The sequence below is a fragment of the Pipistrellus hanaki genome, assembly GCF_964339955.1.
Source record: "Pipistrellus hanaki genome assembly, chromosome: 3".
Lineage (NCBI taxonomy): Eukaryota > Metazoa > Chordata > Mammalia > Chiroptera > Vespertilionidae > Pipistrellus > Pipistrellus hanaki.
Window position 1 is genome coordinate 157,441,770 of NC_140505.1, and position 72,089 is coordinate 157,513,858.

Consider the following 72,089-nt stretch of genomic DNA (forward strand, 5'->3'; position numbering starts at 1 on the left):
CTTTTTTTCTTGTGGACTGGTAATTGTGTGACATCTCCTGAGAGGTCCATTGCAACCCCATTAACGGCAAAAAGACTGACACAACACTGGGAAGATTGATTATCTGATAAGAAACGCCTTATTACTTGTACACTGAACCTTTTCATGCATCTAGAAGGGCCAACACTGAAATTATGGTGCTCTTTATTTATTTTTAAATATATCTTTATTGATTTCAGAGAGAGAGAGATTAACAGAGAGAGAGTTAGAAAAATCAATGATAGAGAGAATTATTGGTTGACTGCCTCCTATATACCCCATACTGGGTGGGGATCAAACCTACAACCTGGGCATGTGCCCTGACTGGGAATCAAACCATGACCTCCTGATTTATAGATTGATGCTCAACCACTGAGCCAAACCAGTTGGGCCTAGAACTCTTTAGAAATACTAACATATAGCTCTCAGAGGACAAGTCTGGCTTTGAAAATGACATCACCAAAAGCATAGGAAGTTGACTGGGAAAGAATATCCAATGCATATTGGCAATAGGAGCATTTGGAGTAGAGTCTAAAAGTAATCCTATATTTGAAGATTTGGAATTGATTGGACTATCATCCCTTATTGCAAATCTAGTGCCACAATTAGAAAACTTAGTGCATATTAGTTATAGAGAAGGTTGTTACATTAACCAAAGACCAGACTTTAACCTAAAAATCTGAAGTCTACCAGAAAGTCCTCTAAGAAAGTATAGTCTGGAAACTGCTCTATATTAATTGTGAGCAAGTATGCCTTGATGGCTACAGCTGGGTTTAGGGATAGAAAAAAAGGTTCCTCATTGTCAAGTCAATCCATAGCTTTCCTGAGCACCAGGTCAAATATAATAAAACAATTCTTTCCTCTTTCATCTTGGGCCCACATTTTCAGATTTAAAGATGGGTTGGGACACAAGGTTGATAATAGGTAATGCTAATGATAAACATAGATTGAGCCCTTCAAATGTTCCAGGCACTATTTCAAGCACATTATAGATATTAATTCATGTGATTTTCACAATGACCCTATGAGGTAGATGCTCTTATTCCAATTTGATGGATGTAGGAACTTAGGTATAGAGTAGTTAGGGAATTTGTCCAAGTGTCTATAGCTAGTAAATGGTAGCAAAACCTAGGCTTGGACTGTTAGCAACCTGACTGTTTCTAGACTCAATTTTTAACCAAGGCAGAGAGGACCTCCCTTGGGAATTTCAGTTATTGATGCCATATAATCACCACCAAGAATACATTCTCAAAGAGGTGGCTTTGGTCTGCTCCTCGGTATTTGCCAGTCTCACTTAGAGCTACTTCTCTTCAATAGGGTCTTGGGTCCTCCTGAATCTCCTTTTCTGTTACTCTATTCACTCAGGGTCTTTGCAGTTGGATGCAGATGAGTAAATTTTATTATATTCTTTAAAAGGAGTAAAAGACATATCCTGGAATATATTAGCAAAATAAATGTAAAATTTTCTTCCCATCCCAGAATTAAACAAGACCTTGCTTAGCCTACCTGAGAATATTGAGCAGGGGTTTCCAACTTGTTGAAATCAGAGGGTTGCATAAATACAGATCCCAATCAAACAGTAAAATATTTTAATTTATATGGCAAAGAATAAAGAAAAAAATGAAAGAAGAATGTATGCCAAATATTTATGCTAAAAAGGAAAGAGAGAGAGAGAGAGAGAGAGAGAGAGAGAGAGAGAGAGAGAGAGAGAGAGAGATTGAACCAAGTAACCTTGAGCGTGTCACTTACTCTTGTTGGCCTCAGTTTGTGCTTCTGTAAAATGAGCAAGTTGGACAAGAAGGATCCCTTCCAACTCTCTTTAACACGTGCCTCTTGGTTTGAACACAAGAGGCACATGTTAAAGAGAAAGCTTCGGCAGTAAGCTAAGAGAGATTGTAAAACATTATTCCTTTTTTATATGTTTCCTTATTATAGTAATACAAATATAATAACTTTGATTGTAAATAACATGACTCAGAATTTAAAACTTAAAAGCAGAAAAATATTTCTCCCATTTTCTTTATATTGAGGGCCATGACTGAGCTTGGAAAAATGCATAGATGTAGAGTGTGTATGGGAATATAATCAGGAGGTACAGGATAAAGGATGTTTCTAAAAAACATTTATAATTTCTTTTTTAAAAAAGCCCACCTGAAACCTAATTCCTCTTCCAAAGAACACATGAACCTTTAGTAAACCCTAAGTTTCTACAGAACATAATATGAAAACCCTGATACATTTTATTTTTTTTATTTTTTTAAAAATATATTTTATTGATTTTTTACAGAGAGGAAGGGAGAGAGATAGAGAGCTAGAAACAGCGATGAGAGAGAAACATCAGCTGCCTCTTGCACACCCTCTACCGGGGATGTGCCCGCAACCAACGTACCGAACCGAACCAACTGACCGGAACCGAACCTGGGACCTTTCAGTCCACAGACTGACGCTCTACCACTGAGACAAACCGGTTTCGGCAAAACCCTGATACATTTTAAATACCTCACATTTTATTCACTGACAGTCCACCCCTTTTTTATCCAAAACTGCTCTTGAGCTATAAAAGAAAAGAGTACAATACTCTGCACATAGATAGCCAAGGGCATTTGTGCTAATGTCTCCCGGTCCTTCTCCCTGGTTGTGGTTCTTCCTCTAAATGAAAGAACAGCAGAGAAAGAGAGTAAACATGGGCGGGTGGGAGGTGGTTTGAGGTGGAGTTTGGTGCTCCATGTCTATTTTTTTATGTCATAGTCCTACTTTTGGAGAAATGGATGTGTCTTGGAATGTCTACTGATGGGCAGATCAGATCCTATTATATGAATCCTAAAGGTAAGGAAGGCACCCCTCCCCCAACAGGATAGTTTACTAATGTCTGTATTTAATTTTCATTTTTAATTCACAGGCAAGTAGTGAATCTAAATCTCATTTATCTTAGAGCTTCAGAGTATCCAATTTGTCCATGTATAGCCCTCTGCATTTAGGATTGAACAGAGGGGGCTTGCATTTGAAGCCCACTTCTGGCACCAGCCCAAGGAGTTTTGGGGGCAGTCAACATGTCCTTTAAGAACAGTTAAGAACCTCTCTTGGGTTCTAGTGTTGACCTCTAGTGTTGATCTATCTGGACATAGATCCATAAAATACAAGAATACCAGTTTGCTATGAGCCATCTTATGAAAATGGGAAAATTGGACTGGAAATGTCCGATGGTCCTCTGGGCAGGATGGTTCCCAGGCTATTTGTCTGTTGGGGTAAGAATGAAACCAGGGATGGAAGGTGGTATAGCAAAGGTAGGAATTTATCCTATATAAGAAAAGCTTAATATGCTAAGTGTCCAGTCATCCAGTTGTCCATTCAACCAATCAATAGGATAGTAATATGCTAATGATATACTAATGCCACTCAATCGCTCACTATGAAGTGCACTGACCACCATGGGCAGACACTCCGACCCGTAGGTTAGCTTGCTTCTGGGGTCCGGTTGATCAGGACTGAGCGAAATGGGTCAGACACTCCCTGGAGCCCTCCAGCAGTCCCTCCCTGGCTGGCCAACCTCCCATGTCCCTTCCTGGCCTTGATCCTGCACCAAGGGGGGTCCCTTGGCCTTGCTTGCACCTTCTTGAAATTCAGGCTGTGGGACCCCCCACTCCCAAATGCACAAATTTTGTGCACTGTGTGTCTAGCTGAGAAATAAGCACAGAATCCCACATAAGGAGAGAGAAAGTGTCCTACAGCACAGACTCCCACATGGGGGGAGGGGAGAAGAGTCCCACTGAGTCCCTTTTCCTACAGTTTATAAAGACTGCAGTTATTTTTGTGCCTCAATAGCCCCTCTGACTGGTCACTATCCCCCTTTGATTTGGACACTTTAGCAACTCCTGAGCTAAAGCCTCATGTGAAGTACATGAGGTCCCATCCTTCTTTTTTCTTATTCTTCTCCTATTTCCTCTGGGCTTTCTTCCTCCCTCTTTGAATGAGAGGCTTCCTTCTCTTTATTCTGTAACCATTTACCTTTTGCTACTCTTAGTTCCCTTGTCTTATGGAAATGCACCCTTCGCAGCTCTGTAGCTCTATACTTTTTCCATGAACCCCTTAATTTCTAAAATTTTCTAAACCTGCCTATTTCACTCCTAAAAACTCCTATTTTGCCCCTAAAACTCTCCCTTTTATTATTGTCAGACAGTGGTCCTTGCCAGGAATTTGCCAAGGTTCTGCCCCTGCATGGAGCTGAGTCGCTGGTACTAGGCAGGGGCTCAGAGCTGATGCCTGGGTAGGAAGAGGCTACTCACCCAGCTAGCACTGAAGAAAGAAGTCATGTGCAAATGCTGAATTCATAAATCCACCAAGTCTCCAAAAGAGGAATGGAAGTTTTTCTTGTCTCAATGTATTCAGCCCATTGCTTGAAGCTCTTTGTGACTTTTTACCCCCTTAAAGGCACATGAGATATTTATTATAACCTGGAGTCACCTGTATCTATGGGAGTGGGAGAACAGCCCACAGGATGGCTTTGGGCTCTAAAAGTCTTATTCTGGCCCTTGCATATCATCCCCCCTGGTCAGTGTACCCAGAGCTCTCAGATACCAGGACTTTGAAGCCCTAATCCAGTTTGCCCCCTACATAGAGATCATGGCTAGGAAAGAAACACAAGGAAAACATGTGTATTGCTCTTCCCATGTTTGCTAGGAAAAAGGGATTACAGAAGATAAAATCTAATAATTAGTGTGTTTTTGCAGGATGTTTAGCTATAGAAATTTTAGGTGCTAGTACTGTTCTCTTGGTTTCCTGATGTACCCCTAAATTTTAATTTGTTGAAAGTTTATACTCATCATCACTATCACCATTAAGCACTTACAGATAATCATTCATTCATTTATTTACTTTTCACAAAAACCCTGTTATTATTTTTCAGATGAAGAAACTGAGGCAGGGAGACACAGAGAGGATCGGTGGCTTACATGAGACCACACACTGGGATTTAAACCCAGGCAGTCTAATTCCAGAACCATACTCTTAATGAGCATAATAAATGGCTTCTCAAAAACTTACAGACACTTAATTCAAAGGGTCCTTAATGTAACATTCTGGGATTTCCCAAGTCTAGCTAAAGAAGGCCATATTATTGTATATTATTTTTATGTATGTGTTCAAAATATGTAATCGGTGCTTAAAGAATTTTTTGCTATAAATTTTATTTTTATTGCTAACTTGAAGTGATAGTTTATTGATATTTCAATTCTGGTCCTTTTTACTACCCCTTAATTTTCGTGTGTGTGTGTGTGTGTGTGTGTATTTTATCCTGTCTTCAAAATTCCCTATGCCAGAAGTATGTTTAAACATGGAATACACCAGTGGACACATGAGAAGAGATCACAACACAATTAGAAGTCTGTTGGTTTGGTAAATTTCCATGATTTCCAGTTGGAAGAAATTTTTCTTGTAGCTTTTGGGTAGAATTTGAATGAAGCTATTCTTTTAAAAAGAGTGTGTTACTATCTATAAAAATAAAAGCCTATGTGACCATCGCAACTGAACGGACGACCAAATACAGACTGCATGGGGCGACCAGGCCTGTGTGTGTGTCGGGGAGGGGGAGGGGGGCGGGATAGTTCTAGGCAATCAGGCTGGCAAGAGGGGAGGGGAAGTTGGGGGTGACCAGGCAGTTAGGAGCAATCAGGCAGGCAGGCAAGTGAGCAGTCAGGAGCCAGTGGTCCCAGATTGTGAGAGGGATGTCCAATTGGAGTTTCGGATTGGAGAGGGTACAGGCTGGGCTGAGCCCCCCTGCCCCACCCTGTGCACAAATTTCATGCACCAGACCTCTAATATTATTATAATCTTCAGATAAGATTATTATGCAGGGATAGAGTTTCTAGGGATAGAGTTTCTACAAGTTCCCTAGACGATTCCTTCCATATATTATACATTCATGCTTGGGAATTTTTTTCTACTATGTATTTTAAATCCTTCTTACACAGCAAGTTAGCATTATAAAGGAAAATGGATTTATAATGACACTTCCATGAGCTACCCTGAGCTCTGCCTTTTGAGTTCTTGCTGTACAAGTAGTTCCCACCCATTTTTGGATGCAACTTGTATTCAAATAAAATGGAAACCATCCCATTTTCTCATTTGATGTGGACTTGAATTCCACCTTGTGTCATGGAAATTAAAAAACCAAAAGAAGTAGACTTTTTTTTATATTTCAAAATTGATGGGGTTTTCCAATTACGTGGCCTAAAAGTTTGCACTAACGCATAAGCAAGTAGTTTGGGCTTCAGAGACCCTTGTAGAAATCACTCTTCTAAAACTAGAATGGAAGCCCCCTTCTACTCTCACCACTTTCTAACTCGGTGAGCAAAATATAATGAGACCTGAGCCACATTTGCACACAAAACTCAGCACAGCAAGATTCCTTACATGCTCAGTGCTGGCTGCTGCTGTCCAGAGATCCATGCATTGAACCTGGAGGATTGGTGCATGAAACAGAGGTGTTAGGGAAGTGGCAGGGGCAGCTGTAGGAGGGGGAGAGTGTCCCTCACCTCTTTTCTCTTTGCGGCCCAGGCATGCTTCACACAAGGCTGCTGGAAATGGCTGCACTTCACCAAGTGCAGGGAGGGGCCCTTTCTGAAAGCGTGGCTGAGGGCTCACACAGCCACAGAGCAGCGAAAAGAAATGTGTTCCTCTACCTGAAACTAATCACGTAGCTGATCCCAGATGAGAAAACGTCTGCTGCAGAAAGAAAGGAGTAAGTGCCTTGGGGGGGATCCTTGAAAGACTAGGAGGTCTCTGGGGAAGAGAGAACAGGCTAGGGCAGGCTGTCCCGTCTCTCTCTCTCTCTCTCTCCAGCTTCTCTCTCCAGGGCTGCTCTGGCAGCAGAACCAGATGGAAATGTCACCTAATGCAGAGTGTTTTATTCCTCCTGGTCTACACCCTGCCTTATACACTGAAAGCTCTTTGGCAGCACCACACAGAGGCTCTTTTCATTTTTAATTGAATCCTAAGAGGTATATATATTTTTTTCTAGAGATGCCAGCTCAAAGTAATTGCTAGAGCTCCCAATAGGGCTAATCAGAGATTCATTGAAAATAAAGATGGCGGAGAAGACCTTACCCAAAGGGTTTCTTTCATTCTGCTCAGAAGGCTCTTGCAGTCCAGGGCCACGGTCACAGTCCTTGGCATTGCGGGCTATTAATAGGAGTCTCAAAATAAATCCCTGCCCAGTGAGATAAGAGAAACTGATTGCATTGCCTGCGTATCTCTCCTCTGGTGACCAGACACCTTCCATTTTCATCAGCTGTTTATCAAAACCAGATTACTAAAAGAATAATCAGATCAGAATTGTTTAGGCCTGTCTTACTCTTGAATTACAAATGACTCTCATGTGCTGCTTGGGCAAAGGACTGTGACCTATAGATGAACTAGGCCTCGTATTTCCTGCACCTTGTCCTGAACTCAGAATTTCGCAAAGACCACAGTCGTTGAGCTGTTGCTGATTATTGATCTAAGCAAGATAGGCAAGTCTCGCCCCACTGGGGCTGTGGGTACGTGGTAATAGAGTCTATCTTTTTGATAAGTCATAAGTCACTAATGGGTTATTTTGCGCTCTCCCAAGTGGAAGACAATGGAGCATTTAGTAGGTTGTGCAGTTACGTAAGACATCTCTTTCCAAACAAAGAGGAGGCAGGACATCCAGCCAAAGGGTTGAGTACAGGAGGTTGTGTGGTCTGGTGGTTCCAGGGAGAGACGCGGGGCCAGGGCTTCCTGGGTTCAGCTACCAGCCGAGACTCTGACTCAGGAGGAGCAGAGCCAAGTCTTTTGGCTTGAGGCGGATAGACTGTAAAACCCAGGAGAGAGAAAACCGCAGGTCTGTGCTCAAGGACTCTGGGGGAAAAGCACATTTTGAAAATTTAAAAAAAAAAAAAAAAAAAAAAAAAAATCACACTGTTAAGTTACAATTTGGGACTTTTTCAGCAAGAAATTAGCATTTTTCCTGCTTATTGCCTGGCATGTCCTCCTCTGGGCAGCAGTGGGAAGCCAAGCCTGTCTCTGAGGGTGTTCTGTGTGGGATGAATAGAGAAGCCGGGGTCTGAGCAAAGTCAGTCAACCTTGGTGAGTTGTCGCAAGTAATGCTCAGGAGCCCGACACTGGGGGCAAAGAGATTCTACCTGACTCTCTCCCTTTTCTCACTTTCTACCTTCAACAAGAAAATGCCCTCTTCTGAAATAGTAGGAGGAAAAAAACCCTTCCCTCAGATTTCTGGATGCTTCTCTTTAACCAGTTTGAGTAGAGATTTGCTCAGCTACAGACCCACAAAGGGTCCCAAGTGTCAGTAGGAGTAGGGGCTGCTGGGAAATGCTCTCAAAGTTTCACCAGCTCTGAAACTTGTTCTTCTGATCAGACAGAGTAGGTGGCCACCTACATGGTTGGGTTTGGAGGACTATTGGCAGGTGTCTCCTCCCCGGCATCATGCCTCATTTCTCTGGGCCTGAAAAGTCTTCTGATCTTTAGGAATATGCTATTAAAATGAAGACAATATTTATAGAGCTCTCTGTATGTAGAGCCTTAACCTCTAGCACTTGAGTTAACAATACCACAGTCGAGTCTCCTATAAATGGGACAGGGGATAAAAGAGGGGCAGATTTTGCTGTGGAATGAGGTTGGGGCAGGGAGAGGGAGTAGCAGTCTCTTCTCTGGAAGATATAAATCCCAGAAGCGGACGTGGCCTTCTTGGTCATTTTACCCAGAGCTGTACAGAGAACTTTAAAATCTAGGAGTCAGTGAGTGTAAGGGCTGATTGCTCTTACTCTAACCCAAGCTAGGTCAGATGGCATCCAGGGTTTCACTGGTGGTCACCAGATACAGGCCCCAAATATACCCATGAAGCCACTCCTCCCTACATTTGCCTAGGTGCCCATACCCAGCTATTGATTAAATAGCCAGACTCAATGTCCCATGTCTTAGGCTTCTCTATATTAAAATAAAGTAAACTCTCTCTTCTTTTTCAATTGCATAACCATCCTTTGGTTACCTTTAATGCAACCTAAAAATAAAATTTATAAAAAATTAAAAGTCTGCTTTTGCCCATTAAAGTCCCTAAGGGAACATTGTCTATTCTGTAAGAGCCCATGAATCCGATCCTGAATGGAAGAGAAAGAAAACTTGCATTGAGATTAGTGCCAACCTTAATCACCTACTTTTCAGACTCTGGTTCCTCTATTTCTGACAACTCACTGTGGCCAGCTAATTAGTCTCCCTACCACTTTCAGGCCTTCCCTTTGTAACCAATGGTCTAGCAAACACATGACTGAGAAGATGTAGGGAGACAAATTAGGTAAATTTCATGAGTTTACAGTCATCTTCTCTGGTCCCAAGTGCTACTGCTCCCTGTGGTCCTTGACAGTCATCCTCTTGCTCTTTATAATCACACCTGGTCAGGCAATGACTATCCAGGGAGTGCTTCTGGAGAGAGGGGTCTGAGGAGGAGTGCAAACAGAGTAAGTGGAACTTCCCACACAGAGGCCAAAGTCTCTAGGTTTAGGGACTCCAAAGTGCCTGCTGACATCTCACTGTTCAGCCTCCGTATCAGGTATGAACCAAGCCTCCTCCACAGTTCCTGGCCGCAGCAGGTGGGCCTGGACCCCAACTCAGAAGCCTCTGCCTCCTTCTCCAGCAGGCTCCACATGGAAGAGGAAGGACAAGAAAGATCCCCCAGATGAATCCCCGGGCCTCCTCTCCCCACCTCACCCCCAGGCAGAGAATCTTGTTAAACAGAAGACTTCATGCCTCAGTTGAAATCTTTGCACTTGGACTATTGTCCGTGTATCTGCTCTTCCCCAAGAATAACAGAGGAGTGTATGCCCCACACCTTCTGGTTAAAGGATCTTCCCAAACAACAAAAAGACTTCCTCTAAGAACCCATGCCATGGAATAAACATATATAAATATTTGTTGAAAGGAAATGACAGAGGTCTCCAAACTGGCATGCCTATCATTAGTCTTACTTTCATTTGCTTACAATTTGAATTTTTAAAAAATACCATAACCAATATTAGTCCTGCACTTCATAAAGACTAACTTATATAAGATATAATTGTGTCAAATGAAAAAAATAGTTTACAATAATTTATTATGAACTATAAAGATGGACTCTATTAAGAGAAAAAGTAGATTTTCTTTTGTAAAACTTCAATAATTAAATTTGCTACAAATGTAAAGATTCATGTATTTTCATATCCAGTCTGGAGAATGAAGCTCCAGGAGGTATTTCCCAACTATGCTCAAAAATAAATGTTTTTATGATTCTTGAATAGGAATCAGTGACCCACAGGGTCAAGCATACCAAAGGTATTTAATGGTTGGTTTTTAAATAAATAAGAGCTTATATTTATACAGTGAACTGATAATGTATCAAAGCTCAATAAAGTATATTTTTTTTACAGGAAATCAACATTTTAATTTTTTTCTTTTTACTTCTTTTTTCTTTTCTTTCTTTTTTTTTTTTTTTAGAATCTTTATTGTTGAAAATATTACATATGTCTTTTTCCCCCCGTATTGACCTCCTCTAGCCCACCCCCAACACCCATCCTATGCAGTCACTACCCTATTGTCTGTGTCCATGGGTTATGCATATATGCATACAAGTTCTTTTGTCGATCTCTTCCCACCACCCTCCCCTGCCTTCACTCTGAGATTCCATAGTCTGTTCCATGCTTCTATGTCTCTGGACCTATTTGTTCATCAGTTTATTTTGTTCATTAGATTCCACCTATGAGTGAGATCATGTGATATTTATCTTTCTCTGATTGGCTTATTTCAAAAGTTTTGTTTTTTAAAGTTGGGTTACACATGCTTCTGTTACATTAAATGAGAATTAATGCTATATAATAAAAAGGGGAATATGCTAATTGACCCTCATGCCATCACAAAGATGGAGGCATCCACAGCCAATAAGGAGGGAATATGCTAATTGACTGCCTGCCCTCAAAGATGGCGGCACCCACAGCCACAAGATGGCGGCACCCAGTCCCCTTATCCCCACCAGGATGGCAGGTGGGCCCAGCCTTGCCATGCACCTGCCTCTGGAGTCCCCCAGACCGCTCAGCCCCCTAGCCACCCAGGGCCGGCCCAAGGTACAGGCAAATCTTGGATGGCAACTGCCCAGTTGCCCAGGGCTGCCGGAGGTTCAGGTAACCATTGCCAGACAAGGCTTGTGCTGCCACAGTGGCAGCAGCAGAGGTGTGATGGGGCATTGCCTTTCCCTGATCACCAGGTGGCCTTCTGTCCCTGAGGGCTCCAGACTGTGAGAGGGGGCAGGCTGGGCTGAGGAACGCCTCTCCAGTGGATGAATTTTCATGCACTGGGCCTCTACTATGAAAATAAGGAGAAATGTCTCAGCTTCTACTTCTGTCTGGGAGAAGAACTGGGAGAAGACAGCTGAATTCAAGAACCATCTAGGTGTATAAAGCAACAAACACTGCCAGCATACCATTCCATGAACTAGCATCAATAAGACCTGGTGCTATCTGACAGTAAAAGCAAAATTTCTGTTTGAGGCCCATTTGCTAATGTTTCTGGTTAATAAAAAGGAAATCACAGAGGGAAGAGCAAAACAGAGATACTTCACTAGTTGGATTTGGGGGCAAAAACCTGAATCAATGAGAAGTGTCACAAGGTACATAAAACTCAGCTAAGGAAGGAAGAAACCAAATGCATATTAAGCTCCCTCTATGATACAGGCACTTTGCTAAGTGCCATTTCATTGAACTTCCCCATGGTGCTGTGAGGCAGTGATGTTTTTCTCCACTTTACAAAAGAGGAAGTGAAAGACTAAATGGTTTATCCAAAAATCACAGAGCCAGAAAGTGACAAATGTCCAACCCTAAGACCTACAGCCTTGAAAATAAGGATAGGAAACCCAGCTCAGAGTGTGTGTCCTAAATCATTCTCTTTCCTTTTGCCTTCTACAAGCTTTTCTAACTAAATTAAACAAAAAGAACCCGTGCATTTTATAGCACAATCAACTATCTAAATAGCCTCAGAGTTGGTAAAAAGGACTCCTTGTATTCAGATTTGAAATGGGCTAGGCCAGCTGATTCTCTATGTAACTAAATGTATACTGTGATTGAACATGTGACACTCAGCATGGATCCCTTTCTTTAGCTTTACTTGACATTAATGGACATAAATGAAGACCAGCATTCTAAGTACCTTTGGCAAGACATTTTCCAGCTCAGGCTCCCTTTTCCTGCGAAGCATTTACCACCTTAACTGCTATGATGGGTGTAGTGTGTACCAAAGTAAAGATAGTCCCTGGAACAATGGGGTCAAAATGAATATTAGTTCTGGTCTATCCTAAAGCCAGATTTTTAGAGTAAACATGAATCTGAGAGATTGTACATATACCAGTTTATGTGCAATGTTTCCACACTTTAAAGCACATCCAAACACGGTGTCTTCAGAGATTATGAAAATTTTATTAACAAAGAAAATCCGCATGATACACATCCCATTTAAAAACAACCACCGCAGACACAGAGGTGACAACTGTTTTCTATTCACTATTTTGTCAATGCCAGAAGAATGAAATCACAGCACCAAAGCACAGACCGATATTTCTGAAGGGGATAATCATTGAGATAATAAGTTACTAGAAAATCAGAAGAAACAAATCAAGATATTCATTTTATAGGCTGTTCCACTGAGTCTTTATCCAAATAATGTTTCTTGTGTAAATATACTTGGCTATCAGCTCTTTTTAAAATTATCCTGAATATACAGTGTACATCTAAAAAATGATAGAGTTATTTGAGGATAATAAGAACTGAGAGCCAACATGACTTATAGAAATGTATGCTACATAGCAATAGCCCAGAGATAATTTCTACAAAAGGTCAAGGTATACTTCCCAAATAGGGTGTGATCCATTTAAGTTCTTTTCTGATTTTCTTTTTTCTTTCTTTATTGTGTGTGTGTGTGTGTATTTAATTGATTTCAGAGAGGAAGGGAGAGGGAGAGAGATAGAAATATCAATGATGAGAGAGAATCATTGATCAGCTGCCTCCTGCATGGCCCCTACTGGGAATCAAGCCCACAACCCTAGCATGTGCCCTTGACCAGAATCAAATCCGGGACCCTTCAGTATGTAGGCCAATGGTCTATCCCTGAGCTAGGGGGTGATTTTCTTTAAATACTGCTCACTGTTGTCCCTCAGAATTTCCTTTGTATACCCTCTACCCAACCCTTTACTAAAGACCTATAAACATATTCAAGATATACTGCATGCAAAAAGGGAAGTATCCTATATAATAAAACCTTAATATGCAAATTGACCAAACAGCTGAATGACTGGTCACTATAGCGTGCACTGACCACCAGGGGGCAGATGCTGAAAGCAGGAGTTGTCCTCTAGTCGTCAGTGCGCTCCCACAGGGAGAGCACCGCTCAGTCAGAAGCCAGGCTCACAGCCGGTGAGTGCAGTGGAGGTGATGGGAGCCTCTCCCATATCTCTGGCTGCGCCAAGGACCCCTCAGGGTCCTGGACTGCAAGAGGGTGCAGGCCGGGCTGAGGGGAACCCCCCTCCAATGCATGAATGTTATGCATCGGGCCTCTAGAAAGAATAATAAAAATATTCTGATGTCCTGGACATGAACAGAGAACATACACATAATGGGTCCTGGCTATCAGAACAAACACATTTCTTGGGAACCCCCTCAAGAAAGAATATAGACTTTTAATCCAAAGAAGGAGAAAAGTTAGGCCTGTGACTTGACTACAGTTTCTAGGGCCTAGTGTAACTATATTTTTAGGCCTGGCTCCAAGGAGCTGCCTACACAAATTTGGATGGAGCGGGGGAGGCACAGATGGTGGTCATGTGAAGGCACAGACTGATCGAGTGGGCTTGGTTACAAAGTTGGTACATTTAGGCTGCTGTATTCCTCCTATTTCAAGTACTGCCAAGTCCAGGCTGTTTCCCCTCTTTCCAAAGTCTTGATTCATTTAATTCTCCTGAAGGAGGTGGAAGAGGAGGAGGATTGCACAAATCTGAGTGTTTTATGGCTTAGAGGAGACAGTCACCATCTTGGCTTCCTGTCAGATTTTAAATGTAACATTTTGCTAAGTGTAAAGCTGTGTGTCTGTTCCTTTTCTGTTGCTGTTATCAGAACTTCAATATTTGCAAAACAGAAACTCAAAATACTTCAAATCAAGCCCAAAGCAGTTTGTTATTCACGTTACACAGCTCTTACACGTATCAATACACAGTGGGTTCACAGAACAGGCATCTTTTCTTTGCTTCTTTCTTTTCCTTTCCTTTTGTTCCTTTTTTAACTTACAACTTTCATTTCTTTGGTCATGTAAGAATGATGTGATTACACAATAGCAAAATCCCCATTATATATATATTCTGATTATTATCAAGCTTATCACCATGTCAGTAATTATTGGTTGCATTATTTAGAAAAAGCAAGTCCATCAGCTAAAGTATTCTGCTATTTGAAATACCCTGTGAATCTCTTGTAAAGCATAGAGCACCTTAGTGATGTGCAGAATTCTAATTTTTGAATATAAAAATCTGTAGTGTTTGCTATAAAACATTGTTAAAGGTATTCAGGGTGTGCTTCCAGTGGTGCTGAACTCTTAGGAATTAGCATTAAAGCACTAGTTTCTCACTCTTTAAAGAACAGCAACCTACAACATTTCAGATTCTCAGTCTTTTTCTTCTTTATAAGGAACACTGTCAAAATCAAAATGGATTCAATTATAGAGATTTTTAAAATCAGGACACAAGTATTTTTCAGATCATCATCAGGATGCTTGGTTAGGTCCATGTAATTCTTGCATGTGGTCAAACATCTGCTCCAGAGTCTTATCCTTTAATCCCTCCAATGTGCCTTCTTGGCCTGAGCTAGTGTATAAGAAGGCCATTTTCAAAAGGCAAGTGAATACATTAAAAGTTTTTAACATCCGTTAATCAGGTGTTTTATCTGGAGGACATAAAAGATAGTTATAATCCTCCAACTAATTGACTTAACGTTTTTCTTTTTATTTGTCTTTTTTTCAAATATACTTTTATTGATTTCTGAGAAGAAGGGAGGGGGAAAGAGAAATAGAAGCATCATTGATCACCTGCCTCTGCGTGATCCCCACTGGGGATCTAGCCAGTAACGAGGCATGTACCCTGACTGGGAAGCCAAACCATGACCTCCTGGTTCATAGGTCAATGCTCAGCCTGCCAGGCTTGTCTGGGTATTTACATTGGGTAGAAATCAACACTATTATCACCATCAGTATAATTATTCATCTGTCTTCTAAGGCAGACAAGAAAATGTTTTTCTTTTAGGGTAGAATTTCATAATTAGTGAAGTTTATAAGCAATGTGGAGAGGCAACTTAAACTCAATTATTATCTTGAATTTCAACAGAGCATAATAAGAGAAAAAGTTCTTGGTAACATTCATGCTGCGTGAATTTGCATTCTGAGACCCTTCCTTAAAACACTGACATTGTTCCAAATTTAACAATAACAATAACAGGGAACTTGTGCTTTTTTATGTCAGTTAATTAAAAACAAAAGCAAAAACTACCTCCAAGTCCATGTGCAAATGCTCAATCAAAGAAGGACTTCAAAACGTTTTAGTCTCTAGGTTTCACTGTGCATACAAATCAATAATAGGATTGCATATCAAATACAGTTTCGTGAATGAAACACATGGGCATTACCCAATCTCCCTCAAAAGTACTTAGCTGCCAAGAGAGACACTTCACAACCGATCACAAATGTGCTATTTGTATAACCGTTCCTGTTACAAATGCTCTTGTTTTTGTTTAGATGAGTATATTTAACCTGCGCTATTAATAAAATTGTTTCCTCCCTTATATAGCAAGAAACCATCTTTCAGCCTCTCCTCTGTGAGAGTCACGTCTCCTAACACCGACTGTGCTGCCTAAGTTCAGCTAGGGGCTTGTTAAATAGACTTCTGAGCATAATTATAATGAACAATTAGCTAGAAATTGGTTGTAATGATTTGTTGTAGATGATAGAATAGAAGCATAATGTGATTATTGTAGGCCTTCTACATCATTAAGAATACAACTACTACCAACTTTCAATTATGGAGGCGCAGACAATCACCTGAAGCATTTAGCAAGCGATCTACTTACAGAGCAGAGCCCAGGCAGCTGGGGAGAGAAGGCTGCCGCCCCCACCCAGGTGTTCATAATTATTGAGCCTTTTGCAAAAGTCTCTTCCTTTCCTACTAGGCTGCTTTCACTTGTTTCAGGCCTCGAAGATATCTCTACCACGGAAAATAGAGAGTCCACCTGGCCGATCAACTCTTTCCCCGGCCCCTGTCTTTCCCCCAGGCACAGCGAGGTCTTCCTGGTGGAAGGTAGGAGGGCCTGGAAAAGACTCCCCAAAATGGAGCATGTGGGCCTGAAATGGCAATTCGCACCACCAAACTAGACTAACAGGAAAGAAGATTATACAAGTAATGGATAAATTGAATATAAGGAATAAACTCCGGACTGTGAAGATAAATCTATGCTATCCTTTCCCTATTCAGTGTCCTTTTACTGTCCCAAAATCAATTTGGATCTCATTTTTTTTCATAAGAATTTATAAAAAATACTATAGAAAACTTGAAGAAATACTCTTTCATTTTCTGAAAAATATAAAAATATTTGTTTAGAACCGTGAATACTAGTTATTGTCAGAGTTTTTCACTATCTCTTTCTTTCTTTCTTTCTTTCTTTCTTTCTCTCTTTCTTTCTTAACCTCAACTAGTCAGTGTGCTGTATTTCTCTCCCACCTTTGAGCAAGAGTGTTAGACCTTTTGCTGCTGGCCTTCAGAAGCTGAGAGGGAGTACATCCTGTCACCCACATAAAAGACCTGGTACCTGTGCTTCCACATCACAAAGCAGGCCAACAGGCACACAAGGCCAGACACCAAGTTAAGAATCATCTGGGTGAGTAAGAACACTTTGAAAGTGAAAGTGATGCTGATGCAGTCAGTCACATCCTGGTACACAAAGGTCCTGCTGAGGGGCTCGGAGGTGGGCAGTTTGCAGTGGCAGGCGTCGAGTGCGGTCTCACAGGTAACCCGGTTGAGCAGTGTATAGTGGTGGGCAGCAAAGGCTGCGGCCAGCACACAGACCATCAAGCCCAGGGCACTCAGCAGAAAGTACAGCAGCTACAAGAAAGCAGAAGAAAACCTTTCTGGTTACAAAGTACATTGAATGACTTGAGAAAGCTAATGAATAAAAGCTGTTGTTGTTTTTTTCTTCTCTCCCAGGAAGTTCCCTGACAGAGGAGCTCCTCAGAAACCAGTTCCCAAGACATGGAAGTGGCTCCACGTTGGTCAGTAAGCAATCCTTAAACGCTCATATTTTCATTTGTCCTACAGATGTTGGGCGCTTTTCATGAACGGAGCTGAGGATATTAGCTTGACTGTGGCTGCTTTTGTATGGATGTAGCAAGCAGCTTTGATGAATCCCAAACACAAGAGGCATCTCTGAAAGGCATGGATTCTTTGGATCTTCTCATCAAAGCTATCTTAATCTTGCACACTATTTCTAATTTTCAAATAATTTGAAGGATTATAAAAAATAATCCATGTTTCTTCACCTGTGAAACAGTTTATTGAAACCTCTTACATCTCAGGCATATAACAAGAGTAATTTATATTCCACACATTTATTCTCCCTTGGAGAAAGGGAGCCAGATAAATCCAAAATGGCACCTTCACAAAATTTAAGAAGGAAATAGTTAATTTGTGCTATTAAATGCCATTGCCTTGGTCCAAGCCCCAAGATTTTCAGTGGCCACATTTCCTTCTATCACTGGCATACTTAGGCTAAAAAGTGTAGGTTTGTTTTGAGGGATCATTGGGGCAGGATATTTGAAATATTCTGGGTTGTTCTAGAATATTCTGGCTTTTTGATTGACTTTAAATTCTTGGTGCCAAGAGCCAAATTAAATTGTGCCAGCCATGTTGGTACCCATTGCAGCTGCCTTTCCAATGCAGCCAACACAGAACTTGGAATTATTTGCTCTGGGAACATGGGTACATCTATGACTTTACCAGGGAAGGCTCAAATAAAAGAGATAATCTGCCACCTGAGGGTCATATATTTAGTAGGATGGTCCAAAATTGAGTTTTCTCTACATAAAGATTTGCCCAAGCCGAAACCGGTTTGACTCAGTGGATAGAGCGTCAGCCTGCGGACTGAAAGGTCCCAGGTTTGATTCCAGTCAAGGGCATGTACCTTTGTTGCAGGCACATCCCCAGTAGGAGGTGTGCAGGAGGCAGCTGATCAATGACTCTCTCTTATCGATGTTTCTAACTCTCTATCCCTCTCTCTTCCTCTCTGTAAAAAATCAATAAAATATATATTTAAAAAAAAAAAAGATTTGCCCAAGACATTTAATATGTGTACAGCAATACTTGGTGATGGTTAGGAGCATGGACCAGGGCACCAGACTGCCTGAGTTCAAATCCTGGTTCTCCCCTCACTGGCTACGGACTTTGGGCTCATTAAACAATCCCAGGTGTACCTCGGTTTCTTCCTTTGTAAACTTGGAATGATGATCATAATAACTTCCCAGGATTATTATAAGAATCAAAAGAGTTGGTATCTGTAAAGGGCTTAGAAAAGTGTCTGGTGCATAGTAGCACTATTTAAGTATTTGTGAAAGAAATAAACAAATTAGAGATATAAACAGTTGTCAGATCTCAGGACTCAGGCCATCAACTCTACTGGCTTTGTTTCATTCCCTGTCATGTGGGAGGAACGGGGCAAACTGAGCTTATAGGAAGATGTAAACATTTAAACACTGCGATTGCTCCGTTTTCACTGAGCATCTTCAATGTGCTCACAGCCAGCCCGGGAGAGCACAAACCCTGGTCAGCGATGCAAACCTCACACATTGGGATTCTGCTTCTCCCACTCCCTGAAAGCATCGGGCCAAGTAAACAAACAGGAGTGAGAGCCGCAGCATCAAGTTTCTTATCCATCTTAAAACACAAATGTAGACTTGATCCCCCAAAGCCTGTGGGCTACGTCTGCGGCGCTGTAGCATTTTTTTTTTTTTTCCTTTGTGGCTTGAGCTCATCTGACAGCAACAAGCTTCTGGGTTAAATCTGTCACTTAAAATCCAGGGGCTTGTTTCGCCTACCCGGCGCGAATACACTATCAATGAAAGTGTTTACGATGACCTTGGGAATGCGAGCAAATATCGTTTGATAAAAGCCCGGCTGGGGACGCATTAGTCTGCGGGTGTGGTGCGTCTGGAGCTGGGCAACAGCTGATGGAGGCGCGGTGGCCCTGGGCGCTTATGTAACTGAGCCTCCTGCGCTGCTGCTTCTCCTCGTGCTGCTGCCTCTAATTGGTACCCGGCTGCAGCTTCAACGTTTGGGAACGACAGGGGGAGGGAGTTTCGGCTTCGATTTAATTACCTTCCCCTGGTGGCAGGCACGGGAAGGCCCCTCTACAGCATGCTGCCTAGGAGATGGCAGCTGCAGCCCAGGGGCCTCGGGGATGAGGGCAGGAGGCAATGCGCCTTAAACGCCCTTGTGGGAATGTGGCCCCGCTGAGCTCCTGCAAGCACATGAATCAGACACGTTTCCCAAAATCCTCAATCTGAGCCCCTAGAAAGCCGGGCCACTAGGAACCGCAGGAGGCCCCAATCCACGAGGGAATGGCCTAAGCCCAGGGGCCCGTGGGAGAAAGAAAGAACATGATGGTAGCACCCAGGGTGTGCCAAAGGGCCTCTGGAGAAGACTGGGTGTGCCAGCTTGAGATGAAAAGTGGCTATTGTATCTTAAGAAAAAGTGTGAGTGTGTGTGTGTGTGTGTGTGTGTGTGTGTGTGTGTGTGTTTGCGTGTATGCAGGCTACATCAAGGTATCAGGGTCTTCCATAGGAGGAAATACATTCTCAAAGCTAAGGCCTGGGCTTCCATGTCGGGGCACCAAAATGTGGTTATGCCAGTGAAGAACACCACAGGAAAGATGTATTTCATTCCTCTCCTCCATCCCCCACCAAACGGTGTGAGACGCTCACGGGAAGTCTGCTGTAATCTGTGGGGGCTTTGGAAAGCCTTGCGATTGACTGAAGTTCGTTTTCTGACAGAAGATAATACAGCGGGCATCTTAGAGAGCTGGCAGGAAGAAGCATCACTGAAGGTCACCGGGAGGAGAAAGGGCCTCAGTATTTGTCAGTGTCTGTCCCAGGTGGGGAAAAAGACAGCTAGTGAGATGCTCCTGGTGGGGAATTCTCAGCCTGGCTGACATTGGCAGTGACATTTTTTTCCTTGCCCCTTATTTTACCTGCAGATGTTGGGAAGGCTGTGGAGGACTCTGGGAAGCTGATGCTTTTGCCTCTGCTCTTTCTAGGATCATCTGGGGAGGAATGAGGGCCTTTCACACTCTATGATGAATCCAGGTGAGAGCATTTTTTTTACCTGGTGGATGAAGTCCCTGTAATTTAACAGGCCATTTCTTACGAGGCTCTCTGGCTTTTTGCTTTTTTTTTTTTTTTTAATCATCACCAAGCCTTACAAAAAAATAAACATGGACTGATGCCTGCTTTATCTGGCCCTTTTAAGGGACACTCTCAGAAAAAGTAAAATTTCTAACTGTAGGCATATCCACCAATATTTTTTTTAAGTAGCATCCATTAAATTTTTTAATTGGAAAAATAATGCCTAACTGGAGGACATTTCAAAATTAGAGAAAAAAACTACAAAATGCAGCTATCATCTCACCACTCATAGACAACAATTTTTTAAGCACATAAGAGCTCATTTCTTTCTGCAGGATCATGCTGTACATTTTGTGTGGTCTGTTTTTGCAGTTAAAATAATGTGAACTTTTTTTCACTCAAATGACTACCCTTTTTCAACATTATATATGTACATATATATCAACACACTGCTTTTTTTTTATGCCAGCAGCTTTAATTATACTAGAATATACTATCTTATTTTCTGCATCTTTGTAATTTCCACATAATATAGTTTACTTGCTCTTATGCCTTATGCTTTCTTGTTATAGTGAACAAAAGAGTCTCCAGTTTTTATGTATTTTCTTGTAGAAGAAAAGTAAACGCTATGTGAGTGGATAAAAAAAAAAGTACAGAAAGCTTTTTTGTTCTCTGCTATAGCTGTTGAAAGAAAATGTAGGAATTGGATTTCTACTCACTCTGGTTGCTGAGTTGGGTGTTTATCTCCCTCAACTCTGAAAGGGTGTGTCCATGTTTCCTTTTAGAGTGGATTCTATGTGCAGTGGAAACGCTGTGCATTTGAACCGGCTCCAACCAAGCACACTGTCTCTAACAGAGGAAAACTACATGCACATATCGGACACACACATACTTGCTAAACCATGCACATCCCAACTCCCTGTCCCCTTTGCCCCCAGACTCTTGGCACAGATCATTTGGATGCACCCAATGTGCTTTTTCTGCTTTAGTGACCCTGCCTACAAGAGGAAATACGCTTAGACTGCTTTGTTATTAGAACATTTGAAATAAACCCCAAGATATGGAAGTGGGCACTAATATAGGCATCTTTTCCCTGGCAAAGTGTTTTTGCTGAACTGATGAATTTTCAATATTCCTTTTAAGGGCACTGAAAGGCAGACTTCATACGCCAACCCAGTTCATGGAAATTAAGACTTAAAAAAAAAAAAATTAAGCATTATATTTGAAGTCTGGATCAATGCCCTCCTAAAACATTTTTTGGCCTGCCTAAAAATGCAATTTCTGGGATAATCAGATATGCAGCCCCTTAAAAAAGCACTCCTTTATTTTGTACTTGGGTTTCTTTCTATGTGACAATAAAAGGAAAAGAAAAATGACAACTTACTTTCATAATAAACTGGATACATGTCTGTTCGTCAACTTGATATGAGACACAAAGCATAAACAAACCAAGATAGGCCACTAAGCAGACCTGCAATGGAAAACGGGGGATAAAGGATGTTATCAGGGCAAACCTTGCATTCTAACAGCATCAGTCTCAGTGTCTTCCACCAGAAATGTTCTTCTGATCCAGGTGTTCATTTCATTTACTTATCTTTACTTGCTATGTGTCTCAGCTTGTGAAATTGAGTTTTTTTAAAATAGTAAAATCAGTTTAGCCGGGATTTATTAAGTCCTTTTGATGTGTCGGGTGCTATACAAAGTCCTTCAGAGCATCCGACGATGAATAAAAGTTCCTCAACCTCAATAAGTGTAGAGTCCAGTCCAGTGCACACACTATTCTGGAGCAGGGCATTATATGTCAGATGCTATTCAGAGATGGACAAAAAGAGGGGGAAATAACATTGAGTTGGCCAATTCAAAAAGGCGTCACTAAAGAGGTGGATTTGAAATGGTCCTTGAAAGGGATGATGATCATAATCATGATCACTAGCACTTACTGAATACTGACTTTGTGCTGGGACTCTCCTAAGGGCTTTGTATGGATTTCTTCACAGAATTATCACAATCCCCTCGTAAGTAGGCGCTAATCGTCATAGCATAAACAAAGAAACAGAAGCACAAAGCTAGTCAAGAATGGAGCCAGCACTTGAACCAGGTAGCTGGAGCGAAACAGCATGAGCAATAGTACAGAGGCGGGATCTCACAAATTGTGCGGGAAGAACAGCCAATGTGTACCCAAAGTTGAAATAAAAAAAATATATACAGCTCCCTGAAAAAAAAAGAAGAAGAAGAAGACTAAAACATGGAACCATCAGAAAGGGTAGGTTACAAATCTGGTGTTGTAAGATTAATTTAGTAAGTGGTGGTGTCCCTTGAAAACTTTTGAGCAGGAGAATGGCATGATTCAAGACATGTTTTAGGAAAATAAGCAGTGGTGTCATGTCAAGTGAGTTAGCAGTGAGAACATCAAGATATTATTTTACTAATCGAAGCAAGATTAATATGCCAGGTGGGCCAGGGCTCAGAGGGTGGCAGGCAGAGTCAGAGAAAGAGGCAAAAGGAAAAATGTAGCAAAAGCAGAAGCTGTACATCTTAGCTATAGCATGTGAGGGAGGACCCTGGAGAGGGAGAAACAGAGCGACTTCCAAGCTCTTGAGTGTCAGTGATGGAAAGAGAGGGGGTGTGCCTGGATAGAAGATGGTTGGCAGGAGGAATGGCAATTTTGAGGAAAAAAGATACCGGACTGGATAGTCAAACCAGATTTTCTTGTTAGTGGAGCTTTTGAAACCACGTTTTGAGCGTTTATAATCAATGCATATCTCTTCACACTCAATTTTGGAAACCCTAAAATGTTGCTAAGTTCTACTTTAAGATGGAAAATATAAGCAACGGTACTGCATTTTCTGGTAACTACAATTTTCCTAGAGACAGATGTTGGAAGGGTGACTGAGAGTCACCTAGCAAGTCATCACATAACTAGTTTGGTGATATTCATAATCCCTGCCCCTAGGGCCTCCTTCAAACCCTAGACCATTCCTGCTAGGGAGGCAGAGCTGTTGACTTACAAGCCAACACGCCATTTTAAGGTAACACCTCTATCCTATTCACCCTTTGATTACAAACACATTAAGTTGCTTGTGCCCTCGTGGGTTCCCAAGTTGAGAGTTTCTATTGGGCCATGAGGCCAAAAGCCAAGCCTCTGTAGTGGAGGCATTTGCAAGGTTTTTCATCATTAGGACTAGCTGCATGGCTCAACAGCAGTAGATAACATGCATAGTGGAGAGACTCAGACTTAAAATATGTGAGCACGGTATGGACTGGAGACGTCCAGGTAGAAAGCAAAGCAGACAGGACCCACAGAGGCAGGTGTCCAGCAGAGGACTGGAAGATTTGGAAATAATGACAGTGAAGTTTGTGTAGCCACACTGTGGGTGAGGCTTTCAAGTCAGGGATGAAGTTCTTTCTCAGAACTCATTTTAAACATATATCTAAGTGAGGTATACATTTGATAAGGACTGTAAAGGCCTACTATGTATTCTCACATTAAGAATTTACAGAACAGCCCTAACTGATTTGGCTCAATGGATAGAGCATTGGCTTTCAGACTGAAAGGTCCCAGGTTCGATTCCAGTCAAGGGCATGTACCTTAGTTGTGGGTACATCCCCAGTAGGAGGTGTGCAGGAGGCAGCTAATCGATATTTCTAACTCTCTATCCTTCTCCCTTCCTCTCTGTTAAAAAGCAGTAAAATATATATATTTTTTAAATTTTACAGAACAGAAACAATGGGGAAAAGTTCCCCTTTTTGTTTATTGGCAACAAACAAGATGGAGGCTTCTAAACCTACTTCTAAGGGGATTGTCAAATCCCTAAGCACGCTTATGCTCCCTGTTAATGTCTGTCTATAGGTGCACGAGGTCAGGCTTTCTCCCACATATCTCACTTTGTCCCACGAGGCTGCTGCAATTGCCAAGATTTCTTGTTTGTGTTTCCGAGAGACACATTCCAATAATCAGGCCTCACCGAGTAGCATCTTAGAAATCTGACTCTGTTCCTTGTTTGAACACATTTTCCCATTCCAATAGGATCTACTCTGTAGCCTTAACCTAGGCTGCTTTCCAGCAAAAGGTTGCACAGGAGCTTATGACCTCATTGCAAAGGACTTAACTTAGTCGATAGACTGACATTTTTTGAGGACGTGCAGTAGCCAGACCTGAGGCACAGCTCTGGGAACTGAGGTGAAAAGATAGTGTCAGCCTTCTAGGCACTCTCAGCCCCGTGAGAAAAGAGAGAAGAAGAAAGTCACAATCCTGTGTGAGTACTAGGACCCTGTCCGCTGGGATACACCGAAGGGGTGATTAACCCAAGGATAACCTTGGAAAGCTTCCAGGAGGAAGATGGGTTTTGAAGGGTAAAAAGAAATTAGCTGGAAGGAGGTGAGAAAGCGTAGAGAGAGTAGTTACAGATACAAAAGTATTGAGAAATACAGAAAAAAGAAAAAAAAAATGCAAAGACTCTGACAGCTCCAGTTCAGAGGGTAAGAGAAGAGACAACAAAAATGTGTTCACAGAGATGGACAGGAAGTAGGTAGGACACAAAGGACTGTTAGTTCATTTGAAGCAGCGGAAGGATATGATCAACTCTGACTTGTAAAATGGTCCTTCTGGCTGAGAAGAATGGATTGGGAGAAGAAGACCCGCTAAAAGGCTGCTCGTTTCTGGAGAAACGATGAGTTCCTGAGCTCGGGCAGCAATGGGGATAGACGGGTGGGTGTGCTTGAGTGACAGGCAGGAAGCAGAACACATAGGCTCTAAGGACTGACTAGATGTGAGGGCTAAAGGACCGGGAGGGGCCAGGCAGGTGCTGGCTACCTGACCTGAGCTGCCACGTGGATGGTGTTGAAATTTAATAAGTCATGAGACACAAGAGGAGGAGCAGGATGGGAGTGGGAAGTGTTGATGCCACATGGACTCAAAGCCCAGCCACATGAGTCCAGAACTGTGGACCCGTGTGCGCTGGAGACAAGCATTTGTTAGTCATCAGCATTCATAAAGCAGTAGAAATCATCAGAAATGCTACACCATCCAGAGAAAGCCCCGTGAAAACAGAAAAGGGCCAAGGAAGTTACCCAGTTATGGAGAACCTTTAACCCTTTTGAACAGGAAGCACCTCAAATACACTTCTTATAATCATGCTTGTACATCATGACATGTCTAAATATTATGAAACTAATCATCTTTTGGATTTTTATTTTATTATTTTTAAATATGCTATGTATTAATTTTAGAGAGGGGGGGAGAATGAGAGAAACTTCGATTGAGAGAGAAACATAGATAGGTTGCCTCCTATGTATACCACAGTCAGGGATCAAACCTGTTAATCTGGGCATGTGCCCTGACTAGGAATTGAACCAGCCGACCTTTCAGTAACGGGGTGATGCTCAACCAACTGAGCCACACCAGCCAGGGCTCCTTTTAGATTTTTTTAAAGTTTCACTTCTAGGTCTCTTTGTATATGGTATTTTCTATAAAGCCTGATCAATTCAACATACTGCAATTTCTTGGCCTTGTGATAGGGCTCAATAGAATATAGGAGGTGGTATTTCATTTTCTTACCTACAGCTTTGCCTAATAAGACAATACCTCTCTATTTATCAAATCCTTAAAAATGAAGTCTTTATGGCCACGAGGAGGAAACCAGATTTCTTGCACCACACTGAGGGTCGTTTCCTGAGCTGGCAGAATGTGGACGCCCCGGGGAGACAGTGTTCTGGCTTCCCAGGCAGGGGAGAGGGGGGCTCGTGGTAATGAGCAGTGAGACCCGCCAGCCCAATCTGGAACAACATTCCTGGATTCTGGGCCAGAGCTTCCATTCGATATGGTGCACGAGGCCCGCGGAACAGGAAAAAGGCAGTTATGTAAGGTTTTCAAGAAGGCATTTGTCGGACCAGGCCTAGGGCAGACAGGTGGTGTCACTGAGCGCAAAGCCATAATATGACCTGGGTGACATCAAGAAAACCAGTGCTGAAGGAAGGGCTGCGAGCCTTTAAGAGCTTGCTGAGATTTAGTGCATGGTCAGATGGATAATTATGTTGCTAATAAAAGCTTGAAGTGCTTTTTAATAGAAAAGAGAAAGTGACAATCGCCATCCTTTTCAACCCATTTTTGGATGCACATTTCTACCATTTGTTTAGGGTCAAAAGAACTAAGTCTTGGATTCTGCTTCCTGTATAAAGATATTCTTCGTCTGCTCAGCGGGAAGACTGCATTCTCTCTTGCGAGTTAGGGAGTTAAACAGGGCCGACATGTTCTCTGAATGTTAAACCCATCTCTAGATGTCTGAGTTCTGAGTCTTGTCACACACCGGATCTTGTCTTTGTTTGGGTTATACAGCCCTGTCTTTTGAAGGTTGGCATTATGAGTAAAAGGTGAATGCTGGACCAGTGTGTTGGAGATTTACCTACATATTATTTTGTCTTTTTCATTTTGGCCAAGCTAGAAGGTATCACCCTACAACACTATGTGATATTTTGTGGTATTTACTTCTCTCGGTGTCATATGTATTTATATTCTGGTCTTGTGACATTCACACAACCTCCAATTTATTTGTTTTCTCCTTTTCATTGTCGACAGAGCTGCTTGACAGGGCTATCTGGGGAATACAACCTTCTCTTGTCAAATGCCTTTTAAGGTTTCTCTCCTTTTTTTTCTTCATCACTCCCCTCCCTGCCATGCATGTACCTGCAATGTGACTCTATTTCTGTAAGTTAATGAACTTTTCATCTTTGTATTTAAAGTGCTTTCACTCAGTCAATATACTAACAAGAGGAACACTCTCTTCTCATGTGTGCACAGCCCACTGATGAACAAAGATACAGTGGAACTGTAAATGTTCCTCTGGATATTTCTCAAAAGCACTCCTATGGATTTTCATCTGTTCAATAAGATTTGAGCTAGACTATAAGAAATCATTTTCAACAAACTATAACTGTATGGCAAATCTGTCACCTGAGTGCAGGCTCACTCGGGAGAACTGCTGATTAGCACATGGTGTGTTAGAGATTTAAACAATGTACAAAAGAACATTTCATGAGGATCTATTAAAGGATGCATATTGGATCGGGATTTCAGAAGGATGGGAGAGAATATTTTAGAACACCTTAAGCATTTTTTTACTGGATTCTCATTGCCACTGCCTGTTGGCAAGATAAAGTTGAGAAACACTTGAAGGGCCTGGTACAAACTGGTCCTATCTGATCCGGTAGGTCTGGACTGGGCACCTAGAATTTGCATTTCTAACACATTCTTGGGTAATGCTGATGCTGCTGGTCATGAGGCCATGCTCTGAGAACCATTAGTCTAAGTGGAAAAAACAATCTCCTAAACGCTAACACCTGGTGTGAGGTCTGTCGAAATGGTTAGGGGTCTTCGTGATTCACTGACCAGTGGAGTTTCCCATGGAAGACTTCGTTATAATAACAAGATGTAACAATAATAGTTTCCCCCATCGAGATATTTAGTCTTTGCTATTGTGGGACTCCTTAAAATGCAGGGGAACTCCTGTCTTCATTGCTACTTAAGTATGACCTCATTTCAGAGCCTATAGCCTACATGTGTCTGGTCAGTGGTTTGGGAAGCATCTCTCGTCATCAGTGAGTGTGCGTGATGTGACACTTCAGGCTGACAGGCATGGCTCGCTCCACCCCAAGTCCGAGCAAAGCAATCACCTCCAAAAATGCACCGCCTCTACAGTGGCATGCTGGGAAATGTTTAACCAGCAGTGGCAGGGGCAGGGTCCCATATCTGTATTGTGGCTGATTTCAAGCTACAGACGTGACATCACTGCGCACAGCATCAGGGTGGAATGTGCACAATCAGCTTTCACAAACTCATCAGAGATAGTCTAGCACACTTCTGCACTTCCACCACGTTTTCTGCGTCCCCTGAGGCCCTGCTCTTACAGAAGCGTCTGGTTGCCATGTGAGATTAGCTTGTAATTACAAATTATAGTTTATAATGTGTAGCCACAGGGGATTCCTTCCAAGGCCCCCTGTGAATGCCTGGAACTGTGGGTAGCACCATGCCCTACATATACCATGTCTTTTCCTATGCATGCATACCTATGTAAAGTTTAATTTTTAAATTAGGCATAGTAAGAAATGTACAATGATAACTAATGATACAATAGAACAATTAATACACTGTAATAAGAGTTCTGTGAATGGGACCTCTCTCCCCCTTCTCCCTCCCCCCCCCTTTGTCTTTCTCTCTCAGCAAACTAGCATGAATTGCTTTTTCCTTCACAATTTCACAGACAGAAGATTTGTTATTACTGTAAATCACAGCAGCCTCAGCATAAGATTTTTTTTTTCTTCCCTTATTAAGAACTTCCATGTTTTCACTTTAAAGGAATTACAGCTTCTCTTTGGCGTATTTTTATTGCCAGCATCACTACTCTTGTGTTTTGGGGCCATTATTAAGTAAAATAAGGGTCACTTGCACACAAGTAATGCAATACCACAACAGTCCATCTGATAACCCAGACAGCTCCTAAGTGACTAATGGGTGGGGAGTGTCCGCAGCGTGGAGACGCTGGACAAAGGGATGATTCATGTCCCAGGCAGAATGGAGTACAACAGCACGAGATTTCATCATTCTCTGCGGCACAGCAACCAGTTTCAAACGTATGGATTGTTTAGTTGGGGTATTTTACACTGAATATTTTCAGAGTGGCATTGCCTATGGGTAACCGAAACCATGGAAAATGAAACCACAGACAAGGGGGACTGCTGTATATGCCAGGAATTGACCTAAGCACTCTGCAGAGTATCCCGTTTGGCATTCCCACAAATCCTATAAGGTAGTTGCTATTATTTACCCCATTTTGTAGGTGAGGAAATTGAAACTCAGAAAGGTTTTATGCTCTTAAGGTCTCATAGCAAATACAGAGTTGATAGCTGTACCCGTCAAAGCACACAGCCTACCTCCTAACCATTGCATGGCCTGGCTGCTTCCCTGGTGGGATTTTGACAGCACTGTTGAGTGAAGAGCACTGCAGAGTGTGGAGAACATCCCATCACCTGCTCCTCTCCTGTGCTGAATGGTTTGAAGCCCACTCCTGAGACAGAGTGGCCAGGACAGTCCTTGAGGCCCAAACAAGTGTCTATGCTGCAGAAAGGTGGACCCAGTTTCTTCATACATAAAATGGGGAAAATAATACTTAGCTTACAATTTGTTTTAAGGATCATAAATAATGTGCCTGGAATTATAGTTGGCATTATTTTTTTCCATCTCATATGACCTCAAACTGTGCTACTATAACTTGCTCTGAAATTTGAGCAAAAAATAAATAATACATGTAAATGTAGGCCTCTATCACATCTTAGAAATAATCTCACCCTGTTCATTTAACAAATATTCATTATGTACCTACCACACCATGCCAGGTACTCTTTGAGGCTCTGGAGATACTACAGTGAACAAAAGAGACAAAAATCACTACCTTCATAGAGCCAATGCTTTAAAGTGGAGAGGCATATCATCTATAATAATAAAAGCATAATATGGTAATTGGATCTGACATCCTACCGGGTGGCCTTTCAGACAAAGCTGGGGCTGCGAGGGAAGCCCGGTCCCTGGTGCCTGCTGGCAACCAGGGGAAGGAAGGCCTACTCTTGCACAAATTTCGTGCATCAGGCCTCTACTAAACATATAAGTCAATGGATGTCAGTTGTTGAAAAGGGCTATGAAGAACATGGCATTTATCATCATAGCTTCTTCTCCATAAATATGATATAGTGTAATAGGAAACTACAAATAAGTCTTTAAAGTGATATATTTCTCTTAAGAATCAATTGGTAATGCCCAGCAACACATGAAAAAAAAAAAAATATGGAGGCCCTATCCAGTTTGGCTCAGTGTATAGAGCTTTAGTCTGACTGAAGGGTCCTGCGTTCGATTCTGATCAAGGGCACATGTCCAGGTTGCAGGCTTGATCCCCAATAGGGGACATGCAGGAGGCAGCCGATCAATAATTCTCTCTCATCACTGATGTTTTTTTCTTTCTGTCCCTCTCTTCCTCTCTGAAATCAATAAGAATATATATTTTTTAAAAGATAGTGGATTCGTGGTTGTTTCTTAGGAAAGCCTTTCTGGTTCTGTTATTTTAACAACACATATCCACTGTAAGTTACCTATGATCTCAGAAGTGCCATAAAAGATAATATACCTGCCCCTGAGAAGGGGCAAAAGGGAGTAACTATATCAAGTTTTACAGCAAAATGGGCTGCCTACCAAAAGACAGACTGAAGCAGTATGTCTTAGCTCTGGATCTGACAGACCTGGGTTCGAAACCCACCTCCAACAATTTCAGCTTTTGGCTTTGGACAAGTTAAATTCTGAGACTCACTTTCATCATCAGTGGCAGGATAACAATGAATCGCTGTGAGGATTACATAGGACAGCATATGCAAAGGGCTTAACAAATACCCAGAGCTCATGAAGTCAATACATATTTGTCAAATAAATAAAAGAATGCTTTCATTTAGTGACATGTGCTACTTTTGCTTTCATAGCAAGGACCCACTTTTCACAAATCTTTCCAATAGTGTTGACATACACAGTTTGCAAACACTTAGCATTATAAAACGTCTTTCCTTTCTGCTACAAGACTGTTTATTACCTACTACCCAGGAAATACCAATCTTGGTAGTAACTGTGGCACACTGTATATATTTTTCTGGTTACTATTGTGGTTTTACAAACACAAGCATTTAATTTCTGAAAAAATGCTGTTCAGCTAAAAATTTTTCTCTCCACAACAGATCCAAAATTAATATTACTTTTTAAAAAAAAAGCATAATTGTTTCAGCCAAACTTAGTGCACTGATATTAATGGGAAATTCCAAAAGTAATAGCCATGTAAGATTCAAACTCATGAATCTATGGCAGAGATGACTATTGATCTGAGGGACCAGACTAACCATCTGTCTCTAAATATTACAGACATTAATGTACAGACATTAGAACCTGGGACGCATTATAACTTACCAAAAAAAAAATGTTTATTATTGGTTTTATTAAACCAAGCTCAAAGTAGTCGCTTATTTTCCACTACAAACAAAACTATAGCTAGCAACTTTTGCTTAGAATTGTTTCACTTGGCCTAACATATATCTGGAAGATATTCCATTTGCCTAGAGCTTCACAGTTTTGCTCTTATTTTTCTTTAGAGTGAAAATTGCCTACAAGGATTTCTAGTGCAGAAATGCTCTCTTTATACAAGAACGAAGTTCTACCCGGCCCAGGAAGAGGTTGGGTTTAACATACATCCTATCTGTGCATCTCCACATCTTTCTTTGCGGGTTGCATAGAACAATTTGTAATATTTACTTTGCAAAGACACCTCAGAGATTTTTTTTTTTTAAAAGATGGTAGAGATCTAGGTAAAAATAGGTCAGTAAAAAGGTAATTCTAGAAGACTAATTCTGTCCTAGAAAATTATTTATTTTCAGGGTCCAAAGAGAAAAACACTTGTTCAGCCCTATCCATTCAGTCATTTTCTCCTTTTATTATTATAACTAGAGGCCCGATGCACAAAAATTTCGTACAAGAGTAGGCCTTCCTTCCCCGGCTGCAGACACTGGCTTTCCTTCCACACCTGGGACCCAGGCTTTATTCCTCTGGCTGCCGCCAGGCAACTGAGACCCGGGCTTCCCTCCCTCTGGCACCCAGCCCCAAGCACCCAGGACCCCGGGTAGCTTTGCTTGAGCCTCAGCTTTGTCCGGAAGGACATCTGGAATGACTTCCCAAAGACATTTGGTCTATGCAGTCTAATCAGCATATTACCCTCTAATTAGTATAGATTATCCTTTTGCCTGAGGAGTACATATCTGACAGGTTTATGTCTGAATTACTGTAAATGCACAGGACTTTTCACCTGTGAGTACGCAAAGGCACTCAAACTGATTCAAAATAAATTATTTATGTGCTATTAATTGAATTGAAAAACAAAAGCAGGTCTACTCTTACTTAGAACATTGCTAAAGCTAGATCTCTTTGGAAACTAAGTGGTAAACATAAAATTTCTAAGAATTTATGAGGCAATCATTTTTATTTTTATTTTTATTTATTTTTTTAATGAGGCAATTCTTAAGGGCATGATTGCTCGTGTAATTGCCAGCAGTGAGGGCACATTCGCCTGCTCTGTTGTGGTAAAAGCTCTACTTGGTCAAGAAGTTAAGGAGCATGTACATAGGAGGCTGACATCTTCTTTAAGTCACATTCTTTCTGATTCAAAGTGGCGGATTTTGCCGAAACCGGTTTGGCTCAATGGATAGAGCGTCGGCTTGGGGACTGAAGGGTCCCAGGTTCGATTCTGGTCAAGGGCATGTACCTTGGTTGCGGGCATATCCCCAGTAGGGGGTGTGCAAGAGGCAGCTAATCGATGACTCTCTCTCATCAATGTTTCTAACTCTCTATCTCTCTCCCTTCCTCTCTGTACAAAATCAATAAAATATATTAAAAAACAAAGTGGCGGATTTTATCCTGATTTTAAAATATCCCATAACCAGAAATATACAGATTTCCTCTGTGCCTGTGGAGTACTGGTTCCAGGATCCTCACAGATACCAAAATCTATAGCTGCTCAAGGCCCTTATATAAAACAGCATAGTTTTGTACATAATCTTCACACATTCTCCTGTGCACTTTAAATCAAGCATGTCAAACTGAAAGGCTAACATGGGCCAAATAAACAAGGTGTAAGTTTATGTGGGCCGCAAAAAAAAAACAAAAGCTTCAATTTTCATAAAAACCAAGGTTTATTTGGAAAAGTATAGTATATAAAATAGAACAAGAGCCATGATAAAATTAATGTTTTCTTCCAGACTCTTGGCATCTCTTCTTTGGGGGAAGTCTTGTTCGCAGTGATTACTTTCAAAACTGACCCAAGGTGAATGTCAGTACTTCTGGATCTGACGGGAGACTTATTTCCTTCCATAATAGTAAATAACTGCTCACACTGTTATATTGGCTGGGCCACAAAAATATTCACTGTGGGCCACATGCGGCCCACAGGCTACATGTTTGACATGCTTGCTTTAAATCATCTCTAAATCATCTCTAGATTACTTGCAGTTCCTAAGCCAATGTAAATATCATGTAAATAGTTGTTATATTGTATTGTTTAGGGAATAATCATAAGAAAAGGTCAGAACATGTTCAGTACAGAAGCAACCATCGTAGGCCTAATTACATAGTACGTACACGTCAGCAGCAGTTTAATATTTTTTCAAATATTTTGATCTGACATATACATATACAATTTTGGTGTATATAAGCATGTAATATACACTAAGTGGCCAGATTATTATGATCTCTGAATGCATAATAATCTAGCCACTCAGAATATATACATATATATATATATATATATATATATATATATATATATATATATATTTTAGAGGCTCGGTGAATGAATTTGTGCATGGGTGGAGTCCGGCCAGCCTGGCCAGGGGGAGGGAACATGGGTGGTTGGCCAGCCTGCCTGCTGGTCGAACTCCTGGTTGAGGGGACAATTTGCATATTAGTCTTTTATTATATAGGATATACACTGAGTGGCCAGATTACTATGCGTTCAGAGACCATAATAATCTGGCCATTAAGTGTATATTATATATCCTTTTACATATGACATTCTAGTATATCTTTGATTTTCTTAACCAGTGTTGCACTGTACTTTGCATTGCCTTGTAGTTTAGCAAGATCTGTTGTACAAGCACAGAAAGATGGGGAAGGCAAGCGAGAAAATGATCCTGATGGAACTGATAAGAAGTTGGAACTTGTGACCAGCAGTCAGATAAAGGACATGTGAATCCCCCAAATCCTATGGATAGAGTGTGCTTTCCTTGATGTTGCTGCCAAAGTAAAGCTGGAAAGCCAAAGAGATCAGTAAGAGATGGACCAGTGCAAAGTTGCTGCAATTTGTAAATTCCAAACCCTTGCTCGACCATGATTGCAGATAGCTCACCATTTTCCTGAGTGTTTCAATTCACAGAAAACTGGGAGGAAACTCTGACAACTATCCTAGTGCATGACTTATCAGGGATGGAAACATTCAAGTGGAATTCCTTTGGTTTGGTCTTATTTGAAAATTAGAACAGACTTGTATATCCATGTTAAGTTTCATATTTTATGAGAACTGCTGGGAATTTCTGCAATTATATCCTCAAAAGACAACGCTCACAAACAACAGAATTGGGAAGTAATTAAATTGGTTTGGGATGAAAACTGAGCTTACTAGTCATAGGACACGGATTGTGCCTTTGACCTAAAATGTCCTTTAATTTCCTCATTCTACAATTATGTACTCCTCTTTCAGCCATTTTGAATCCAGTAATATTCTTTCTTCAAACCCTGCTCAAGGGCCTCCTCTGCCCAGAAAGACTACCTTGTATGCATCACATCATTTATTCCTTAAAACAATTCAATAGGTAAATATATATATATGTATATATATATTAATATATTAATATATAAGTTAATATATTCAATAAGTATATATATATTTACTTATTGAATATATTAACTTATTGAATATATTAACTTATTGAATATATATATTACCCATTCTACAGGAAATATTGATTCCGAAACTTGCAAGTTAATTCAAAGATTTTTTAGAGTATCAAGAAATTTTATTTCTGCATAATATTAAGGACTAAATGATGTGAAACCCTTCTTCCTATAAAACACTTCTAAATTCTGTGAGCTTCTACAGGTGAAACGATGGAGCTAAGACCATGGCATAAAAGTAGGCTACACCCTTACACAACCACACACACTCAAAAATAATTAACCCACTAGCACTGAACAGCATCACAAAAATTGTTCTGTCTCAGCTGATGGTGGGTTGAAGATTTTGAGGGTTTCCTACTACCTGAATGGCATGAAACCTACTCCGGTGAGAAAGTAGAAACTAATTGGACAGAAATTCAGGGGGGGAGGAGGGGACACAGGATTTTTTCAACAAATAAGTTGTAGGGGGAGAGAGGGAGGGAAGGGAGAGAGAGGACAGAAAAAGAGAGAGGGGGTAAATCTTTGAGTAAAAAGAAAAAGAGAAATATATGAACCAACTGCAGTTTGTAGATCTTATTGAGACCCTGATTTTGACACACTATGAAGAAATATTCATGAATTAATCATAGATATTTGAACACTGATTTGATCCTTGTTAGGTGTGATTGGTACTTTATTTTTAGTCTTCATCTTTTGACTTACATAGTGAAATATTTATGGATGAAATGATATAACATTTGGGATTCACTTCAAAATAATCCAGTGTGTAGAATATGGATATGGATGGAGCACAAAGACATACAAGTGAAGCAAGATTGATTATAAGTTAATAATTATTGAAACTGGTTGATGAGAACATGAGATTAATTAAATTATTTTACCAACTTTTGTGTATGCTTGAAATTTTCCATAATAATAGGTTAAAAGAAAATAATGGTTCCTGGCTCATACCAGTGGGACACCTGGCAAGACAAACCATCTGGAAGGGTTATATTATCCAATAGACCACACAAAATTATCACTTATTAAGCCTTTTGGAAAATGAATTCACAAACCAATTATAGAAGACACATGAAGAAACAACTTGTTAGTGAAGGCCAGCATATAAGCATGTGTACATGTTCTCTCTTTCTCTCTCTCTCAAAATTAAGTCACCTGAATTTGAAATTATAAAACTAATAAATATGGCCTATAAAACTTGACAAATCTGCTTGTAAATAGGAGGTTGTTTTATTATCCTCTATGTAGGCTACTATAGATTTAGAAATTTTTCTAATTAAAAAATAATTATAGAATTGGTCAAATTTATTCAAATCCACACAAAAATGAAAATAAAAAGGATAACCAAATTTTTTTTTAAATAGTTACAAATTGGTAGACCTTGAGGTCTACCTAAATTTGTTTTAATGCAAAGCTGGAGACCCTCTGACAATCTCAGCCTTCCTCCCCTTTATCTTTTTTGAACTGCCCAGGTAGGACTAATTACACCCTCCATTGTGCTACTTTCTTCAGGGCACCACTTCAACAGTTGGTTTTTTAAACTACATTGTAGTTACCCTGTTTCCCCAAAAATAAGACAGTGTCTTATATTAATTTTTTCTCCCAAAGTTGCACTAGGTCTTATGTTCAGGGGATGTCTTATCTTTCCATGCGCTAGGTCTTATTTTCGGAGGATGTCTTATTTTCAGAGAAAACACGGTAGTTGTAGGAGTGTCTTCTACCAGACACGGAGCCCCTGAGGGCCTTGGATTGACATATGGAAAGATAAAGAGACACTGGTTAAGATGTGAAAAGTTTCTGTTTTACTAGTAAGTCCTCTTTCTTTCATAGGGCTTTGTTCTACTTCTTATCAACCACCTAACTCGTTCTTATGATGATTTATCAAAAGCTAACTGTCAATAAGTTTTATAAATATCTACTTTGCAGAATAATCCATTTCCAAAGACTATAAGCAAAACGAAGATTGTGTTCCAACATTGCTCATGAATCAACAGGAGGGGTATAATCGCTCCATATTTGTGGGGAAAATAAACAACCTATCAGTGTATTTGTTTCACTGTGGGGTTTCTCCAGTCCTCAGAGGGGAAAGGAATCATGGACATGTGAGTTTTTGTGTATTCTAGGAGTATAGTTATAGGCTGGGATTTATTACTCAGGCATAATTAAGTAGTTTCTCAAATTAAGTCCCTCTTTAGAAATGACTGCAGAGATAATTCTACATTAATACCCCTGGTTCACCTATCTGAAATAGTAAAATAAATAAAAACGTAGGAAATAGCACAGTGTACAGCAGTTATGCAGTAAATCAATATAAATTCAATTATATAACATTGTAACAGGAGTATGAATGACAGAACCATCCAGTTCAACCTTTAAAAAATATTATCAAGTGGTTTTCTAATTGAGAGCACTTTAAAAGACACACACACAAACAGAAACCAAGATATAACGGAACATTAAGGGACATAAAATATTATTTCTCCTTTGAAAAGTGTTTTGTTCTTTTCAACATGAAGAGGTCAGTGTCCCCAAGCAGCCTGCAGCCTTTCCAACATTTCTCCTCTTCCCTTCCATGGCAACATGGGTTAGCGAGACACTGAGCTTTTTGTGAGCTTTTTGTGATGTGTGTGTGTGAGGAGCGACGCTTCAGGGAGGTCTTGAGGTGGAAAATTTGTGACGCACTGGCTTCGGTGACTGAACAAGAATTATTTATCAAGGGTTCTGTTACACAATAGTTACGGTCACCCTATGCTCATTTTAAAAATTGTATTTGGTCTCGAAGCTCTTAACTTCGATTGAAGCCCTTGAATAGGCACCCCACACAACTTGTTCATGGAATGATTATGAGATGGAGCCAACCAGCGTGCACTGGATCCCTCTAGTTTGGAATCTCACAAGCTGAAAGCACGAAATACCCTTATTGAACAAGTAACGTGTAAACTAACACAGCCGCGTTCTGTCTTGAAACTGTGTGCAGTCACGGGGAGATGACCTTTTATTGATTACTAGAGGCCCAGTGCACGAAATTTGTGCGGGGGGGGGGGGGGGGGAGTGTCCTTCAGCCTAGCCTGCACCTTCTCCAATCTGGGGTTCCTAGGGGCATGTCCCTGTAAGATCTGGCCTACACCGGCAGTCAGACATCTCTCTCACAATCCAGGACTGCTGGCTTCCAACGGCTTACCTGCCTGCCTGCCTGCCTGATTTCCCCCTAACCACTCCCCTGCTGGCCTGGTTGCCCCTAAATGCCCTCCTTGATAGGCCTGGTCACTCCCAACTGCACTCCCCTGCAGGCCTGGTCCCCTCCAACTGCCTTCCCCTGCTGGCCATCTTGTGGTGGCCATCTTGTGACCACAGGGGGTGGCCATCTTGTGCGAGAGTGTGATGGTCAATTTGCATATTACCTCTTTATTATATAAGATAACGTGTTCACCTTATGAGTCCTAGTTTGCCCTCTCCTGGCCTTGGCTGCTCCAAGGGAGAATCATCCCGTGTTTTCCCTAATTGCACAGCCCCCTCCACCTTCCAACAGAACCGATCAAGACTGGAATGCTTTTCCCTTATCTTGGAAAGGGCCGCCTTCATAGCGTTCCTGGCACAGCTAAATGGGGGGTAGAGCTCAGCCCGAGCCTAATAGCCTGATCTGTGTGCCGCACCTGATACTTTAGAAGGAGCTGGAAAGTGTTTCGTTTGCCTCTCCTCACCCACCCCCCCAACCCCTCTCCTCCCCCCTCCTCCCCAGTAATAAAGCTAAAACTCTCTCCCTAGTCAGGGTCTTGTTAACATATTCACAATTCCCCCTCTTTTCTTGTCACCTGTCACTATCTTCCACAGGAGAAGAGCCTTGATAATACCCTATCTTAAAGGGGGGGAGGTTTCGTGGCTCATTACAATGAATGCTGAATCCAGCACTTTCAAAACAACAGTTGAGTGGGATGCCACTGAAGCAGCGTCCTCCAGCTTCCTTACAGCCTCTCCCAGCCCCAGGGCACCCCCGGCCAGAGGGGGGGAGCTGCTTATTTCTCCACCAACCGAAGCAGGCCCCAGAAACACTTCTTTGGCAGAATCTGAGAAGGCTTATTTATGGACAAACCCTGTGCTTTCTTATGTCCACTCACTTGCTGGCCTTAGGCCAGCGCCCGGGACACAGCACTGAAGTACATTCACGACTGTGCTGGGCAGGGCATACGGCTCTAGCAACATTAGATCAAGAGTATCAACCTTAAATATGTTCAAAAATCACACCGGAGATATCACCGGGTGCCCCTGGAACGCCGGCTGTGCCTTCACTTGCCACTCGTTTTGGAACTGGGATTGGAGCAGCTGTTGAACGAGGCATATTGGACTGCTCTAATCGGTCTTATCTTGTCTTTCCCTCTGGGATGGCTGGGGTGTGTGTAGCACTTGACAGAGGAAAGCAAAGTCCAGTGGGGATTTGTAAGCAGGACAAACAGGATCCTCTCAGCAGCAGCCTTTGAAGATCTGCCAAAGGGAAGGGCTACCTCAGAGATGCAGGCTCCTTCCTCTAAGAGGATGTTTTATCAAGAGGCCCAAGGTGGGAACAGCCCGGGGGGTTATTCTGGCCCTCTCCACAAAACCAAGAGTATGACTCTCACTTTCAGAATCATCATTAAAAAAAATGAAAGCAGCAGCTGCATATTGTAAAGAAGAGCCGAGAGGCTTTCCTTGGGTTCTGAAATCACCGCACAGGAGATCACGGCCCCTCAGAGACAGAGGGCTCCTCTAACGGCTGCACAACTGAGCATCCTCACAGCACCACTCAGCTGGCCACCCGCATTCCCTTGCCCCAGAAGCCGAGGCTTCAGCCGGCTAGAACCTGACGGGTCACTCTCCCAGCACTACAGGAAGGCAGAGACTTACCAAATGGTGGCTCCTATGCCTTAAGGTGCTAATGCAGCAAGGAAATGCCTGTGCTACCCTCAGACTGTATTCACCAGCTACTGTGTTTTACTTTGGCCGAAGTTTGACAAAAGACAGAATCTCTAAACACAGTTAAAACAACCGCCTCCGTGTGTTGCATGCGAGCACAGAGCCACACCACCTCTTTGCACCGTCATGTGTCAGGTTACTGGTTCAGAATTCTCATCAGAAATATTCAGACTTCTGTCCCATGAAAACCACAGAGCCTTCTCGAATAAACGGACAAATGAGCTTAAAAATGGAATACTACGCCGCTATGAAGAAGAAGAAGAAGGAGGAGGAGGAGGAGGAGGAGGAGGAGGAGGAGGAGGAGGAGGAGAAGGAGAAGGAGAAGGAGAAGGAGAAGGAGAAGGAGAAGAAGAAGAAGAAGAAGAAGAAGAAGAAGAAGAAGAAGAAGAAGAAGAAGAAGGAACTCTTACCATTTGCAACAGCATGGATGGAACTGGAGACCATTATGCTAAGCAAAATAAGCCAGTGAGAGAAAGATAAATATCACATGATCTCACTCATATGTGAGATATAATGATCAGCATAATTTGATGAACAAGAATAGATTCAGAGACAAATGGGGAGGGGAAGTTAGAGAGCAACCAAAGGACTTGTATGCAGTGCATTAGCATAATTAATGGACACAGACACTGGGGCAGTGGGGTGGGAATGGCGGGGGGGTGGGGGGGGGAAGGGGAGTCAAGCAGAGAAAAAGGAGACATATGTAAAATTTAGACAATAAAAAAATAAAATCAAGTCACACATCATATATATTTATATATATATATATATATATATATATATATATATATATATATATATATATGATGTGTGACTTGATTATATATATATATGTAAAGAATAACTGAGGTGTGAACATCCCTATGGACTGAATTGTGCCCCCACCCAGTTGCATATGTTTAAGCCCTAATGCCTGAAGTGACTGAATTTGAAGATGGGCTTTTAAGAGGAAATTAAGGTTCATATAGAGAGAACAGGCTGACAGCTCAAGGAGGTGGGGGCTGGGGACGAGGGGGGAGAGAGATTCAGCAAAAAAAAAAAAAAAAAAAAAAAAAAGAATACAAAAAGAGAAAGAACTCATGGACATGAACAACAGTATGGTGATTGTGGAGGGGAGGGCGGCAGAGGCGGATATGGGGAGGTGGGGACAAATGGTGATGGAAAAGTAAAATAAAGAAAAAAATGATGTTTAATATATCACCGTTACAAAAGAGGTAACTAAGTTAAATGAGACCATAAGGATTGGATCCTGATCACACAGGACTGGTGGCCTTACAGGAAGAAGTGAGAGAGCGCCTTTCTCCAGGTGCATTGGGGGGTGCACAGTGAGAAGGCGGCCCCCTGGGAACCAGGGAGGGACCCTCGCCAGAGCCTGCCGCTGCGGAGCAGACCAGGAAAGGACAGGAAGTGTATTCTGCTTGTTGCCACATGTGTAGGCATCCACATATGAGTTTTAAAATTAACCAGGGTGATCGAGTGTGCTGCCTCGCTCAGGCATCTGACAGTTACTCCTGCCAAGTTTCATATCAATGTGCTGAGATCTGAGGCGGCATCCCAACCGGTTAAAAGGGATTCTTCTGAAAGCGGCTTATGTATAGTTTATGATTTAAATGCTATTGCCAACATTCTTCTTTAAAAAAAAAAAAATGTTCCTCTTCAGCTTAAGAACTCACTGTAATAAACCTGGACTGGAATATTCACAAGAAGCAAAAACTACCGAGTTAAAACACAACACCATGAGGTCCCATCCGGCTATAGATTTTGACGGGCTCTTTGGATCAGCATTTCTCTAGTTTGCCAGGATCTGGGCTCAAACAAATGAAGTGTATTTTGCAGTGAAATGATATCTGATTAAACTTTAATGATGAGATCCCATAACTGTCCTGCAGCAACATGGAAATATGCAACTGAACTCTTCGCATGCCCTTGGGCATGACCTTTAATGCCGAGGCTCACCCTTCCGTGCACAGCACAGGCAGAGACCCAGTTAAAGAGCACCCTTCACAGAGACGGCACAGACAAGGCGAAAGGCAAGAAACAGTCCAGAAAACCTCCATTTCCTCAGAAGAAGTTTAAAGCAGACATTATATTGGCAATCTAAGAAAACTGTTAGACCACATATTGGAAAAACATATGTCATTGCTTTCTTTGTTGAAGAAAGACACCCTGCATTCAGTTATAGTCATCCTAATTTGCTCTAATTTGTCCTAATTATGGAAATGTAAAATAAATTAAACAATCTCTTTTTCCTCCTTTTTTTTTTTTTTTTTTTAAACCCTACAGGCATTTTATGACATGAAATAAACGTCTCTCCAACACTAACCTAATATGTTCTGAATATTTCTGGAACCCAAGGACCCCAAGAGATTTCTTATTGTTACCTCAGAGTTCTTTTAAATGTTACCGATAACCTTAAATTTGTCTGCAACTATAGTTTTTAAAATGTTTTTACATAAGTTCAAACAGGAACTCTGGTCATGCAAGTATAGAATAAATAGAGTTCCACTCTACACTTTTCAGGTACCCATTATGTGTGAGGAGATACTTAATATCTCCATGGACATATATTTAAAGAGAACGAATTTCTCTATTTTAATTCTATATACTAGTATTTCTATAATAATAAAAATTAAAAATAAAAAACACCACAAATGATGATTGACATCTCAAAAGTATTCAGAGATTGACTTTCTGAGTTGAACGTAGTCACACTACTGGATTGAAAATATGAGGACCTGCCTCTTCTCCTCATCTTAAAATGAGAAAGAAGAATCAGGGATCACTGTCTCCATGTATCAGCACTCTCCCTCACGCCTTTATGTATCTGGCTTAGTATGAGGCTAGTCGAAAGGGCAAAGCACATTTCTCCTAATATTCTGAGTATCAAATGATTTTGTTCAATCTTCACCTGCCTTATCCTTTATTCTGTATTCCTAAAATTCTTTCAGGCAACATGTTATTAAATTTATTGATATTCCCTTTTATTTTCATATGCATTTTACATTTAATTGTTTGCCCTATTAATTCGATTACATTTTATTTATACTTAGTAGGAGGCCTTCATGTATAAGATAATTTTCCTACCATTACTTATTATAATAAATTGAGTTAGGCCATGTAATTATCACCCCTCAGCTCCCAATAACCCTGTGACAGTTGCTATGATAAAATTATTTCCCAGAGGTATCATATATGCAACATTAGATTTTGGAAGCATGTTAAAGTCCCGATATAAAAAGTAATGCATTATTGCGCAATGTATTTCTAAAATATAATTCCAGATTAAATTGCTCAGATGTCAATAAACCTATATAGAAAATTGATACCATTTTTAGTTCCTGCCTTGCTTTAGGATCTGTCCATAACCCAATGCCAAGCCTTCCTCACTTCCAGTTTCTTTTCATAACCATGACCAAATTATTTAGCTAAATCATCATATATCAGTTTCTCTACTTAAAAATTATGGATAATAACAATATCTGTTCCAATTACTTGCTATATATCATATACCTAATTATGAATTTCAGGGTATAATCTATTTTAAAATAAATAACCACTCAATTTTCCCTACCATTAAATCAAATTAAAAATAGATTTTTAAAATTGAATAAATCTGCATTTTGAACTCCTTAGAGTATGTCAGATTCTTGACAGGACTCTTAATCATGACAGATTGATATAGTGAGTTTTATGAATGATATTAAGGAAATGAAATATTCTTCCCTTCCTTTTAAGCCCTTTCCTTAAATTTTCTGATGTGATATCTATCTATTTATCTATCTATCTATATCTATCTACATCTATCTATATCTATCTATATCTATATATCTATCTATATCTATATATATATATATATATATATCTACATATATATCTATATCTATCTATCTATATCTATATCTATCTATATCTATATCTATCTATATATAAATATCTATATATAGAGAGAGATATCTCAGGATTTTTATTCAAGTTGTGTGGGGTATGGGAGCAATAGAGAGAGAATTAGGAAAGCTAAAAACTACAATAGGACAAAGAAACCCCCATTTTCCATGAGACTATTACCTCATTGGTAAGGGCCAAGAGACTAACAAATACTAAGCATCCCCATTGGGGATGAGAGACAAGAGTCTGCTCTTAAATTGACTTCAGAGTAGAGGTGCCAAAACAAATAAATCACTGTAAGTGAAATGCTTTGAAAGGTAAATGGACTTTAAAAATTTTTATGTGGGTTAAGTTTTGTAATCGGAAGTATTCATTACTGTCAGATATGGTAAAGGCACGTGTCCATCAGGATCTCCAGAAATCTCCTCCTGGTAGATAATTCATTATTTTTTGACCAATACCTAGCACAGTGGACACCCCCAACAAATGTTACTGAATGAAGAAAAATAAGCCAAAGTTCACGTACTCCAAAATTGTATTCATTTGAGCAAGAAGTAATTAAAGGCCCAAAGTTCTCAGATTCCTTCAATCCATACTCACTTTTCATCAGTAAGAATTCTGGAATGAGAGCAACCTTAAATGCCTATTTGACCCAGCTACTCAAGCACTGGTAGAATAAAAAGCAGAGCAAACGTCTACTACTTAGAATTTAGCCAAGTTCATCCTCAAAGACCCTACCTTTAGCCAAGTTCATCCTCAAAGACCCTGTTTCACTTTGCATTGTCACTGTGGTATGGCTTACAATCCTGAAGCCATTATAAAGAAATTGAGAGAAATGGCACTTTGACAAGTTACTTTGGTCTCCATAGTGGCTCCATTCTATTTTTTTTTCCTTTACAGGAACTTTTTGTAACTGAGGTAAAAATACTTCAGTCAGGAAGTCACATTTGTGGATAGGCAAGAAACAGCCCATATGTTTTCCTAAAGTTTCACTGGCCATAACTCTCTGGTCATAGATCACCAAGGGCTTCTTCAATCTATAACCAGAAAGCCCCTGGATATTCAGCAAGTCACCTAAAAATTGGTCAACAAGAAGTCACCTCAGTGGCTAAATCCCTATACCAAGATTCAATTATGGGAATGGCAATGCCCCAATCCCCAGGTCATTGAAAAATGAATAACTAACATGAATTAAGTGTGCAAAGCTATTGATAGGGTGAGTGCATCAGTCTGGGGTTCCTGCTTGAATTCAGCCTAAATTCTGAAAGGAGGTTCGACTTTGCCTTTAGCCCCAGGGATTGACCTGCCCTGCTATGGTCTATCAGGTCTCTTAAACAGGACCAGAAGCACCCCATATTTCTAGGCAAAATGATCTAGGGGGTGGGGGAGATCCTTTCCTCCAAGTTAATTTTTATAAACCTCCAGAGAGATTCAGAAAGTACTGGGCTAATATAATACCACTAAGATTGCTCATAGTAACTTGATAGAGAACAGAAAAAGTGAGACAGCCAAATTGCTATCTCCTTCGGGGTTCAAACTAGTCTGGAAACTGTAGCAAGTCCAAAATGACTGTCCTGCAAGACCAGAGATAGAACGGAGCCACTTCCAATCTGAAGAGTGCCACTACTGATGATGGTTTCGCTCACTGCTAATAAAAAGAGCTGACTCAGTGAATGCTCACCATTAGCCAGCACTATTCTAAGTATTTGAACATGTCTTAATTTATTTCATCCTCAGGACAACCCTAAGAGGTAGGAATTATTATAAGCATAGGTTTCGTCAATGACAAAACGGAAACCTGGAGAGGTTAAATAACTTGCCCAAGTTACTCAGAGAATAATGGCCGAGGGAGGACTCCACACCAGGTGCAGTGTTTGTGCGTCTGCCTGTCCCCATCCTGCCTTTTCCCACCCCTGAAAGCTTGGAAGCGTGCCCCATGCACAACCACAGGCAGTGAGATGAGGACAAGCCCGGTGTCTGTGGGAGGCAGTGTCATGTTGCCTGCAGCGCTGGCCCAGCTGGGATGAGAGTTTGTCCTTGCCTGGCTCCTCTGGGGCACTCCTCATCGGTCCCAGGTCATCTCCGTGACCTGCTCAGCTCTACAAACACACTCCACGTTTTCTAAAGAAAGCGTGAGGTTATAAAGACCGGGACAGATATCACTACAAAAAAACTTGAAGTAGATCCTACATTATAAACTAGAAAACAAGAAAGAAGAGAGACGTGGCTATAGATAACACTTTTTGTGCCACATGCAGGGATTATCCATAGAATACTCCTAATAGGAGCTCCTGAAATTTCAGAGTTGCATAATTTGTATGGTCGGCCTTAAACATCAAGACCAAAAATTTTTCCCATCTAATTTGCTTTCTTTTGGTACTGGGCTTTTCAAAGTTGAAATAAAGAAAAGATAGAAAACGCATTCTCAAATGATATTCAAAACCATTGATGAAGGAGTTTCATTCCTTTTTTTCCCCTTTAATTTGCCTAGCATTCAAGTCCTCTGGTAACTTGACAGTCATTGGGGTGACTAAAATACCCAGTATACCTTAGTGAAAAGCTATTTTTAAAATCACTTGATTTAGAAAACTCCAATCATGATAATTTCGTGGGGATTCTTAGTACACAAATTAAAAGTTTTAAATTGCTTGGCAAGAATTTGTGAGTTCGAATAATCTTAATTAGGAAAGCCCTACCTTGATGCATATTTATCAGTTGTTTTTAGCATCTGCCCTGATACAAAATTATTTTGAGGATTGCTCTGTGAGTTATAGCTCCCGCGGTCACTAATAGCAGTAATGACGCAATAGGAGACTAGGAGCCAGAAGGGTGATTCCAGTCTTGCCTGACTCCGCCACTCCTAGTCTCTGGATCCTGAGAACGTCCCTTAACTGCTCTCAATCTGTTTCCTCCTGTCCAAAGAGGAAACACACTTCCCACCTCAGAGTGTTGTTTCATGGATCAATGGGATTTCGGTAAACCACAAGGCACCATAATATAGCATAATGTTAAAACGGGGCTCTGTACAAAAATGCCATGTTAATCATTGTAGGACATTTCTCTTAATTCCGGGCCCTTATTCTGCAAGAGGTTTTAGAAAATAAACCAGACTCTACAGGCACATTATATATATATATATAACAACCAAATGTGGTGGCAGTGTGGCTCAATGGGAAAAGTGCCCATGTAATCTGGTGCAAAGGGAATCAACTTGGCTGATGTGGCAACTTTGCCAACTCATGACCCTCGGTTCTCCCATTTGAGAAATGAAGTAAGAAATATCCGATTAAGAATGATGTGGGAATTAGAAAAAATATATATAGGTAAGGCCTCTAGCAGGACAGGCACACAGTAGGTGCTCAATAAATAGCACCCATTTCACATGCAAGAGGCCATTTCATTAAGCCAAGTATGCCTGCCATGGGCCTCCACACGCCCAACAGCTGAGCAGTGTTCTGCTCAGAACAGTACATCCATTAGCAGAGTCCCAAGGAAACCTCTGCCAGGGCCGGAGCCCTGGGCTGATCCCACTGGAGACTCCAGCAGATCAAGCGTGTGCTTGCTGCATTCGCGTTTCCTGCTTTAGGCCACACTGTTCTGTAAGATGTACTCATGGAACCTCACATGTGAAGAATACAATGAAGGCGAACCCATAAGGGCACCTCCAAGGACAGGATTTTTCCAAACCTACTTTTTTTTTTTTTTTACTAAGATGAACTACTTCGAGGTTCCTTGCTTATTTAGGGATAGGGGTAGGAGTGGGGGGTCCAGGGACCAGGATAAGGAAAAAGCCAACGTGAATCTGCTGTTGTTCTGGGGAGGGAGCTGTTCAGTTTGATCAAAATAAAACAACCTTTGGCCTCCCCAGATCCAGAGCGCGTTTAGAGTCAGGCCCCTTGGAGGCATTTGGAGCAACAAGCAGCAGAGAGGGCGCCAGTCCTGGGTCGCCCAGCCTGGCCCCCCGGGCACACCCGGGGCTTCGGGCATCCGTCCCCAAGCAGAGAGCGAGTTAGCGGCGTGGAGCTGGGGAGGGGCGCATGCAGCTGGGTTAGTTAGTGGTGCCTCGATCATGCGGCTTTGCATTCCTGCTCGGGCAAAACGCGCTCAGGCAAAAACAGACTCGATGCTTACAATGATCCCAGCCCAAAATGGAGTGTCCCTGACTAGCAGGGAGGGGCTGATGCTCGCCATGAGGAAGCCCACCACGGTCACGGCGATGCCCAGGCCCAGCTGCAGCAGGGCGAGCAGCAGCGGGAACCGGCAGCCGCAGCACGTCCGGGCCTCCTCCTCCCCGCACTCCTTGGGGAGCCCCTGGCCCTTCTTCGGCCCCATGTCGTCGGGCCCGGGGGCACTCCCGGCCGGCGGCCCCCCCTGCCTGCGCTGGCCGCGGGGCGGCCTGTCCTGGCCCATGGCGGCGGCGGCGGCGGCGCGGGCGGCGGGCGCGCGCGTGTGTGGGCGGCGCGCCCTGGGCCCGGGCGGCGCTGGGCGGGCTGAGCCTGCCCTGGTATTCGGATTACGGAGGCTGAACAAATATGGAAAACATTTGGAGCCGCCGGGCCGGGCCTCCAAAGGCCACAGGGAGCCCGCAGTGCAGCGGGGCGAGTCCAGGGGGGTCGCCAACTGCCAACGCGCTGGGGCGCAGCGCCCTGCTGGGCCCGCGGGCAGGGTTTGCCCAGAGCCCGTGGGAGCTGGAGAGGGTCCCCGGCCTCTCCAATCCCCTGCACTTTAAACAGGCTGGCTGCTAGGGAATGGGGTGGGGGTGGGGGGGCGGGGGATGATGCCTGTTGTCATCCTTTCAAACCCCAAGGTTTTTTTTTGTGTGTGTGTGTTTTTGTTCTCTGAGAGGTGCAATGCAAGGTGATGAATGTTTAAATCATTCCGGTTTAATTAATAGACAATTTCATCTAAACTAGGCATCGCTGAGCCCCAAGCTGTGACATCGTTTCCAGAAGCTAAATTGTTTTTTCCCCCCCCCCGACAAAGGCACGGGCGGGCTCTTGTTCTTTTTTAAATTCTGCAACCCAGCTGACAAAGGCGTCTGTCTCTCCCATTGAGGTATCTGCTTTGGAAATGACTGTTTATAGAGGTGCTGGGCTCATTGTGAACTCTCTCGCACGTATTTGTTTTTGAAAGCTCTTTTTAGCTGTGTATAGGGAGTCCCCAGCCAGTCTTCACTAATTTCCACAACAATGCCTACAGGGGGGTGGGGGTGGGGGTGGTATTAGGCAACTAGGACTCCTCCGGCAGTTGTCTCAGGCTACATTGAAGACATTCTAAAAGCACCTATAGTGTGCAACAATATTAAGGATGTTCAAGGAAGAATTTGGACCCTGCCCAAAGTCAGAACTAATCAATAAAACGGATTCTTCTTATTCCCACATACTTCCCAGTACCACTTAGAATTTCAGTGAAACCACTAAGAAACCATTCCTTCCCTTTGGAGTGTTTATATATTAACATTGGTATGGTCACATGAACAATCAGGAAGCTGTATTAAAAAAATAAATGGTGTTGCCAAGATACTAGAATAGATACTCCTAGATTGTTCTATCTCAGCAAATTTAAAGTCTCACTCTCTGCTCTGTCTCCTCAGAAGTATACCCCAATTGTCATCAGCTCTCCTTGTAAACGGCCTAGTCCACACAAAGGTACCTTTGAAGATATAACATATATTCTTCCTTCAGTTATGAAACCTTGCTTCTGGATCAGTGAGGAAAATGAGGTCCTTGGAAGGCATGCAGTAGCTTAGAAAGCAGAATCCAAACCTCACACCCCAGTGTTCCCACTATGACAGCAGAAGCAGCCCCTCAACCTCAGGAGTTGCACTGACATAGGGTCACGGTCAGCTGCTTTGGGCCATTACACCATTTGGATTTCTAGGGAGAACAGACAAAAGCTGGTGTTACACAAGGTGCCCACCTGATTTGGGCATGACCAAGAACAACACAAATGACGAAACAGAACAATATTTACTTTCTTCTGTGTAAATATACTAAACATTTTTAGGAAACTAATGGATGACCTGGAATTACTTGTTAGTATGAATAATATAGCTTCCAAATACTGAGTCTCTATTCTGTTCTGTGACAAACACATGCTAGGTGCTTTACATAATTTACTGTTCCTCCTTAGAAACATCTTATAATTACAGTTTCCATTTTTTAAAATGCAAAAATGAATATCAGAAATATTAAGTAACCAGATTAATAAGCCACACCCCTAATTGGGGATGGAGGTGAAGGTAACCAAATGTGAACTCCTGTGAATTACCTATAGGCAAACAAATGGGTGTTAGGCTGTTTAAATTGTTAGTGATTTTAAACAATTTAATGATCGTGGGTAGTATTTCATCTATTGCAGATTTAGCCATTGGCCTTGAACCTGTACAAAAATATGTTGATTCACCGCCATAATATACAGGGGCGGGCAACAGTAGGCTTACAGTTGTGAGTATGCAAAAAATAGTTTATTCTCCTATTACTATTTATTTATTATTGTATTATTTATTTCTATTACAACTGTAAACCTACTGTTGCCCAACCCTGCATACAATAGTTGATGGAGACCATTATTGCTATTCCAAATTTATAACTAGATACAAGCTCTATTGGCTAACCATACTGCTAGGCTGTCATTTAGTTAAGAATAAAATATCCCTGTTCCTCAAAACCTTAAATTAAGTATAAATTAGAATAAAGAATTGCACATACATTCTTTTCTAAAGGCTTCCTTTTAATTGCCTAGCTGAGACAAGTTACAAATGAAACCAGTAGCAGTGAACAGCAGCCCAGATAAATTGTAATCCTCTAGGGCTGATTACAACTGCCTACTCCAGTTTTCAGCTTCCAGCGAAGCAGGCAGCCGTATAGGGGGCCTTCCACCTGCTCAGATTTCTGGCTGCATGCTGGGACCTGGGCCGGAGGGATTGATCTTTGGCGATGCCATGAGATGATATTGATGAGGACAATATTTTCACTTAATTCATATAGGAAAGTAGAAACAAAGAACAGGGTGAGGAAAGTTGTCCAAAGGTTATTGATAGAGAGTAATCAGGGCTAAAATGGGATCAAAAGGTCCTTAAGGATGCAGCAGGCAGAGCACTCCCTTTATTATATATTTTCCATGAGAAAAATCACCGTTTCCAGCTCTTCACATAGTTTAACAGGAATGAGCACGGGTTTTTTTAGTATTCATAAATTATAATGTCTCTCTTTTATAGGGTAAGCAATAACCTCTTCAGATATTTATATTACCAAGAAGAAAGGCGAAGTATAAACGAAGTGTTTTCAGATACTCTATTGGCTGCTCCTATAACTCAAAAATGATAGAGATTATAAATTAGAAAGTGCAGGAGAGTAGTCAACATATAGGATTTGAGATTATTTTGATCCTCTGGGGAAAATAACAAAATTAAGCTTAGTGTCTCTCTTTGCTATATCACAAATTCAACACTATTATTTCGAAGTGTTTCTGCTTTAGAAGTTCAGAACTGGGAAAATGATAACTCTTTTTAAAACTAGTGTCATTAACAAAATGGCCTTGGGAAATCTACCTGAAAATCATCTCCAAACTAACATATTTCTGAACACATGATCTTTGACTCACCAAGAACAAAATGATTTCAGGAAAAAAAATACTACAATTCCAAGGTCTATATCAAATCTCTTTAATGTATAATTAAATATATTAAAAATGCACAGTCAGATTTCATTTAAAGAAGTATCAGACACTCCAGAGAGAACAATTGAAGTCACCATTGGTTCATATGTCTCACTGGCCTCCATACATGAGTCTAGAAATATTGCTGATCTGTGTGTGTGTGTGTGTGTGTGTGTACAACAAATAAACTCTCTATTTTTTTCCTTTTTTTATTTCTGTCATTAATTCTAAATCTGTCTTTTGGATCAAGTTTCTTCTCAAAATAATTGCCCTATTTATTATTTTTTGCATAGCAGTTTATATTTTCAAGTTAAATGTCTTAAGGGCAGGGTACTCACTATGGTAAACAGAGTGCTTATAACTCTCATTCTATGAAGAGTCTGTAGAGATGGTTACTATCAATTGTTTCCTAATGCATTCTACCTATTTATATGATGTTATTTATAATGATATCAATGTTTTCCTCATAACTTTGTACATGTAGTTTTGTCCATGTAATGTTGACATGTCCACAATAATGAAGAAGAAATGTACTTATTTTTCTTAAGAGATAAAGGGAGGCTGTGCCTGGTGGATCAGTTGGTTGGGCATTGTTCTATGCACCAAAAGGTTTCTGGTTCAATTCCCTGGTCAGGGCACATGCCCTGGTTGTGGACTCAATCCCCAGTAGAGGAAGTGCAGGAGGCAGCCAATAGATGTTCTCTCTCCCTCTCCCTTCTTCTCTCTCTCTAAAATCAATTTAAAAAGACAAACTTTTTTTTTTTTAAAGAAATAGTAAGAGAAGAATGGATAAACAAATTGCGGTGTATTCATACTACTTGCTAATAAGTAGGAGTGAACTGCTGATATAAGCAATGACATGAATGAATCTCACCAATAGTTTGCTGAGGGAAAGGAACCAGAACAAAATAACACTGCATAATTCCATTTACCTCTACTAATAAAAGGGTAATATGCTAATTAGACCAGGAGAGGGGACATCTTCTGACTGGCTTCCTTCCAGACAAAGCCACAGTGGTGGGGGCAGAGGCAGAGGCAGTTAGGGTTGATCAGGCTGATGGGGGTGGGGAGGGGAGACAATTGTGGGCCATGAGGCTCTCAGGGGAGAACAGTTGGGAGCCATCAGGCTGGCAGGGGAGCAGTTAGGTGGCGATCAAGCCGGTAGGCAGGCAAGCGGTTAGAAGCCAGTGATCCAGGATTGAAAGAGGGTGCAGGCCAGGCTGAGGGACCGACCCCTATTCCTCTCTTGCACAAATTTGTGCACCGGGCCTCTACTATAAAAATAAAAATGCAAAACTAACCTATGATCATTGAATTTAAAAAAAAGTGATTTGGACTTGGAGAGAGCTGACTAGAAAGGAGCAGGAGAGGGCTCTCTGGGGTGACGGAAGTCTTCAGTATCTTGCCTTGGGTGGTGGTTACATGGGTATAAACAATTATGAGAACTCATTGAACAACATTTAAGGTATATGTATGTGTATTGTATGTAATGATGTCTCAATTTCTTAAACATAATAACAAGAGAAATACAAGGAGTCACTGTGTACCCATAACTAATTAACAACAACAAAATAAAGTTCATCTGGTTCTTTTAATTTAAATTACCTTACCAAATTCTTTTCTTTCCTGCCTTTGGGGCTCCTCAGAATTAATTATCTATTCCTGTCTAATAAACCACTCCAAAATAGTAGTTTGGAACAACAATAATTATTTATTCCATGAGTCAACTATTCAAACAGGGCAAAGCAAAAATGGTTTATTTCTTCACATTTTCTGGGATCTCAGCTAAAAGACTCAGAATCATCTGAAGTTTTGACTGAGGCAGGAAGATCTGCTTTCAAGGAGGCTCACTAATCTGATTGGCAGGTTGGTGCCTTTCCATGTGGCCTCTCCCGGCATTGGCTTCCCTCGAGGGCCGTTCCATGTCTTCACAACATGGTATCTGGCTTCAATCAGAATGAGAGTTTCGGAGATTGAGAAAACATGGGGAAACTATCCTTTTTATGACAGCCTCAGAAGTCACTTAGCAACACCTGACCCTCATTCTGTTCTTTCGAAGGGAGTCACTAAGTCCAGCCCACATTCAAGAGGAGAAAAATTAAGAAAGAGTACCAAACAATCAAAACCATATTTTAAAATCACCATACCTCCTCCTCAACATCTCCATGAACTGTACTTCCTTTGCTGATCTCCTAAATGTTTGTTCCTTTCTTGATCCTCTTCCTTCTAACACGATACGCTCCATGGTTTCAATAAAAACTCCCCAATCTACCCAAAGAGCCCAGACTTCTTTCCTATATGCTAGATCTGCAAATGTAACTACCTACCCACATTATAATTTGAATGTCACAAATTCACTCTGTCCTTGAACTCCACAGAGAAATCAAATAAGATAAACATAAAGCTGCCACAGACTTTAGTGGCAAGATGGTCATTGGTTGCCTTTGCCAAGAGCAATTCCATATAGCAGTTTCAAGATTCCAGTAAGTTTAAGAGGACAGAGGGGTTGGGGGAGGGGAGAGGGAGGGGACAAGAGGTGTAAAGAAATCTGTGGAAAATCTTTGCTATGAAGGGAAAAAAAAGGAGAAGAAGCTATAGCTAGAGGGACAATATCCTTTTTTGGACAATTGATCAGATAAGTTCCTTGAGGTGGGAGAATTAGTCAGAAGGAAAGTCCCCTTGGAGACTGCGAGAGGAGGAAAGAATGAAAGCCTAGATAACGTGCAGTTGTGTTTGCAGGAGTGGAAGGAAAACATTTGAAAGAACTTGTATCTTTTGGGCTATAAAGAATGTTGGAACAATATTTTTATTCTAAATGAGGCGGATTTTAGATATAGAGCCATTCTAACTCTACATCCTAGCCCGCAGCACATGCTATTGCTGTATCTCATAAGTATAGATAAATTTTAAAGAAAATACATCATTTTCTGAAAAATTTCTCTAAAAGAACACATAATTTTCTATGAATTACAATAAGAATAATGTCTAGAATATATGTATGTATATATGTATATATAATACACATATTTATAAGTTACAAAATACTCTTACATATTATATCTTTAAGTCTTTACTCTTACATATTATATCAATGAGGTTGAAATTTGTTCAGAGTAGTTTAGTGACTTGCCCAAGGCTACATTTTTTTCTTCTTGCTCTAAGTCCAGATATTCCTGCCAAGGCCTAGGATAGCAAGAACAGATGCTGACTAGGGTCTAGAGCAGCAATTTTAAACCGGTATACTGCAAGAATTTTTAAAGCATGCAATACCTGACTATTTAGTCAGAAGCACTGACGTCTTTTCCTTAGACTGTCAAATAAAAATAAAAAATGACAACAGTCAACACAATAGCCATCTGGTGTGAATGAATCAAAATCATACCTACTTTCTGTCAGATCAGCAAAACAATATATATTTTTGGTATGCCGCAGAATTTTAGTAGTTTATGCGTGCCATGAGATAAAAAAACACCAAGAGGACAGACACCAGGCTTTCTTAGTCATGATTGGTCCTATGCACAGTACAAATAACATTGTGTGATGTTAATAAACATTGATAAATCATAAATACAATTTGCATACAAGATTCATGATGATTCAGATCTTTCTGATATAAATATTATTTCTTTAAAATCCTAGAATCTCATATTTTCTCTGTACATTCAAATTTTTGTTTTAAGAATCATCTTGAGGAACAACATAACAGGGATACTTTAGATGCATTACAATTAGGTTTTTTAAAATAATAACATTAAAAAAAACACATCAAAGTTATTTTTTCAAATTCTTTGTGTTGTAAGCAAACTATATGATTTTCACTTTGACTACTAATCTTCCTCCTTACTTTAAATAACTGAGTCATTGTATGACTCCAAGCATATTGATATCTTCTATCATTTTTATAATAACGTAAGTTTCCATAGAATTACAAGCCCCTGAAGTTGTTTCCATAGACAGTCATTATCACATTAACAGACATCTTCGACCTTCAGACAAAACCCTGTAGGCCTTGTTCTCTTTTCTCCAACCATTCTCCTATGAATTCGCTCTCCTTCTCACTCAGCTGTAAGTGCCAAGTGCTAGGCTCAGACTGCCTGACTCCCAACTTCATCTCGAATTCTTACCAGCTGTGTGATGTGGACAAGTTCCTCCACCTCTCTCAGCCTCAATTTCCTTTCTGTAACATGTAAATATTAGAAGCCTTTGCCTCAGAAGGTTGCTATGAAGTATAAATACAATAGTTCATGAAAACACAGAGAACGTTTCCCGGCACAGGTAAGTAACCCATAATTGTTAGCTCTCATCCTAACCCTGCCCTCTTTTCTTAGTCCCTTCCCTTTCCTATGCATTATCTTTCTTTGAGATTTCTCTTTGGCAATTCTGCTTTCATTGTTTCTCCTCCTACACTCTCGACAGAAAAATAGAACCCTCCCTGTCCTCCTCTTTTACTCACTGCCTGATAAAGTTTCAGCTACTGAATTAGAGCTTTACTTCACAATATAATTTTTCTTCCTCACCACCACCTGTGTATTCTTACCCAAGTCTGTAATTCTGGGACTTTTCCAGAATGATCCCTAGAAAAAGATGTCTACACTCCTCTCCCCCCACCCCCTTCTTCTAGTGTTTTCTGTTTCTTTTGAGTGCCTCATCTGACCTTTGACCCCACACCCTGCTTCAGGGAAGTGGCCAGAATCAAATGATGTCTCTCACTCACCCCAGTAATCTTAAAAGGACCTCATTTTATTTGTGTAATCTTTTGCTAAGCATCTTGTGAAGGCTGCCTCAAAATAAGCAGGGAATTCACGCTTGGTTTCCCCAATGGGTTTCAAGTTATTTCACAGAAGTGACCGGAATTGCTGCCACTTTAAAAACAATGTTTTCAGAGAGAAAGAGAGGTGGGGAAGTAGGAGAGGGGATAGGGGGGGGATAAATGGTGATGGCAGGAGGCCTGACTTGGGGTGTTGAACCCACAATACAATATACAGATGATGTGTTATAGAATTGCACACCTGAAATCTATGTGATTTTATTGACCAGTCGCATCCCAATAAATTCAATAAAAAATTTAAAAAGTGTTTTAATAATCTAACATCAAGCTAGATTAAAGTTTAACAGAAAAATGTTCACATTTTTCATGTTATATTTCCTAAAATATCACTCATGGGATAGTGGATGTCTAAAGACTCATCGAGATGGTGTGAGCAGTTGCTTGGGTGGCAGTAAGACATGGACATTTTTTTCATTATCCTCTAAAAGGCCATCTATAATAAAAGCATCATATGCTAATTAGACTGGACGTTCTGGATGAAGCTAGGGTGGTGAGGGAAGCCTAGGTCCCGGTGCCAGAGGGAAGCAGGTGCCAGCAGCCGGGGAAAGGAAGGCCTTCTAGTGCATGAATTTCATGCATCGGGCCTCTAGTTACATTATAATGTTATTTTAAAAAAACACCTTAATTTTCAATAGGACCTCACTTCAATTATTTCACAAGTTAACATTTTTGCTCCCTTCTTTTCTATGAGATAAAATGTTTCTATTAACTGACTAATTTGTATGATAGTCTTTCTTCTATGGTTGCTCATCTAGAAGGGAAAATGGATTATGCCATTAAATGAAATAGATATTTACCAATGATAGTCTTTTGTCAGATTTCCAGTTTATACTAACTTTCAAAGTGACAGCTGACTTGTCACTCTTCTCCAAGAAGAGTCCACAGTTCCAGTCACGGGTCACATCTCCTGTGTATAAATACAAAGGAGATGTGACCCTTGAATGGTCTACTTGAATGGTCTACTTCAAGCCCACCATCTCCGTGAAGATTTTCCTAACCATCCAAGCTATTGAGCTACTTCGTTTTAAAACTTCCATAGCATTATATGTATCATATAAGTTTTATTTATATAATTTTACGTTCTATTTTTTTTTTTTTGTACAATAGACTTTACTTATAAAGCATTCTTGGTTAGCTACTGTGTTAGCACAAGGAGAACTGAATAGGACAGATTATAATAGAGTGTAATAAATAATAGCAGTTTCTAAATATGCACAGTGCTTTGAAAATCCAGAAAGAAAATACCTCACTCTTTGCCCATCCAGATTGCCATCTGTAGGCTATGAAGCAGTAATCTTCTCATCATCTCATTTTCCACTCCACACATTGACTGCACCCCAGGAAGTTGCTGTAGGTTTTTTGGAATCCAGAGCACCCATTGGTATAGCGGTTGGAGGTAAGACAAGCTTGATTGCTCTTTTTCCCCTCAAGTTTTCACCTATAAGCAAGGTAGCAGGCTGAGTCAGGGGCTGCTTCATTGGAAAGCTTATGTAGGGTCCCCTTGGTGCTCTTAGTTGATGGCATGTTCCTTTATCCCAGTTTCTTCCTAGCTGGCTGCAGTAGGATTTGGGATGATGACCAGGTGCTATGACATGGCCAGGATGACCAGCCAAGGATCACACCGCAACCTGCAAAGGTATCTGGGTCCATATGCAGTTAGCAATTTCCCACATTTCCTGTGTTTGTGTCCCTCAAGAAACTCATGAGGAAGGGCGACTGTGGTTTGGAGTAGATCTGCACACCCCTTTCACAATACTATCAACCGTGTCTCCAATTTCTTACATTGGCCATTTTGGGTAGAAATTGGAACTTAAATCTATTTTTTAAATTTATCTTTATCTTTATTGCAGGAATTATTACAGCTGTCCCATCTGTCCCTCCCTCCCCCCACCGAGTGACTCCCTCCTCCTCGCCCCAGGAAAAAGGAACAAAACTTTGATCTGTAATTTTGTGTCTCTGTTTTCAAAACCATTCTTTTTAAGATAAGATTGCCTAATTGCCTTCTGTAAACTGTCCTGTAGAATCTAGAGAAACTATGGTTTTAGAATGCATCTCACCACACCACCCTTCCAAGTCACCACTGAGAAAACTGAGATTGTAATGATAAAACAGTGTTAGAGAGCTATCACTGTTGACTAATCTCCCTCAACAATCAGACTGATGGAGTAAAACTTTGGTCCTAAATAACAATGTTGTTTTACCACATCTCTTTTGCTACTATCATGTCTTCAAATAAAAGATAACATGGAATTTGGGTAAACAAAGAAGCAGATAAAATAAAAGTCTTCGAAACTGTATTGACAACAGCTGTTTTTGGATTAAAAACATATATATGAGTACTAAACTCTAAGCAAGGAAAAAGATTTTCACAGAGATCACAGCTTTTTTACTGATAGGAACAAAGTGAGAAAGAAAACAGAAGTAGAACTTGTGTGAGATTCTGTGCACTGTAAGAGATTTGTTCTGCTTCCTGATAAGGCTACTTCTTGTCCTTAAACAATATCTTCTTTGGAACACAGCCCAACTGGTATAGATTATGGTGGGTACATCCGTCTATACATCTAAGTGGACTAACAGACAATAGGAATGTTTTAATTCATTCATTCCAGAGCCATCCATTCTGCTGAATATCTTGAACTCTGTATGAGATGCTGTATGATTATGGAGTAGATGAAAAGACAAAGAACCTGATTTAATTTTCATTCCTCTCAAAAGATGTCAAATACCTTTCAAGTTTCTATGTATCATAAAATAATGTTTCTTTCACTCCAGAATCTATCTCTGGACGAAAATTGCTTAGTTATTTAACCATGAACTTGAAAACTAAATTTTAGATTGGGGAAAAAATATGCAGCGTATCCAGAAAGTCCAGAGGTCGGTTAAGAAGGAAAAATTAAATTTCTTAAATTTCGTGGTTTTGTTTCTATTCTGTAGCAATGAAATTCTGTATGTGATGTTGTATAATGGCGGTGCTTTTTGGAGTGGTGTGGGAGGTGAAGGAGAAAGTCTCTTCCCGCGTTGTGCCTCTGACTAGGCTCTGCAAGCGCCCTAGCATCTAAAGGTGTCAGGACATTCTGTTCATTTTGTCAAGAAAAGAAATCTTGCCACTATGTGCACAATCGTGTGAATGAATATTCAGCACCTCCAACTCAGATTCACGGCTAATGATCTAGATTTTGAATTTTCAAGGGCAAATTGCGCAGCCTCCTTCTAGCATGCTGCCTTTCCTTTTTAGCAGTTTCATCATTTGTTCACACTTCCAGGGGAAGTAAGAAAGAAGATGAAACATAAATTCACCAACTTATTTCAACTAAGTCCTTAATCTTGCCAAGGTCTCTGGTTCCAAGAGAACTTGTGGAAGAGCTCTGTTAAGAAACAAAATTTAACTGAGTAAATGTAAAGATGTAATTGGCTTTGTTAAATGATTCATGAATTGAGAAGCAGCTCATCTAGCAAGCAGGGAGACCCTCCAAGGAGTTAAAGGAGGTGGAAGGCTTTTATAGAAAAGAGGGTAAGGGAAGGAAGTCATCAGCAAGAGAAAATATATAAATTCATTGGAGGAAAGTAGGAGTTCAGGTGAAGACAGTTTCTCATTGGTTGAGCCCTGGCATTTCCATTGGCTGGGCTTGTTGCTGGGCAAGAGGAAAACCTCCCTTCCCCCTGCTGGAGTGGTAAAGTAACTGCACTTCCTGTTTGGGGATGCAAGGTAAGTCTCCTTCCATTGGGTCTATAACTGCTGTATTCTTGTTTGGAGTGATTGACAACTTCCTGTTTCAGGTAATTGACCTTGAGTGGTAGGACACGAGAGGTCCCTCCACAGACCTTCCCTACTCGTTTTAGTTCAGGTTGCCTTTATTAATTTTCGAAGCATGGAGCCCTCAAAGGGAGCCACCAGAAAACATAGCAGGGCACACATTGTCACACCTGGACAAACTGTGATCTCTTCATACAAAAAGACAGCAACCTAAGGAAATATTTCATGGCACTGTAATAAACAAACAAATACAAAAATAATAAATAAATGCCTGACTGAATCAGGATCCAGTCATCAGAAGGTTTCAATTACCCATGTGCTGAGCATCAGCAAAGAGACTATAACACTGTATGTGTGTGTGTGTGTGTGTGTGTGTGTGTGTGTGTGCTTGTAGAGAGCCTAAGAGGGGTAAACAACTGAATTTGGTCTGTTGTCTCCTTCAATAGGAAGCCTTGAACTAAGGGGCACAAAATTTTGTTTGTTCTTGAGAAATCTTTTGTCTGATTTGATGGGATCATTTTTTATTTTTATTTTTTAAATATATTTTATTGAGTTTTTACAGAGAGGAAGGGAGCGAGATAGAGAGCTAGAAACGTCGATGAGAAAGAAACATCGACCAGCTGCCTCTTGCACACCCCCTACCGGGGATGTGCCCGCAACCAATGTACATGCCCTTGACCAGAATCGAACCCGGAACCTTTCAGTCCACAGACTGACGCTTTACCACTGAGCCAAACTGGTTTCGGCTGATGGGATCATTTTATAGGGCCTCGTCAGAGGCATTTGGAACTAAGGTCAGTATTTCTGATGCTGTATAGGTGTAGTCACCAGAAACTAAAAACACACCCATGCAGAGCTTTTATTTACTGATGACAGTTTAAGGAACACAGAGCCCAAAGCAAAACTATGAAGTACACGCCCTAGCTGGTTTGGCTCAGTGGATGGAGCATTGGCCTGCAAACAGAAGGGTCCCAGGTTCAATTCCGGTCAAGGGCCTGTACCTTGGCTACAGGCTCCTCCATGACCCTAGCCCTAAAAATGACCCTGACCCTGACACTCGCTCTAAAAATCAATGGGAAATATCCTGGGGTAAGGATTAAAAACAAACAAACAAAACAAAACAAAAAACCGTGAAGTACATGAGGCTTCTCTTGACACAGACCCACCTTTGAATCCTCCTCTATCCTGATAGTACCATGGCCCCTGCTTCTCATTCCCCATGTATGTCAAATAAGCACTTGAAAAGATGTGCAATATCATTAGGCATTAGGGGAATGCAAAATAAAACCACAAGACAGATAACTACATGTCCATTAGGATAGCTAAAATAAAAAAGATGGAGTATTCAGAGGGATGACAAGAATGTGGAGAAATTCTTATATACTATTGTTAGGTATGCAGTATAGCACAAACTTCTTTAAAAGTTTAATATACACAGACCATATGATCCCAGCCAAAGAGAAATGAAAACTTACAGTGAGTGGCCAGATTATGATGATCTCTGAATACATAATAATCTGGCCACTCAGTGTATATCCTATATAATAAAAAGCTAATATGCAAATTGTCCCCTCTACCAGGAATTCGACCAGCAGGCAGGCTGACCAACTGCCCATGTCCCCTCCACCTGGCTAGGCTGGCTGGACCCCACCCATGCACAAATTCATGCACCGGGCCTCTAATACACACACACACACACACACACACACACACACACACACACACACACACTGAGTGGCCAGATTATTATGTGTTCAGAAATTATAGTAATCTGACCACTCAGTGTATATCCATACAAAGATATGTACACAAATGTTCACGGCAACTACATTTATAACAGTCCTAAAATGGAAACAACCACAGAGAAGAATTGCAAAATAATTAGTCCAAGAGAAAATATCCAGATGCAACAAGTACACACAGTGTTAAGAAATCCTAGAGAAAAAAATGCACTAACCTATAGTGGCAGAAAGCAGATAAGTGATTTCTTGGAGATGGCAGTGGAACTGAGGAGGGGCAGGAGAGATGAACTGCAAAGAGAGGAGAAGTTTTTAGAGAGTGATGGATATGTTCATTATCTTGATTATGGTGATGATTTTATAGGTGTAAAAATATGTCAACATATGTCAAAACCTATTAAATTTCTGCTTTTAAGATTCTTTCTTTGTCTTTAACCTTTGGCATTTTAATTATGTCTTTGAGTTCATCTTCTTTGGGACTCTGATTTCCTGGACTTGTGAACCTATTTATTTCACCAGGTAGGGATAGTTTTCTATGATTGTTTCTCCAAATAGGTTTTCAAAATCTTTCTCTCTCTCTCATCTCCTTCTGACACCCCTATGATGCAAAGCAGCAAGAAAAAAGCAGTTAGTTACTTACAATGGAGCACCCATCTGACTGTAAGCTAATTTACCAACAGAAACTTTGTAGGCCAGAAGGAAGGGGCAAGAAATATTCAAAGTAATAAATATCAAGAACTGACAATCAAGATTACTATACCCAGCAAAGCTATCATTTAGAATTGAAGGTCAGATAAAGAGCTTCACAGACAAAAAAAAAAAAAAAAAAAAAACAAAAAAAAAAAACAGCTAAAAGAGTTCATTACCATCAAACCAGTATTATGAAATGTTGAAGGGTATTCTTTTAGAAGGAAAAAAAGAGATAAAAATGTGAATAATACAATGGCAATAAATACATATCTATCAACAATTGAATCTAAAAATCAAAATAAATGAATAAGCAATATAATGAACAAAATAAACTGATGAATAAAATAGACCCAGAGGCATGGAAACATGGAACAAATGGATGAATCTCAGAGGGAAGGGAAGATGGGGGCAGAAAGAGATTAACCAAAGAATTTATATGCATATATGCATATATGATGGAGAAAATAGGATGGTGAAGGCCTGGGGCTTGGGTAGGGGGAGAAAACCAGATAGAACTGGGCAATGAGGGTAAAAAGGGGGGACATCTGTAATACTCTCAACAATAAAGATTAAAAAAATAAAAACTGAAACAAAAATAACTTATTAAATTATATGCTTGCAATGTGTACCATTTATTATATATCAATCATATCTCAATAAAGCTGTTAAAAATGAAAAAAAATAGGTAGATGTGATCAATATTGTAGTTTAAGTGGAGCCTGAAGATCAATATTTAAACAACATAGTACTTAAAAATCAGGTGTGTAGAATAAATTAGTGATGATGCCATGAAAGTGTGACTTTGACCTTCAAATAATGTCTAACATTTTTCATGGCTACTGCAAGGAAGTTTCCTGATTTATTTTTACTTCATCTTTACTAGGTTGTAAACAAGGTATATTTATTTTCTTAGTGACCAACCCTGGACATTTCCTCCCAAGCACTCTTTCAACCATAAGAGTTCTGCCTTCCATGTCCTATGATGTTCCACTAAACGAAATTTGTGAACTTAATACAGAAATCACATGTATCACATATTTTATTTGAGTTTTTGAGATGAATGCAAATGAATTTTTCCTTGTCTACCAGTTTATAGTATTAAATAAATCTTCATTTTTTTATTTATCCTTGAACACACCATATAAATTTAATCATCCACATGTGTGAGTCACCATCAACAAAATTTAAAAAAAAAATGATCAGGGAAATATATTTTAATGTGCTGGAATTTAGCTTCTAAATTTCTTGAAACAGAAAATTTGAAGATACAATGGCTAGTTCATCAATTCCCTAAAACAGTTTTCTAAGAGAAATACCATGGACTTCTTATACAAGATAATGATTAAGCATTTGCATTTGCCTATCCTTCCCAAGACTCTATTTAATTTCCCAAAGAAGTGTAAAAAAAGAAAAAGATTAAGCATATAAGAGTAGAGAGAAATGGGGAGGAATATGAAAGACATATGAAAGACATCAACAAATATCTGGACATTGGGAAGTCTAAGGGAGCATGTTAACAGTAGTAGACCTGGTTATCCCCCAAAAGAAGGGTTGTGTGTCAGGATTTCAAGTAGAGCTGTAGGTAGGCTCTAGGTTCTACATGTGCAGGTATAGTGGGCAAAGTTCAGAGGTGGCCCTGAAAACTGGGGACTTAAATAAAGATCTCTTTAGAGAATAGCTGCACCTATCGTTCCTATTTCCATTTCCACTTTTTCATTGTTAAGGAATTGCAGAAAAAAAGCCTTCATTCCACCCTGAAATCTATCCCCACCCTCTTTTATAAGGAAATGAAACAAATTGGGATTCCTAGGATGGCAGATCATGCTCCAGAGTAAAGTTTCCCCAATTCTGGAAGTTGGAAATCACCCAAAGTCTGCCAGTCATTGTATCCTGTCCCTTTGTCTAAGTATGAGCAGGCACCCAAGGATCACAGAATCTATATATATAAAAGCTGAAGTGACTGGCTGACCAGCTGACCAGCCAACTGGCCAGTAACTATTACATGCACTGACCACCAAGGGGCAGACGGTCATCGCAGGAACAGAAACCACAGGCATGGAAACATGGAACAGACTGATGAATCTCAGAGAGAAGGGCGGGACGGGGGAGGGTGGGAAGAGATTAACCAAAGATCTTATATGCATACTAGAGGCCCAGTGCATGGATTTGTGCACCCGTGGGATTCCTCAGCCTAGCCTGCAAGGATCAGGTTAAAACCAGATCTCCAACATCTCCCGAGGGATCCTGGATTGCGAAGGGTGTAGGCCAGGCCAAGGGACCCCACCGTGCATGAATCCATGCACCAGGACTCTAGTGTATAAATAAAATCAACAGGGCAAAACAGAAGGATGCAAATGAACAACCCTCAAAAAGAACAGGGAAAATCTCAGAAATAGAAGAGAAGTAGCTAAAAATTTCCATCAGTGTCCTCACAACTATCAATAAAGATATGGCATCCAAAGCATAAGAATTGGAAACCATCAAAACAGCAGATTAGAACAAGAGGTCTGATGCTTCAGAGAGAGAATGAGTAAGAGATCTCCCATATGACTGAATAAGTGGCAGGATAAGGGGGAGAGATAACTTGGAAAAAGGACTTATTCAATAAGTATTTATTCAATAAATTCAAAACAAAATATCAGATTCTGAATTGAAGCAAATTTCCTCTAGCTTACTTGGAATTAGCAAATCATAGACCACAAAGATAAATTAGAGTAATGACAATAGCTGATTAGAGAACAAGAAATGGAGCATACAATTCAGGGATGTTCTTATAGAATTTTTTTACAGTGCTTTGATACTTTGAAAGGATTTCAATAGTGTTCATCAATCTACTTGTTTGGGTCTTAGTAAATACATGAAGACTTTTAAAATAGCACTATATTCTGAAGTCTATTTTTAATATCATTGGACAAAGAGGGTCTGTTATTGGCATAGGATATTTCTTTCTGAGAACAATTGGAATTAATGCCATACATTTGAAAACAGGTTTCTTAGTGTAGCTTTATAGAGTTAAGATTTATAGAGTTACACTGAGCATAGCATATTCCAGTTAATCCTCATTTAACTCCTAGTTTTAAGGATGTGTAGTGGTGGTTAATATACACTAACAGTGTATATACTCAGATATACAAAGAAATGCAGTTCCTTTGTTTCATTATAATTTTTCAGATTTTTTCCTGAGTCCCACATTGTTAAGGAATTGCAGATATGTGGGGTGGCTGGTGGGTACATATTTTGCTCAATCTGCAGATGTTTATCCTGTTCAATCATTTGCAGTCTTTTCAGATAACTCACCTCCTTCTTGGATGACCTTAGGTAAGTGCTCAGGCATTCAAAAGTCAGCTCTGTCCTTCTGGGTGTAGGAAAGGGGCCTGAGGCTACTGCATCCTTAATAGATGCTTAGGAGAGATGCAGGAAGCTGGGCTGCTTTCTGGACTGGTAACTGCTGAGGTGTGACAAATGCTACCTGGTTTTTGAACTTGGTAGGGGTAGGTATGGGAGGCAACCAACTGATCAATATTTCTCTCTCACATCAATGTCTCTCTCTCTCTCTCTCTTACTTTCTCTCTCTCTAAAAAATCAATAAAAACATATTTTAATCACTTTCTTTATCTTTAATTCTTGCTAATTCCACATTTCTCCAATATGTCTAAGACACAAATTCTGCCCTCAGAGAAATTTGTATGCAATGTCCCCTATCTCATCAGTCACTCAATCTTATATATTTTTCCTCTGAAATGAGTCTCGTGGTCCTCTTATTCCTCTTTTCTATTGTCATCATTTCCTTATATCTGAATCTCAGCTAGAGTCATTCAATGCCCCACCCCCTCTACACTGTCCTTGTTCTGTCACTAAGAGCACAACACCACCTTCACTTATTTCTTGACCTCAATGGTGCTGGTGCTCAATTAATATTAGTAGATATGTTTCCATTTCCCAGTCCCCACATGGTTGTGTCTGAGCAGCATCCACAGGGAGGGAGAGAGGGCCATCTCTAACATCAGTGTTACTTCCCTCAGGTGGAGCAGCCGTCAGTGCTGGCCCTTTCTCCCACTGGGTTGTCCCAATACTGCCTTGACAGCCTCAGAACACTGGGTTGGGTGGATCACTCTCTGGATCATTATGACATTTTTTTTTAAACTTCTTTGCTTCATCTTTCTACAGATGCCTTATAGTGCATAATAATTCCTTAGTGCCTTTGCCTTCCGTGTGTGTTTTGTGCCAGTCAGATAGCTCATCCTAAGAATGTTGTCCTTGTTATTAATTCCATCCTACTGTGTCTTGAAATATTGAAAAAGCACTGTTAAGGAATAGTGATACGATTATTGTAAAGATAGTGTGATTTCATGAATGGCCATTTTCCTGACCAAAGGGGAGAGGGAAATGAGCAGAGCGTTCAGAATCTAGACTCCAGGACCAGTTCCCCTTCAGAAAAATCCCCATTCAACGTTTCTCAGGACGGCCTTCTGTGGCCATTCATCGTGAAGGACACAGAACACTGCTTGCATCTCTTCAGAGAAGGAGTGGCAGTGTGCTCCGATGGTACAACTGTTGGCAAATAAGCTTGGTTGTGTATTTTGAATGAATACTGGCTCCCTGGGTTGCTGGAGATAGAAAGCAGGCAAGACTTTAACAGGAAGCTCGCTCTTTTCTTTTCTGAAGAGCGATGTGGTAAAGGAGGAGATGGAGACCGGGAAACTGCTGAAGTGGAACAGGCCATGGTGCCCAGTGTCAGGGTCCTCTGCGAGCCCACAGGCAGCTTCTGCTGGTAGAGAGCCGCTCTATTGCCTTTTGTGCACTTTCATGCTTGTCCCAATCTTTCTTAGGAAGATTTTTAATATGCAAGCCATGTAAACATCCTCTAGGTGGAACATAGAAATAAAGACTTATTTTTTAAATCAACAAAGTCGATCACTTCTACCCAGTCACTGTAAACCACTTCTAGGTTTTTATTTCTCTCATGTGTGTGGTATATGACTCAATAATATTCTACCATCTAACAAATGTTTGTTGGATAACAGAAAGTAATTGCATGATTAAAGGCTATACTCATATACTTACATCCGTTTGTGCTCTGATTTTTTTTCCTACGGTAACAAAACCATTTTATTTTTCAATATTGGTAGGTAGTCATTGCTTTCATTTTATGGTTTTGACATTGAGTAGCTATGACACAATTTGCTGAATAATACCTATAGACTGGGAAATGTTGACATTTTTCTGGATTTTTTTTTATTATGGATAACACTGAGACAACATGCTTATTCCACATTTTGTGGTCCACTTCTTGATAGATTCTCTAGATCATGGATAGGGAGACTTTTCCTGTAAAGGGACAGATAATGAATATTTCTGGCTTTGAAGGCCCTATGGTCTCTGTCTCAGCTACTCAGCTCTGCTGCTGTAGTGTAAAAACAGTTATAATCCATACATTAAAGAACAAGCATGTCTATGTTCAAGTAAAACTTTACGTGCAATGAAATCTGAATGTACTTCGTTTTCAGAGGGTCATGAATGCTATTCTCTTTTGATTTTGTTTCAACCATGTGAAAAATGTAAAACCATTTTTAGCCCACAAGCTGCACCATAGTTGGCAGCAGGCTGGCTGTGGCCGGCTGGCCTACAGTTTGCTCTGTCGCCCAGGGATTTCTGGGTCACACGATGTGCCATGGGTCAAGTCCTTGCTGGTAATTCCGATGGTTACCTTCAACTATAGCTCTTGGTCATTAAACTTCTGCATTCATGCCAAGACCGGTTTGGCTCAATGGATAGAGCGTCGGCTTGGGGACTGAAGGGTCCCGGGTTCGATTCCGGTCAAGGGCATGTACCTTGGTTGCGGGCATATCCCCAGTAGGGGGTGTGCAAGAGGCAGCTGATCGATGACTCTCTCTCATCGATGTTTCTAACTCTCTATCTCTTTCCCTTCCTCTCTGTACAAAATCAATAAAAATATATTTAAAAATAAAAAATAAAAAAAAAAATAAACTTCTGCATTCATGCATTTCAATAGTCAGCGTTCCCATCCCGGATCCCATAATTATCAAGAGACGTAGGCCAAAGAACCGCTCTTGCAGTTTCTGATGTCTGGCCGGTAACTTAGAGTGACAAGACTGCAGGAGAGGTCATCTGATCCAACCTCCTGCGGTGGCCACCTGAAGCAAGAGCAGTTGAAAGGTGTCAGAGAGGGCTCTCCGGGATTTCATCACCTAACCTACAGCTTCCCGACTCAGGCACATTTCGTCCTAACGCTTCCGCTGAGCACCTGGCCAGCTGCCACCTTCAGACACAGAGATAATTATGAAGTTAATCTCGCTGCATTTCTGTCTCTACCCTGGGCTGATAATGGTGAACAAGAACTATTTCCTTTGGTGGGTTGTGAAACTGAAGTACAAGCGTGCCTTTTCTCTGCTAGGATGGTGACTCAGAGGAAAGGAAAACCACGTCTTCTGCCTCCAGGGATAACTGTCAGGATCATGTTCATATTTATTAAGCATCTACTGGTTGCATGCCACGGAGTGAGGCACAATGGCAATTAGTCCCATTCATTACTATCTATTTTTATTCCCCCCCCCCCCAACTTATTAAACTGTAGCCTGGGTGATTAGATTGCTTCGGGACATAAGTATAGAATTTAAAATATTCAGTTAGGACACAGAGCGAGGCAGCAGCAGTTAAAACACTGTGTATTAAAATGGCAGCTTTTACCATAAGGATTCCCCAAATCTAGGAGGGGCAGACTGTAAGATGTGCTGTAGGCCAGAGGACTTGGTCAGACTAGGAAGCACAGCCCCCTGCTAGGAGGAAACCTTTCCCCAGCCCCCTGCAGATGGCATTTGCAGGTAGCTTATCTCATCTGCCAGTTTTCCAAATTATTTCTTCATTTTAAGATACGAAGCACAGTTCTCATTCATATTCCAGCAAGTTAGTATTTTTCAACTCAAAATGCTCATTCATGAACTCTTGCTTATATATGCCTCCACCAGCGTGTTCTATGTATGTTTTATGGGATGTTTGTATAAAACAGGGAATCAATTACATATGAAGAAAACCATTTCTTGTTATTGGAATGCCATAGAATCTAAGGCCAAAGTTGCTCATGGCTGAGGGTCACTAATGGGTAAAGTGTTATTTCACTATTATTCCACAGTCTGATGGGGAAAGTGGGGAGGGGGGGGGGTTGCTTGTCTTTATCTTTAAAAATAAAAGAAGAGAAGAAATCAAACGTGGGCTTAGTAATGATGACTGGCTCTAAGTCATACAGGGCTATTTAGGCTGCAGAGAAAAGAGGAAAATCAAAATCACTTTGACCAGATTTTTTAATGTTCTTCCAAAAACAAGATGAACTGCAATATGGACAAGTATGAAATGATATACCTTCAGGGAAAAGAAAAGTCAACCAAGAATACCTATGCAATATAGGAAAGGATCACCGATTATACCTCAATACAATAGGAAAGAACTTGGGCTCATGTTCAACAATAAACTGACTTAAATCAATATAACGATGCTCCTGGAAGGTAAACCAGTGTAAACTTAGGCTATTTTGGTGTTTGCCATCACATTATAGGTTCCAATGTACAAAAAGCATCCTTTGTTAAACAGCAGGATTCTAAAACAGAATTTGAGATCACCTGGAGAGTCTTTAAAACAAAGACTCTGGCGCCCAACACTATAAATATGATATAGTAAGCCCTTGAGAAGGGCCCCAAGAATTTGCATTTTAAAGGCACTGGCACCACAGTTCCTATGCAGGGTGCTTTCCGGACACACTCTGAGATCTAAAGAGGGATGAATTCCTTCCGGTCCCTCTGCGTATGCTTCAGCTGTTGACTGTCCATTGAGTGACCTGCCTACGGGGCTTTGCACAGACCTCAAAATGAAGAAACTACTTTCGTGTGCAGGCCACCCACTTCTGCTTTTCATCCCTTTAACCAATGTAACTCTCTTAAACAACTGCTCAAACGACATGCTCAAATGATTTGACCATTTCTCTGTTCTCTAAGCTTCTTGAACACGGGGAGTGTTTTGTTCACCCTCATGGCCTTAGTGCTTAGCACAGTGGAGCCCAATTATTATTATTTTTTTTTTTTTTGGCATTTGGGGATGCTAAGTACAAAGTTATTGATTTTTTAATGTTATAAGATATGATGCGACATATATCTGTATTTGAAGGAATATAAATCTCTGAGTAACTAGTTCCATTTATATTCATTCTTTATTACCATGAATGGAAATATTTTTCTCCCTTATTCTTGTGCTTGGCATTCACCCAATTCTACCTGTTCTACCTCTTTTCTTCAGTCACATAATTATTAAGCCCCCATTTGATTTCTTCTCTTCTTTTATTTGTAAAAATAAAGACCAGAAACCCCCTTCCTAATCTTACTTTCGAGCCATTTCAGATTGCCTTCACAACTGATTACAATTGATCACAGAGAAGGTATTAATTGCCTTCTTAAAAACAGCACTGCGTTTCCTCCCCTTCCTCCAGTCAGGTTTAAACCTGTTTTCTCTCAAGTAATAACTGCTTTCTGTCTCTTCGTGCTGTGATTCTGTGGCCACTTTTACATCTAGCTTCCATGGTCATAGGCCTCCGGCTTCCTCCTCCTTCTTCTTCTTCTTCTTCTTCTTCTTCTTCTTCTTCTTCTTCTTCTTCTCTCTCTCTCTCTCTCTCTCTCTCTCTCTCTCTCTCTCTCTCTCTCTCTCTTTCTCTCTCTCTCTCTCTCTCTCTCTCTCTCTCTCACTGAAGCATACCAGTACACTATTTGATTCTGCACATTCTTCTTCTCTTTTCCACTCTAGTTAAACATCTTCTTACTCACTTACCAACTTCATTTGGGTATTACCTTGTATATTATTTTTCAAATAATGTATAAACTTTCCCATTATTTTGAAGTTGTAACTTAATGGGATTTCTTCTTCTGCCATGAACATTTTATGTTTAAACCAAGCGAAATTTTTTTAAAATCAAGTTCTACTGTGGTTTCCTCAAAAACACAATCTTTGCTCACCACAGAGTTTGAGCTTCATTGAACTGTTGCGTTCCTTAGGTTGCCATGGCATGCTGCAGAAAAAAAAAAAAAAATTATATCCCCTGGAGATAGATGAGTGATGTGGGAAGCTGTTTCCTTTGGAGACCAGAATGCCTGAGAGGCAGTTGTACTTTCTTCAGTTTTATGAAGAGCTTTGGGAGACACAATGTTACTAGGTATCCATGTCTAGCAAGAATAAATTCGAGAAATAAAATAAATAAAAATGAATGGAATAAATAGGGGTTTAAGTTGGAGTGCTACAAGTTTAATAGCGGGAAGAACTCGGCTGCAATAGACACTTGAGAATGAGAATAGCAAGCTCACGTGAAAACTTCGGATTTTCACTTGCCCAGAGCAGGGCCTGGCTGAGAGGCTCTCCCGAAACCTCGCTGAACTGAATGGGTTCCAACGAGGAAGCACAACTACATGGATGAATATGAAAATGGTTTTTCTCAAGTTCAAACAAGACACACACACAAAAAAAGCACTTGATACTATTTTCATACTAGATCAACTGAGATGCAGCAGGTGCCCAAAGAGCTAGCGG

At 40.8% G+C, this 72,089-nt stretch overlaps 1 protein-coding gene across 1 annotated transcript; it reads right to left on the minus strand.

The window, feature by feature from the left end:
- Positions 1-12,462: 12,462 nt before the first annotated feature.
- Positions 12,463-48,542, minus strand: SSPN (sarcospan). Its single transcript, XM_084877272.1, has 3 exons — positions 47,969-48,542; positions 21,869-21,955; positions 12,463-17,194 (listed from the first exon to the last, which is right to left on the minus strand). Exons 1-3 carry the CDS (start codon positions 48,245-48,247, stop codon positions 16,829-16,831), a joined length of 732 nt encoding a protein of 243 aa, XP_084733398.1. The 5' UTR covers positions 48,248-48,542; the 3' UTR covers positions 12,463-16,828.
- Positions 48,543-72,089: the final 23,547 nt, after the last annotated feature.

Excerpts from the sequence above, each read along its gene's own strand:
- SSPN (XM_084877272.1), bottom strand. The coding sequence starts at position 48,247 with ATGGGCCAGGACAGGCCGCCCCGCGGCCAGCGCAGGCAGGGGGGGCCG. Across the intron at positions 21,956-47,968 it reads CATTTTGGGCTGGGATCATT|GTCTGCTTAGTGGCCTATCT; the intron begins GTAAGCATCGAG and ends TTTCCATTGCAG. Across the intron at positions 17,195-21,868 it reads GTATCCAGTTTATTATGAAA|CTGCTGTACTTTCTGCTGAG; the intron begins GTAAGTTGTCAT and ends GCTTTCTTGTAG.